The sequence below is a fragment of the Dipteris shenzhenensis genome, chromosome 32 (genome assembly GCF_047967505.1).
Source record: "Dipteris shenzhenensis isolate YYH24624 ecotype China chromosome 32, Dip_SZ_1.0, whole genome shotgun sequence".
NCBI lineage: Eukaryota > Viridiplantae > Streptophyta > Polypodiopsida > Gleicheniales > Dipteridaceae > Dipteris > Dipteris shenzhenensis.
In genome coordinates, this window is record NC_141627.1 from 5197850 (window position 1) to 5269938 (window position 72089).

General features: G+C 41.2%; 3 protein-coding genes across 3 annotated transcripts; all 3 read right to left on the reverse strand.

The window, feature by feature from the left end:
- Nucleotides 1-22725: 22725 nt before the first annotated feature.
- On the reverse strand, nt 22726-23355 carry LOC147880218 (uncharacterized). The gene is made up of 2 exons (XM_087370541.1): nt 23170-23355; nt 22726-23085 (listed from the first exon to the last, which is right to left on the reverse strand). Exons 1-2 carry the CDS (start codon nt 23353-23355, stop codon nt 22726-22728), a joined length of 546 nt encoding a protein of 181 aa, XP_087226667.1.
- A 6925-nt stretch (nt 23356-30280) lies between these two features.
- Nucleotides 30281-39998, reverse strand: LOC147880219 (basic helix-loop-helix protein A-like). The gene is made up of 7 exons (XM_087370377.1): nt 39942-39998; nt 39761-39811; nt 32019-32075; nt 31507-31848; nt 30965-31396; nt 30460-30840; nt 30281-30346 (listed from the first exon to the last, which is right to left on the reverse strand). The coding sequence occupies exons 1-7, from the start codon at nt 39996-39998 to the stop codon at nt 30281-30283; spliced, it is 1386 nt and encodes a 461-aa protein (XP_087226503.1).
- Nucleotides 39999-40841: 843 nt separating this feature from the next.
- On the reverse strand, nt 40842-57426 carry LOC147880220 (small G protein family protein / RhoGAP family protein). The gene is made up of 12 exons (XM_087370378.1): nt 57202-57426; nt 57042-57069; nt 56796-56876; nt 56362-56663; nt 51782-51844; nt 51634-51652; nt 49110-49208; nt 48911-48988; nt 41906-42150; nt 41507-41744; nt 41260-41402; nt 40842-40904 (listed from the first exon to the last, which is right to left on the reverse strand). The coding sequence occupies exons 3-12, from the start codon at nt 56848-56850 to the stop codon at nt 40842-40844; spliced, it is 1305 nt and encodes a 434-aa protein (XP_087226504.1). The 5' UTR covers nt 56851-56876; nt 57042-57069; nt 57202-57426.
- Between the last annotated feature and the right edge of the window lie 14663 nt (nt 57427-72089).

Consider the following 72089-nt stretch of genomic DNA (forward strand, 5'->3'; position numbering starts at 1 on the left):
TGAGAATATGTTTTGAGTTTCCAAATCGACATTAGGTCGATTTGCACTTCATGGATTTTGGTGATCACATACACACAAACACACACACACACACACACACACACAGAGAAACACACAAAGAGTTATGGATAAATTTGACCAAGGTAAAAGGCATATATATGTGTCTGCGCTTGTATGTGTGGCAATAGTATAATAAAATATGGTGTGCATAGGGCCCAGGGTTGAGGTGGTAGGGCATGAACCCTTCCATGTAAGAGGACCCATAGGTGTGTTGTACATAATCTATGATAGTAATATTATAAAATGTTGAGGTGGCATGGTTCCTCCATGTGCCACCCCTCCACCTAAGCGGTCCCATGCCTGCATTTAGTGAGACATGGCCCAAGGACCATGGGAGAAGTAATATAAAATAGATGGAGATGGATATTATATTGGATTATTCCCTCCATGTAGGATAGGCCCATGTGGGGGGGGTGTAGATAGTCCAAGAATGCAAGTTAAATAATGGGGAAAGTAGGATGAGGTGGCAAGATTCCTTGTGCCAATCCTCCACTTGTCCTCCTAGATGTTTGAACATATAATAACATTGAGAAGGGACCAAGGGAGTATCTTAGACTTGGTATATGGGGTTTGATTTATGTGGAAAAATAAGGTAAAGTGTTGTCGCACACAATTGAGAGTGCGTACCCACCTAGCCCACATGGGAGATTCCTCCACACACAAGAGGATGCATTTATTAGGAGAGACCCCCTCTCTTTGCTAAAAGAAGGGGGCTATTCCTTGATATGACACACTCATTCTTGTATAGCCACCATGCTAGTATTTTGATTCCCCCCCATCCTTGCTTTCAAATAAAGCATGACTCTCTTCCCTTGATGTCTCCATCTCTACATTCCACCTCCCATCATATACATGCTCCTCTTCCCCCTCTCCCTTCCCCCTTGTGCCATAGTCTCCCTCTTCATTCCCACCCCTCTTAATCCCTTTTCCCCACCCATGTTAATGATTCCCCCCTCACGTTCCCTTTCCCCCATGGCCCTCGAGTGTCGCCATGTCTAGCGTCTAGCCTCATGCCTTGACTAGCTAATAACATGCACATTCTCAGACATTACACAAACACATAAACTTGCTGTAAGACACCCCCACTCACACTGGTAATTAACCTTGGGCCAATTTGAGAAATGATGATTGCAAAGAGTGTTACTTACAATGGCTAGACTTTACAAAATGACCCAAGGTCAATTTGATGATCAGTCACACACACATATATTGATTCTCTCTCTCTCTCTCTCATGCTCTCTCTCTCTCTCTCTCTCTCTCTCTCTCTCTCTCTCTCTCTCTCTCTCTCTGTGTGAAAACCCCCCCAAACCCCATTCTAAGATGTATTTCAAATCAACCTTGGGTTGATTTGAGAAGTGCCGTTATTCTCATTGGCACATCCCACCCCACCCCCCACACACACATTCTAAGATGTATTGCAAATCGACCTTGGATTGATTTGAGTAGTGCCATTATTCTCATTGCCACATTTCCCCTTCCCCCCACCCCACCCCACACACACACACACATTCTAAGATGTATTGCAAATCCACCTTGGGTCGATTTGAGTAGTGCCATTATTCTCATTGCCACATCCTTGTAGATTTGAGAAATGATAGCATAGGGTGCTAGACACAATGGCTACGCTTTACAAATCGACATAAGGTCGATTTTATGATCATTCACACATACAGATATTGATGTTCTCTCCCAACACACACATTCTAAGATGTGTTGCAAATTGACCTTGGGTCAATTTGAACAATGCTACTAGTCTCATTGCCACATCCTCGCACATTTGAAATCGACCCAAGGTCGATTTTCAATACCTATCTATGTGTGTCTATGTCAGTGTGTGGGGCTGTGTGCCTTATCTAGTGCTCTTCCCATTATTGGAAATCCCCAACCACATGGTCAAAGTTTTTAAATTGACCCAAGGTCAATTGCCAATCTTTGGTCTCCTTATTGTCTTCACAACATATTCTCAATTTTTAATGTGTGTGTGCACTTGTGCATATGATGTGTGTAAGCCACCATTGTCATCATCACGTCCGATGAGCTATCAAATTGACCCAAGATCCATTTTCAATCAATGGCATGTGTGTGCTTGTGTGTGTCTATGTTTGGGTGTGGGGTTGTGTGCCTTCCTTAGATCTCTTTCGTATTTTGAATCGACCTTAGGTCGATTTGAAAACATATAAATTACAACAACTTAAAAATTAAAGAAGGAAGCGCATGCAACCTAAAAATACAAAAGACATGCTAAATTAGAAAGGGTCAAAGATCGAGGGTCAAAGATCGGCTGTGATGTATTGAAACCTAGCATTTTATGGGAGTCATAAAATGGCTGACAAAATATGAAGAGGGGAGAGGAGAAGAGTGTAGATGAGGAGAGAGGGCACAGCTAGAGAGGACACCACAAATGACTAACTGTACACTAGATTTAGTTGAAAAAATAGAATATATACAAACCCATTTAGCGTTAGGGTTAGGGGATCTAACCCTTTCCTTTATAGCACTCTATAAGGTTAGTACTATGCACATATGATCACATGATGGTGCTATGCACACGTGATCACATGATGTTGAGCATGAACTCTCAACACCTTCCCTCAAGATCAACATCATGAAGTAGGCCTTCCCTCAAGATGATGATTCTGGGGAATCGAAGAAGGACCGAGCATTACATTCCATCACACCCCTTTAATGGGAATGTCCTTCTTATGTGTCAAACCAAGAGCTAGTCGGTGTTTCTCGAATAGCTCTTTATCGAGTGGTTTGGTAAAGATGTCTGCAACATTCTCTTTGCTATCACAATGCACAGTATGATGTCACCAAGTAACACTCTTTCTCTGATGAAGTGCTCTCTGACATCAATGTGCTTTGTTCTGGAGTGATATACTGGATTCTTGGCCAATGCTGGAGCCGATTGATTATCACTATATATTGTTGTTGGCTTTGACTCATCAAAGTAATCTATTTCTGGCAATAGTCTTCTGAGCCATATAGCCTCACATGCACCTGTAGTGAGTGCTCTATATTCTACTTGAGTCGAAGACAAAGAAACAGTTGGTTGTTTGTTTAACAACCATGATATAGCACCTTGACCAGGAAAAATGCATATCCCTGTGCCGATCTCCTCGTCTCATGATCTCCGGCATAGTCACAGTCACAGTATCCATGCAATCGTGGATGACTTCCTGTGTATTCTATTACAAACTGTCTTGTTCCTCTGATGTATCTCAAGACTTTTTGGCTGCATTCTAGTGAGATTGCTTTGGATTTGCCATAATTAATTGTGCTAGCTAGCTTACTGCATAACAAATATCTAGCCAAGTGATAGTCAAATATATGAGAGATCCGATGAGTTACCTGTAGTACCTGTCATTGACTCTAGGCTTTTCTGAATCTTTAGTAAGTTTCAAACTCTGTTCCATGGGAGTGGCTGCAATCTTGCAATGTGCCATACGAAACTCCTTCAGGAGACTATCAACATACTTGAGTTGACTCATGAATGTGCTATCTGAATCTCTCCAGAACTCAATTCCAAGACAATAAGGCATAAGTCCAAGATCTTTCATGTCGAACTCTATAGATAAGTCTTGTTTTAGTTTTCTGATGAAGCTATCCTTGCTTCCTATCACAATCAGATCATCGACATACAAAAGTGCAATAGTAATGTCTTCCCCTTGAACTTTGTAGTAGAGAGTACGATCTGCATTGGATTAATTCATGTATCCCAGATTAGCAAAATACTTGTCAATTATGATGTACCAACTTCTGGGTGCTTGCTTTAAGCCGTAAAGACTTTTCTTGAGATGGCAAACCTTATTCTCCTTTCCTGGTTCAATAGGTAACCATTGAGAAATGCATTCTTGACATCGAGTTGGTACACATTCCATCTACTGAGTGTCTCTAGTGATATCAAGAACCATATGGAATCCATCTTTGCTACTGGAGCATAAGTCTCATCATAGTCCTGACCATATTGTTGTGCAAATCCTTTTGCAACTAGTCTAGCTTTGTATCTTTGAATACTGCCATCTGGATTGTACTTCACTTTGTATACCCATTTGTTTGATATGGCCTTCTTTCCTAGTGGAAGGTCGCATAATTCCCAAGTATTATTCTTATACAAAGCATCCATTTCTTCATTCATAGCAGTTTGCCATTCTGGCTTGTCTATTGCGTCTTCAAATGGACGTTGGATAACATCATTGGTTGTTTAGGGTTTATGTTTTGATATTTTGAGAAATCAGTCTTCTACAATAGGATGAGAAGCAAATGTGTTTGAATGTATGTATGTATCATGTCCTGAACTCGTATCTTTGCTATTATGTTTAGGCTTTAACATTTCACTAAAACAATGGCATCATCATCAAGAACACCCTCTCGACCATCCACACAGGCTAAGTACCAAGCCCAAGACAAATGCACACGTTGTAGTCAAGCCATGAAGTTTATGATGGACATGTTTGATGCCACCATGCAACTGCTACTAAAAGAGCAAACAAAGGCAATTGCCGCCATTGCCAGTATTTTCCACAACCCTAGTGGCCTAAAGTACTTGGCTATAAAGACCCTCATCTCGAATGATGATTTAGAGGCTATATGGGATTGTAGCATAGTTGCCCTAGGACACGAGTGATGGCCCATTTCATAGTATTATAATGAAGCCACGAAAGAGAATGCAGCCTGCATTTGGGATATGATTTTTGCTAAGAAATGTCGCTCTGAAATTCCCAAATACTTTGCAAAGTTTGTGCTTGGTCGTGAAGTGGACTTTGCCTCAGTGACTCGAGTACACGAGGAACCACGTACGCCATGCACCAGACCCATGGTAGCCAAACCTCCACAAAGCATCAGTAGTCCAATGTCAGGTGAATATAATATTTAAATATGTCAAGTGTGTTTAATAGTGTGTCTAAATACGCGTGTAATTGTGCGTCTAGATACACAGAGCAAACACGGTTTTAGACACGCCTATAGATTTGCACTACAAAACAGACAGACGTGGTTTTAGATGCACCTTTAGACGCGCCACAGAGTTTTAAAATTAAATATTTGAAGAAAAGCAAATTTTTTTGGGTTGTTTGTTTGTAGGATGTCTACATCTTCAACAAGTAGCTCCAGCCAGGATGAATCCCTCCGTATCCGCCATCGCGAAATGTGGTTGGAGCAAAAAATCAAATGTATGTGTGATCGATGTCGAGGAAACATGTATCGTGCATGCAAGATTACACTCAATCACATCTCAAAGTATGGAGAATGGGATGCGACCGTAAACATGGTAAGTGTTAAAGAGTTAAGGTTGATTGAGATACCTATGGGTGTTCATATGTTTGAGTTATGATCCCATTTTAATTTGATACAGGATGCAGTGCCACACCTGCATATGTTGCCTTATGCTCACCGTGAGGAGGTGAAGCATCAGCGATATGAGGTGGGATCTTCAGGAGGGACCGTTACGGATGCATGGTCCAGTGATGGTGATAGTAGCCCTCTGCCATTACCTCATGAAGCCGTGGAGGAGGAGGTGTTTGATGATATGGTGTAGGATTTATATGTCCATCAATCCGAAGGGAGGGATGATAGCATGGAGCAGGATGATCTTTTTACCGCAACATCGACTCCACTATTTGAGGGGTACACTTTCTTTGTTCTACATGCCTCCCTTGAGTTACTAAACTTGCAAACCATCTATGGATGGAGCAATGCAAGTTTGAATGCATTACTCAAGTAAGCTTTAAAGTCTATTTTGCAAACATGGTGAATTATGCTAGTGGGTCAATTACTTGAATGCTTTTCCTCATTTATGATCTTCACGTGCAGGCTATTGTGTAAAATGCTTCCAAGGGAGAATAAATTACCGACCTCAAGAGATATGGCAAGGCAACATGTGACCTCTCTTGTAGGATTAGATTACAAGCGCATCCATGCATGCGTCAACGATTGCATTTTGTTTCGTGGACTACATAAGGATGCAAGAGAGTGCCCTACTTATGGAGAGGTAAGATATAGAGCAGATCTCAAAACTTTGGACGTGCCTCGTAAGGTTCTCTAAAATTTTCCCATAATCCCTAGCATCCAACATATGTTCAAGTGCAAATCCATCGCAGAGCTCATGTCATGGCATTCCTCCCATCAATCAACCGATGGCAAGTGGAGAACTCCCGCAGACTCTCCTACATGGAAGCATATTGAAGACACATGGCCAAGCTTCAAGGAAGAACCTAGGAGCTTGAGACTTGGATTGGGTATGGATGGTGTGAACCCATTTGGTCTCAAAAGCACCTCTTACAGTGTATGGCCAGTGATATTGGTGAATTATAATCTTCCACCATCTATGGCTATTAAGAAAGGACATGTTATGCTGTCCCTTCTCATTCCAGGGAAACATAAAGTCAAAAATCCTGATGTTTATTTGGAGCCTTTGATTGATGATCTAGAGATACTTTGGAGAGGTATCGAGGTGCATGATGTGAGCAAGCCTCCCTCATCACGAGACTTCAACTACAAAGCAGTCTTGGGGGACAATGCATGACTTCCCAAGCTATGGCGAGTGTTCAGGTAAGCATTGCACTTCTAATTATGAATAGTCAAAGGATGTGGCACCCTAAACCCACCTTCAACTCTTAATTGCATCTATTGTTCAAGTCTCACTACATCGGGTTACCATGCATGTCCTGTTTGTGGTCCTTCACTAGTTGCCTCACGGGCAGACGCATTGAATAAGGCCATCTATGAGAATCACCATCGATTTCTCCCACTTGATCATCCTAGATATGTTGCCCCTTGGAATGAAGTCCTCCCACAATCACTCACCGCGGGAGATTGGATGAGAATTTGGGATGGGTCCACGATCCTCCACCACTTGGCATGAGCCGGTAAGGGTTTGTAACTATTGTGAGCTATATTAAAGGAAATAAAGATTGCCCGCTAATACTAGCTTTTGTTTAGATACTCCATCTTTTATCGTTTACCATACTGGTCCCACATCAAGATCAATCCCCTGCTTGATCCCATGCATATCTTCAAGAATGTGGCATCTACCATTTGGGAGCATTTGAATGGGACACGAGATTCCGTAGGCATAAGGGAGGATCTACATACCACAGGAAGAATGCGTGAAGCTTGGCCACAAGAGAGACCAAATGGGCATGTTTTTTTACCTCGTGCACCGTGGAGGTTATCAAAGCTAGAGATGGCGACGGTGAAGCACGCTATTACTACAATTCGTACTCCCATTGGATGCATGAGGTGTTTGAAAGGAGCCTTTACAAAGAGCAAGAAAACTCATAAGGTGTAATATTTTGTTTTAGTAATTGACCATCTTCATGGCGATCCTCCTTGCTATTCTCATGATCATTGCCAGCACCCTGACCATTGTTTGCGGCTGCTTCGTGGTACTATATCGCCATGGGCTACACATTTTACTAGGGGCCTAGGGCACCCACTGTTGTTGCACGAGCCGGCTAGAGAACAATCACCTACTTAATTTATTTTGATCCTCATCTTATATGCGTGGAGCTCTCTGTTGGCTTATTTTTTTGCTAAGGCCATTTTGTATCAGACAATATATATGGCAATAAATATCGGGCAATATATATTCCCATATTGCAGCTTATTTTTTTGATGGATTCATTTTGTATGGAGAGTGCCAATAATAATATTTTTGAACTATGGACATGCAATCTCCATGTGAAATTATTATTTTGAAAAGGCCTAAGTGCTTTATTGAATTGTCATACCTTTGAAGTAAAATTGTTAAAAATGCAATGTTTGTTGTGTATTGTTGAAGTAATTAATGTGGATGCAATGATTGTTGAAAATTATTGAAGTAATTGATGTGGATGCATTATTATTGTCATACTTTGAAGTGGAATTGTAAATAATGTAATGTCTACTCCACTTAAATAGGGTCTACTCGAGGAACTTTAATAAGAGATCATAGTTTGCAAATGATAATCTTGTAACATCCTTCAGTCAACTTGCAAAACTAGGAATAAGTGCAATTGTTGAAGTAATTATTATTGTCATAATTTGAAGTGAAATAAAAGTTCGATTTTAGTTTCACCAAATGCACCCTTTGCAAAATCTGTTTCACCATACGTCAATTGAAAATTAAAAAGGTGATTTACAATGCCTCAAAATAGTAATGTTGGACAAGAAGTCCCAAAATGGTAGTAAGAAGATTTTGCAGGGCCCTAATCTCATAGTACCTTGCATTTTGAAATTCTTCTATTCACATCACCCAAGAAATGCAACCTCCTTCTTAAGCGATAGCCAATGTATATTTGACGACAGATATTACATCTCCACCGTCCGTCGTCCAGCATCGTAACATTATTCTCCACATTTGCGACAACTTCAACCACATCTGTAGACTACGTTGTTATGTCAATGTTAGTACTAGCAAGTGGCTACAAGATGGTGGCCACTCTTTGTGCACCATCGCCTCTGCACCGTGGCATTGTCCTATTAACATCTCCCATGAAGTGCCATAATATCCTCGCTGGCGCGAGCCTCAAAATTCTTAATGGCAGATATCATATCTCCAACACTTTCCTGCTATCATTGTAACGTAGTTGCGTGTTGCTATTGAGCCTCCATTCCTCTCTGGAGCCATGGAGTGTTGTCAAATTAAGAAATGCAATTAATTCAATTATTTTCATAATCATCAAAAACCTTTGAACCCTTTGAAATTCATTTTTATCCTAACTTCCAACATGTGAGTACTCCATGCAGGCTTGCTAGACCTCGAGAGAGAGAAATCATCTAACTCTCTTGCCCCCTCTCGATGTGGTTGGATGATTATAAACATGGTAATATACTTGTTAAAATAGGCATGGGATGGCAAGTCGCCTTTTCCCACGTCCTTTTCTCTCCTAAGTAAGCATCTATCTGCACTATGATCATCTACAACATCATGCTCTATTGACGGATGTTGGTATTTTACACACACTAGTGCAGCAGCTAGCATCACTTACACAAGTACATAAAGGTTGCAAGAAATTGGATAATACTTTCCAAGTTTGAACATGGAAATAAAACAATTGTAATATCATCTAAATGCTTTAGCATTACTTCCAATTGGTATGATGTCAATCAACAAAATTGATGACATTAATCAACAAAATTTTAAATAGCATAATATTTATAACAGAACGTAAGCACAATTGTAATACCATCTAAATGCTTTAGCATAATTTCCAATTGGTATGATGTCAATCAACAAAATTTTAAATAGCACAATATTTAATAAGTTAGAATGTAAGCACGATCAGCATTGTACATAGTATTTCAAGCCTTGGAATGATTGCTCATGAGTCATCACAAATTTTCCTCATCCTTATCCTCCCCATCGCTAGAGCTTGCTTCAGCTGTGACTTGCAATTGTCCAACAATGGGAGGATCATGCAACAGACCTGGGAGATCAAAATGTACCCACTTGGCTAAATCTCCATCGTTGCTCTCTCCCTTAACATCATCCAAAACTCTACCATTTGCATAAACACACACCAATTTCTTCGCTCTTTTTGTGTTCAAGAGATTTCTTGTGACTGAATGAACAAACTTGTAATTACTCCAATTTCGTTCACTTGACAAATTGCTACAAGGCTGGGATAGCACTTTCAATGCCAACATTTGCAAATGAGGTGTCAGGGATCCACACTCTTCCCACCATCTCCATGCAAGCATCTCCTTTGCGAGGTCTCGTATTCTTGTATATGTAAACAACCTTTCCCTATTTCAAAAAGTGGATAATTTCCTGACAGCAACACCATATTCAGATCCATCCTCAAAAAATCGCCCCAAGAGATTATGTCGACGATGCATTACGTGTTCCAATGTTTACAGACGATACTCCCACCATTGGGGATTTAGAATATGACCATGATCATCTGCAACATCATGATCTATTGACAGATGTCAGTATTTTACACACAGTGGTGCAGTACGTACACAAGTAGTTATAAATAATTTTACTACTACTTTCTAAGCTAGGAGAAATTGTTAACCTAATACCCTCAATCCTCAATATTGTTTTTTTCTATGTATATATGTACTATGGAGTTTGAGTTCTAATAAAGGCTACAAATTAAAACATATGAAATATATTCATATCTAATTTGTTTCATCTAATAATCTATAAAACATAAGGATAGTGAACCTATGTGTATATACCACTATCTCTCCACACGTATGCGACATAATTTTGCGAGTTGCTACGAGCTAGCAATTACGAGCTCCACAACTGGCTAAACATCGAGCGAAATGCAAACAGCTGACATAAGCGAGCCCGCAACCGGCTCAAAGTCAAATATTTCCTCATCATTCTTAAATACTAGTTTGTAGAGTTTCAATAACATATAGTATGAATTTTAACCACATACGAGATGTTCCAAGTCGGCCTAAGCAAACCTCCATCCAGCACGTGGTATAATATTATTCATCAACGAACAAGTTGTTACAAGTCAGCTTAAGCAAATCTCCAACCGGCTCATTGACTTTTTCTTTAGGTATAGTTACATGCTTGTAAATAAATACATATGCTAAAAGTAAGAAAATCATACACACAAACATAAACTATTCCAAAAGTAAATCATTTCATGCGCTATACTATTTTTTCTAAACTTTGCTAGTATCTATCTACTATATTTCATGCATATAGAATGAAATCTCTAGTTATGTAACTAAACTAAAATTACAAGCCATGGAACTAACAAACTCTTTACCTAGTCCTAAGTGACAAGTCTTTCCAAAGAGTCTACAATCTAGACAAGTTACAACTTATATACTTCATGCATAAAATAAAAATCATCTATTTTTCCAGAGCTAAGTACAATGTCACATGCAGCTAACTTACTCTTCACATAATAGTATGTAAATGCTAATTTTCCAATAAGTATCTAAGTGCAAGTGGATTCCAACTGGCAAAAGGGGGACCACCACCGGCACTAGATACTTTTTTTAACTTAGAAGGACTAACAAAACTTACAATTTTCTTTGTAGCTTTGTTTATCCTCTTTCTTATGCTTCTTGTCTTTCCCAAGACTCCACAATATTCTAGGAATCTCGGATTTTGTGAATAGTACGAGCGTGTTGCTAGTTTATATTACATTAACAACATTGATCGGTGTCGCTAAACATCGACCGATGTTGTTAATTACCGGTCGGTGTACCTTAAACTGGTCGGTATTATGTAATACCGGTCGGTGTTGTGCCAAAATACTGGGCGATGTATCGATACAGGAGTCGGGAACCGGCTGGAGCCGGTGCTGGATAAAAATCGCTACTGGGGTGTTTGAAAATGCCCCAGGGCTACTTTAAAAACGTTGAAAATGTTTTAATACAACGTTTTAAAACTAACGTAATACCGCCGCAAGTCCTTGCATTAGCCAAACATAACGTCCAATCAAAAGAGAAAGAAAGAGAACTCCAAAGAGAAAGAGAAGTGAAATCTCAACATTCAAACGTAATGCTGAGTGGCAGGTGCAATGGTCGTCGCTAAGACTGTGTTTGTAATTTATGCATACTAGAAAATTTATGTCAGCATAGCTTCAAGCACCCAAGTATATTGCTATAGTTTTAGCTTATTTCTATGTATTCAAAGTTTTTTGAGAGATATGCAAGCATTCGAAGTATATACTCCAAAAAGAGGACACTACCCCAAGGCAACCCTCGTCAAACAAACCTTCTCCCTAATGAGGCACTCTTTCAAAGCACTGCCTCCATGGTTTTGAGAAATGTAAACATAAGTTATACTAAAAAAAATTTCTTGCCAAATGATTGAAAAGAATTTTCTTGCCAAATGCTTGATTTGAGAATCTTGATCTGTAAGCAGCGAATATGATGGGGTCTTAAATGTAATTTTGGAGTTTATATGTTATAATAAGAGAAGGTACCCCAAAGGATTCATTGTCATTTTATTGCACAATTATCATCCTAAACATATAGATGGAGAGAGAGAGAGAGAGAGAGAGAGAGAGAGAGAGAGAGAGAGATGAATGTTTGTTACTAAAAATGTTTTCAATGCAAGGGTTGGGTACGTATCTAGCTCGTAGACGGAAATCTCCTCATCCCCACCGCAACCCTAGTCCAGATTCCTCCTCGATTCCTCTCACCATAACAAGTGTTTTTTGTCCTCTTTGGCTCCAGGGAGGAGTTTGTAGTTGTGATTTAATTTCTTGGCTTCAGTATTGTCTTGGAGCTCTTATGGAGTGTTCCTAGGCAAAGAGAAGAAAAGAAAAGCGCGCCCCTAAGTTAACGAGGCTCTTGCGATTGATTTAACTCCTTCCTCTCTTAGTTGAGCTAATGCAAATGCAAGTTACATTTTTGGGAAACATCATGTGACTTTTGTTGTGGAATTAGTTTTTCGTTAGGAGACGGAGCAAGGCGTTCGTTCGGAAGACGTCCAAGAAGCGATGCTAAGTTTGGATGACTGGGCCTGTTGACTCTGGGCCCGAGACTTTGTGGAGATTACGTGAGCTCAGCACTGAGATGACGACGCGCATAACCCACGAATTCCTTAAGACTTTGCAGCGACGTGAAGTTGTGAACTCATCACTGAGGAGCCCTACACCTGCTCTTCATGTTCTTCTGGGAGATCTTGGCGGTTGACGGCTTCACCTTCCGACACAGATCCTGATTCATAAGCACCCCTCCTCCCTCGTTAGTCCTCACTTCTCATCCTCCTCCTCCTCGTCCTCGCCTACCACGATCCCCAATCCCATCATCCATCTCTCATCCATCCACGATCCTTTGCATGACCACAAGAAAATACCTCCAAGATGAATCTTGCAAATCTTTCTAACATTGACCACGGTAGTAACTTGTCATGGAATGCCAATTGATAGATTGGAAGGCAGCATATTTAGCTCTCTGTTTCCTGGGTTCATAGCACATCATTTAAGTGTACTCGTGTTATGTGTTGATAATCGCATTCCATTAGGATGTTTCATTACAAAAAGGGTCCCTTTCTTTGCTTAATGAAGTATTATGAATTAAGGATATAGATATATGATGACAATTGTTGCCCTCTTAACAACTCCAGAGACACACTATGTGGACACTCTCGTTTTCATTTGTATGATTTGGATGGGGCATTTTCCTTTATTATTACTTCAAGTAATAGGGAAACGGAATTTATTCATTAAAAATGAAGGAGTTACAAATAACAACATGTGAAAATTTTTGGCAATCCAAACATTTTGTTCTCGCCCATTATACTTACATGGAATATGTTATAAGAGAGCCTTGTCTTTTACATTCTAGACCTTTAATCTTTACACCTGGGGATTCAATATGTTATAAAAGACCCATATTGCATGTACGATCATTCAAGGGATATTTGTATTCCTTGTATACCCTTAAATTATCTTTATTTTCTATAACTCCATAAGAAAATAAAACCCCTTTTATTGATTGAACATGCTATCTTACATATTTGTTAGTGAGCCCCCCATGTCTTTGAATATGTGAAATATAGCTTTGTTCCTTGTTCTCCAAAGAAGAACAACCAATACAACTTGACAAATATGGAATTTGTGTTGTGGTATAATTGCAATACAATTGCAATTAGATGGGAAGTATTTTTCTGAAGAAGACTCTCAAATCCAAGAGCACCAATCCCCTTCAGAGGATATTATGACAAGTTCTTTGGATACAATCTCCCCAGAAGAAGATATTAGGAACACTATATTTGGATAAAAAACGAGCTTACTGGACTCCGCAAAGTCGTTGATAACATTGATAGGAGAGTGAATGAGGTCTAAGAGTTCCAAAAGTATGAGGATAACCTCCTACGGGCTACTGAAAAGAGCCTTGAAGACCTTTTTACATACACTTACCAATTGCAAGAACAACAACTAGTGCCCACAAAATTTTTCATCACTATACCGGGCGTGGATTTAAGCTAGGCTTCACGAAGCTGAGGCTGAATTTTCTATGTGATACCCAAAATGGTGCACATGTCATCGAGCAACAGTCAGGCATAACTTTTCACAAGGCAAATTGGAAGAATATGGACAAGGTGCTACCCTATCTTAGAAAATTGTTGGGCTTGTTGCGGTTGGGGTTGAAGCTAGGTGTGCCATTCACTTTAAGGGTGAGCCTAATCATGCCAGACCTATGCAAAATGTTGGCTGAACATGTACTCAGGTCGGTTGTAATGGCAATGGACACAATAGGGGTGATTGATAAACTGGTAGAGAAAGTTGAAAAATACCAAGCCCAGATGATTGCTCTCGAGATGCGTCGAGATGCGCAGGAATGGGTATTGGACTTTCTAACAAGCAATAATTATTTGGGAGAAAAGGAAATTGCGGACCCTTTTCATCTCTATAAAATCAACACCCCACACAAGGACATTACCTGGGTGTTCAAGAATCATTAAATGGAGGGAGACCATTATTGATAGGGTGATGCCATTCACTTCATCTATCTCCCTGTAAAAAACACTAGCATATTGCACCCATCTTCATGTACATGTGAGGAACTAATATTCTCATCGTCTTCCATATATGTTCATTTAACTTGAACAGGATTTGTAATGCCAAAGATATTACTAGATGCACATGCACACAGTCCAGTCAAACACTTTCAGCTTTGATAATAAATCCCCAAATTCAAAAGAAATAAAAAATGTTAATAGTTCACCTTCAAAGGATTAGAGAGGGGACTATATCTCTTCATTTTCTCATCACTGTGTACAATCTATAGCCACTCACTCCTCTCTTTCTTCAGCCTTACACTCTCAATAAGAGCTAAAAAACTACTAGCCTTATGGGAATTCAAGGGTGATAGATTATGCTCTTTTTTTTTGCATAATAAATAAAACTGAAGTTAGACAATGCTTATTTTAATTATACAATTTTTTCAAATGTCAATTTAAAATTTCCTTTAATTCTATAAAATAAGGCTTCAAAGACTCATATGCACTTGAGATGGGACAGTCTAAAACAATCTAATATGACGACTACAAATTGTGTTTGACCACCATTTGCATTCTCATATGTTATGTTTTATGCCTACACAACAAAGGGACACATAGAATCATTCATATACATCCTATACAATGATACATAACACATGTTTACAAATTTTATCTATAAAAAAGGGAACAAGAGCTTGCTCTTCAAAATATTGAGACATCTCTTCCAACAACACTATGGCATATAAAGCAGGTAACATTGCACACACACAACAAGACAAAGCAACTATAGACGCGCTTGATAGACGCGCAAAATAGTGGGCATGTCTATAGGTGCAGCTAGAATAGTGAAAATATGGGCGTGTCTATAAGCGCATCTATAAGCACGTCTAATAGCGCATCTATTCGCGTGTTTGCACTGTGCATTAGACGTGGATCTAGATGCCTTTATAAACGCACAACAGAGAATACAGAAAGTGATATTTTTATGCAAGTTGATAAATGTGCATCACTACTTTTTAGACATTGCCCATGATTACCAAAGCACATAATTTTAATAAAAATATCAATGCTTTTTGGCAAACCCACATACACAAAAATTAAGTGAGGTGAGGAGAATGAGATAATAATATGTAAAATGATTTTGCCAATATGAATGATGGGCTACGGTTCGATCTCATCCTCAATGAGATCAACCCTTGCCAAACTATCTACTTCAAAATCCAAACCAATGTTGAGATCTACAAATACATTCAGCCCACTACTACTTGTGCTACTCATGTGCTCATCAAAATCAGCATCACCAATGGTAGGCTCGTCCTCATGGGTAATGGCCACAATATCTATATCTCCTATCTTATGATCATCCTCCTCTCTCGTATCACGATAATCATCACCTCCATGGCCATGATCATCATCCATATGCTCCATATTAGTAAATGTACTATACATTTCTTTGGAACATGGCGTAATAGGTATGACATGCCACCACCTATTATTATCTGCCATTGGCTGATAGACAACCTAATTCAAACACAAATACAATCATGTTATTTTCCTTACATCGAAGGTATCAAATATTTAAAAGTGAGTGTTTTTATATGTGTGTACAATACCTGTTCACATTGTTGCGGTAATACTAGTGTGTCCTTCTTGCTTTGCCAAAACTTTGTGGAGTCAATAGTTACAAAGCCACTTGCATGGTGTTTGATTGTTGCATTAGGGCTTAGAAGGGATAACATAACATGTCCTTTCTTAATCGCCATAGAGGGTGAAAGATTATAATTCACCAATATCACTAGCCATACACTGTAAGAGGTGCTTTTGAGACCAAATGTATTCACACCGTCCATACCCAATCCAAGTCTCAAGTTCCTAGGTTCTTTCTTGAAGCTTGGCCATGTGTCTTCAATATGCTTCCACACAGGAGTGTCTGCAGGAGTTCTCCACTTGCCATCAATTGATCAATGGGAGGAATGCCATGACATGAGCTCTGCAATGGATTTGCACTTGAACATATGTTGGATGCAAGGGATTATGGGAAAATGTCACAGAACCTTATGAGGCACATCCAAAGTTTTGAGATCTAATATATATCTTGCCTCTCCACAAGTAGGACACTCTCTTGCATCCTTATGTGGTCCACGAAACAGAATGCAATTGTTGGCACATGCATGGATGCGCTTGTAATCCAATCCTCCAAGAAAGGTCACATGTTGCCTTGCCATATCTCTTGAGGTCGGTAATTTATTCTCCCTTGGAAGCATTTTACACAATAGCCTACACATGAAGACCATAAATGAGAAAAAGCATAAAGTAATTGACCCACTAGCATAATTCACCATGTTTGCAAAATACTTGAAAGCTTGCTTGAGTAATGCATTCAAACTTGCATTGCTCCATCCATAGATGGTTTGCAAGTTTAGTAACTCAAGGGAGGCATGTAGAATAGAGAATGTGCATCCCTCAAACAGTGGACTCGATGCTGTAGTAAAAAGATCGTCTTGCTTCATGCTATCATCCCTACCTGAGGAATGATGGACATCTAAATCCCACATCATACCGTCAAATACCTCCTCCTCCATGGCCTCATGAGGTAATGGTGGAGGGCTACTATCACCATCACTCTATGCATCCGTAACCGTCCCTCCTAAAGATCCCACTTCATATCGTCGATGCTTCACCTCCTCACGACGAGCATAGGGCAACATATGTGGGTGTGGCACTGCATCCTATATCAAATTAAAAAAGGATCATATATCAAACACATGAACACCCATAAGTATCTCAATCAACCTTAACGCTTTAACACTTACCATGTTTATGGTCGCACCCCATTCTCTGTAATTTGAGACATGAGTGAGTGTAATTTTGCGTGCACGATACATGTTTCCTCAACAACGATCACACATACATTTGATTTTTTGCTCCAACCACATTTCGCGATGGTGGATACAGAGGGATTTATCCTCACTGGAGCTACTTGTTGAAGATGAAGACATCCTATAGATAAACAACCCAAAAAATGTATTCTTTCATGAGTTGTAAATGTCAAAACTCTGTGTCGCATCTAAAAGCACATCTAACACCGCGTCTGTATTGTGGAACGCATCTATAGGCATGTCAAAACACAGTGTAGACATGCTCATAGATGCACTTTTAGCCACTCTGATAGACATGCTTTTAGATGTGCAGACTGCAAATTGATTTTCGAACCTACTTTTAGCACGTTTGCTTTCCTTCACATACTTTTAGCGTCACGCGGCTTGCTTTCCTATTAACACACATAGCTCCAGGCATCCACACTCATCTCCAAGCACCCACACTCATCTCTAGGCTTACACACTCATCCCCAAGCATACAAGAGAAGAGGGTGAACAAGAGAAGAAGGAGAACCAACTTTGAAGAAAGACAAGAAGCTTCCATACCTCTATCCAAGGTAAGTCTCTTGGTGGTTGGTCTTCTTTAGAAGTTGCTCTCCTTGGATTCATCCTTTGTCGTATGTAGGGAAGGGATGCTTTTCTCCTCTCTTTTTCTCTCTTTTTTCTCCTCTCTTTTTACCTCTTTTCCCCTTTCTTTTCTCTCTTTTCTCCTCTCTTTTTCTCTCTTTTTCTCTCTTTTCTCCTCTTTTTCCCCCTCTCTTTTCTCCTCTCTTTCCTTCTCTCTTTTTCTCTTTTATCCTCTCTTTTCTCTCTTTCTTCTCCTCTCTTTCCTTCTCTCTTTTCCTCTCTTTTCCCCTCTCTTTTTCTCTCTTTCCCCCTCTCTTTTCCTCTCTTTTCTCCTCTCTTTCTTTCTCTCTTTTTCTCTCTTTTCTCCTCTCTTTTTCTCTCTTTTTCTCTCTTTTCTCCTCTCTTTCCCCCTCTTTTTTCTCCTCTCTTTCCTTCTCTCTTTTCCTCTCTTTTCCCCTCTCTTTTCCCCTCTCTTTTCCTCTCTTTTCCCCTCTTTTCTCCTCTCTTTCCTTCTCTCTTTTTCCCCATGCGAAGCTTCAATAGCCTGACATTGGGCAAGCAAATACAGACTTCTGTCACTCTAATTCAAAGAATGCAAGAGTATGTAAATGCTTGCTCAATGTCAAGCTGTCACTCTATTTTTTCTTTTTCCCCAATAATTGCATGCATGATGGAAAGAGGGCATGCTCGATGGTAATCTTCTTCTTTTCTTTTCTTCAGTTCATCATGTGGCCAGGAAGCTCTTCAGGCTCACCTGATCTTCGAGATGCCATCTTTTCAGAGTTATATAACATTTTGGGGCACCTTCCACTCCTGGGGAGTTATACACATACATGACGGGTACTCTAAACACCCCCCAAGAGTCGGTAGTACAGACTCCAAACCACCCCAACCCCACACCAGCTGAGACTACTCCTGTGGAGTAGAGATAGCCCAACAAGCTACAGAGCTACACCCCTTCTGCCCAATCATCAAGAGTCCCTTCTCCCCTATGGTCTAGTGTCCCTTCTCCCCGATCATCAGCACTCCCTTCTCCCCTGCGGCGGTCTGGAGCCCCTTCTCCACCCTACGATCAAGAGGGCCTTCTGCCTCGCAAAGCCGCCAGTGTACTCCCATGCAGTCGAGAGTCGCTTCTCCAGATACGAGTGACCAACATACTAGCTCGACATGACATGCTAGCACGCGTAGTGGCACGGAGAGCGGTGGGGGATGCATGGCACAGTGCTTTGGGGGGGGTAATGGTGGGGGCAAGTATGATTCAGATGATGTAGACATGCCACAGGGTAATGGTACGATCTTCTATGACATCACTCAAGCAAGAGGCATCTTGTTGGATGCACAGGGGAATGACATCATGGCCTTCATGCACTCTGTAAGTGGTAACAGTTATAGATATTGCTTTATTCACTACAAAGAGTAGCCAAAAACATTGGCTGATAAGACCATTGCTGTTGTTCGCTCTAGGTATATCCCAATCCCCCCAATGTTCAGTTCACAAATAAATGGGCAAAGTCAAACATTGTTATTATACTTGCCAATAAAATATCTTCGCTTAAGAGGCAAGCAGCACTAGCCGAGATTGCCAAGAGAGAAGGAGGTCAACCACCAAGGGGCTAGCCCCACACCGCTCACAAGCGTGAGTGGAAGAAAGCAATGAAGGCAACAAAGGTGGCGGACCCCAGTCTGCAGCATGTGGAGGCACAAAGGATCCAAATGGAGCAATATGGAAATGTGCATTTTGGAGCAGGGGGTGTTGAATCATGGGAGGCCCAATTTGTAAGTATCGATCTCAAATTATATTGTGTTTATGTGGTTTATTAGGAGGTTGTTTCTTTGTACTAACCCCTCCACAAATTGTCATTTTGCAGCTTGATATTGTGGGCAGGTACCCTACTCCTATCGAGATAGCCTACCACCACCACCATCGCAGAGGAGATACATGGAGGCACTGAGGAGGCACTTCTATGATGATAGGTTTATTACTGAGGAGTAGTATATCCGGGCTACTGGAGCACCCCCCAGGTATTTAAAAGTACTTAAATAATGTCAATATTGTAAATAAAGATTTGATTTTTCATACATTGATACATGTTGTCCCTCATTTATAGGGCCCTGGGGCTGATCAGGAGGAATAAGATGAGGAAGAAGGCGATGAAGAAGGGAGCAAGAAGGAAGCAAAGAAGGGAGCGAGGATGCAGAGAACTTAGATTAGTTGTAGCAGTAGTGCTAGCTACTCTTTTTTGTACTTGAAGCCATTGGCTTGGCTTTGTGCCTCTCTTGTATATACACTCCTCTTATTTTTTGTACTTGAAGCCACAGGATGTGGCTTGGCTTCGTGCTATATGTACATACAAGCACTTTTTGGGCTATGAATTAATATACACTCCTTTTTTTTTTTCTTTCAATTTCCTTGTGCAATGTTCTATCAATGAATGCCTTATGAACTAAACGTTTTGGAGTTGTAATGTTTTGTTCGGAATTGTAATCGTCAGCTATAGACATGCTTGGAATCGTGCTAATTAAAATGCGGTTGGCTGTAAGAATTGAATTGCACACTGTGGAAATGGGATTCTTTAACCACACAGCATACACAACATACATAGCATTGTGTTCAACCACACAAAATTCTGCTTTTATTTTTTTAAAAAAATTCTACAAAGCCTCTATATGTGCATCTATGAACTCATGTTTCTATTTTTATTAAATCTCTATAGAGCGTCTAAAAGCGCGTCTATAGGTGCATCTATAGGTGTGTCTTTTGGTTATATAGACGCACCTATAGATGCAGGTCTATAGATGCACAAATAGATGCGCAAATAGACACACCCGTAAGTTTTTTTTTTAGTTAAGAAAACGCATCTGTGTGCACGTCTATGGGTGCTTTGTGTTGTTGTCACAATTGAGAATAAATAGAACGTTCATTTTTAAAAGAAAGGATTTGAATTTTTTTCTCTTAAAGTTAAAAGCACTATCACACAATATCCTTCTTTTTAAAAAAATCATGCAAAAAAGAGGCATGAAAATAATAGCGTCTTTCATAGCAAATTTGAAAATGATCAATATTTATGTAATTCTAAAAAGTTGGGCAGTTATTTTGTACAATGATATGTTGAAGAAGATGAAATTTTTAATATAGCTACACAACCAAACAATGTACGTGAACTCTCTCAATTTGCAAGTGCATCCTCTTCTGTGTCAATACCTGTAGTTTCATCATAATCAAGGTCAACTTCATGATTCAATGATGGTTTAGAAGTGGATTTTTTATCCTCCTTAACACTATCAACAAGAACTTCCTCTTTGTCCATATGAAGGCCTAATGCTCATTCTATTTGAAAAACACTATGAGTTCAACAACATGTGTGGCATAGGCTTAAACCTTCTCAAAGAGGATGTCTATTGTCTTCTTCCTTAGACATCCATCATTTGTAATTTGAAATCATAAACAAGTATGTCTACTTCTTCAAAATCAAAAACACCCAATTGTGGCTAGCTTTTGGTAGACATTTTCCTTTTTGGACATGCAACTCATTCAAGAATGTATCTGCCTTTCAATGGATTAGCAAGTGTAGTCCTAGACCATTGCATAACAATGGAACTAGTCACACTTGGCCTCAAGTTACATGGAATGTTGAATTTCTACCACTTTTGCAATCCTGAATGCATGTCCAAGAGGGTCCTTCTCTTAAGCCTTTTGGCACTTCTAGGAGTCAAATTTGAGGCCACCTTACTCACGTTGGAAATTACTTGTTGAAATTGTCACAAAAATTGTCCTTGTGTCTAGATTCAAATACCACATCATCTATAGATATATTATGTCTTGAGTCTCTCGTATTGCCTCCCAAAGTGACTCCAAAAGTAGTAACGTATCTCTTACATAAGAGCTTTTGAAATTCCTCTAGTAAAAAATAACATTTACATTATGGGATTTATAAAATTCATAAAATTTTATTGAGGGGGTGTAAAAAATTTGTAAAAATAGCTTACATAGGGGTTAACAAAAGAATCCTTGAATGCACGTGATATAGGCATATTACACTAAGTGAACCCCCTCGAGTTTTTTTGTTTACTAAAACTAATGCGTGTGTAGAGGTATGGGCATGTACGTGAGTACATACACATTTCCACACATACAAAAGTGCTTAAATTCAAAAAATCCCTTTTTTTATTGACTCAAACTAATGCATCCCATGAGCTAGGATTGATTGTGCTACATGAACTATGCTTTCCACTAAAAGAATGCCCATGCTTTTATATGCACACAAGATGTGTGTGTGTGTGTGTGTGTGTGTGTGTATGTGTACCAAGCCCATAGTCTTAGCATCTTCTATGTGCACTCCATCATTAACCAAGCTATCTTTCCATTGGCTCTTTGGCCAAAAGTCATGACTAAGTTTCTCATGTTATACAATGGGCTTCTCCATGCAAGAAATAAATGTCTCCCACTACTGAATGACAAGTGCTATCCACTTTGAATATGAATCCTTGCCTATATTGTTACCAAGATAAGATCTCCAATATTCCACATGCTTCTTGATTATGCAAATTATAACACTCTCTTGCATCCTTATGTAGTCCACGAAACAAAACGCAATCGTTGACACATGCATGGATGCGCTTGTAATCTAATCCTCCAAGAGAGGTCACATGTTGCCTTGCCATATCTCTTGAGGTCAGTAATTTATTCTCCCTTGGAAGCATTTTACATAGTAGCCTGCACGTGAAGACCATAAATGAGGAAAAGCATTCGAGTAATTGACCCACTAGCATAATTCACCATGTTTGCAAAATAGACTTTAAAGCTTACTTGAGTAATGCATTCAAACTTGCATTGCTCCATCCATAGATGGTTTGCAAGTTTAGTAACTCAAGGGAGGCACGTAGAACAGAGAATGTGCACCCCTCAAAGAGTGGAATCGATGCTGCAGTAAAAAGATCATCCCGCTCCATGCTATCATCCCTCCCTTGATGGGCATATAAATCCCGCACCATATCATCAAACACCTCCTCCTCCAAGGCTTCATGAGGTAATGGTGGAGGGCTACTATCACCATCACTCCATGCATCTGTAACGGTCCCTCCTGAAGATCCCACCTCATATCGCTGACGCTTTGCCTCCTTACGGCGAGCATAGGGCAACATATGCGGATGTGGCACTGCATCCTGTATCAAATTAAAACGGGATCATAACTCAAACATATGAACGCCCATAGGTATCTCAATCAACCTTAACTTACAAACCCTTACCCTGTTTATGGTCACATCCCATTCTCCATACTTTGAAATATGATTGAGTGTAATCCTGCGTGCACGATACATGTTTCCTCGACATCGATCACACAAACATTTGATTTTTTGCTCCAACCACATTTCGCGATGGTGGATACGAAGGGTTTCATCCTCACTGGAGCTACTTGTTGAAGATGAAGACATCCTACAAACAAACAACCCACCAAATTTGCTTTCTTCAAATGTTTAATTTAAACTCTGTGGCGCATCTAAAGGTGCCTCTAAAAGCGCGTCTAAGATCACATCTAAAGGCGCATCTACTCTGTGTATTTAGATGCGGCTATAGACACGCTATTAAACGCGATTATAGATGTGACTTTTAAACCTGCTTGTAGCGCGCTCGCTTTGCTTTTCTTCACATTACTTATACTTCGTGCGGCTTGCTTCCTTCCTCATTAGCAGATCCACAGTTTTGATGCTTAAGAGGAAGGCTTCCATACTTACTTCCAAGCTTACACTTAAGAGGAAGGCACCACCACTTACTTCCAAGCTTAAAGGAGAGGAGAAAGAAGAAGGAGGAGAAGCAACTTTGAAAAAGAAGAAGAACCTTTCATACCTCTATCCAAGTAAGTCCTTTTGTAGTTGATCTTGTTTAGAAGTTTGCTCTCTTTAGATTTGTACTTTCTCGTAGCCAAGAAGCGCATGATCTGGGTATCAGTGTCACGTTTGTGTGTCGGGTGCAATGTCCTTTTCTACTTTTTAGAAATCTCGTCTGTTAGAGCGCGTGTATAGGCGCGTCTCAGAGCGCGTCTAAAAGCGCATCTATAGCCGCGTCTAAATGCACGTCTAGCCTGTTTGCAGACATTGTTAGATGCTCTATTAGACGCTCTATTAGACGCTCTGTTAGACGCTCTATTAGACACGTCTATAGACATGCTAGTCAGACGCATCTACAGACGCGATCCGACAGTAACCCTCTCTTCCCTTTCCCTTTCTTCTCAGCTCATCAGTAATAGATTTTTTTCCTTTTTTCCAATTCAACATGTGGCCAGGAAGCGCTTCTAGCTCACTTGATCCCCGGGAATCTATTTGGAAGGACTTATATAACCTTTTAGGGCACCCTCCTACTCTTGCGGAGTTATACGGGTATATGACGGGTACTCTAAACACTCCCCAGGAGTCGGCACTACAGACTCCAAACCACCCCACACCGCCTGAGATCACCCCAGCGGAGTCAACAAAGCCGTCTTATGCCCCTTCCCCCATACCGTCTTATGCCCCTTCCCCCATGCCATCTTATGTCCCTTCTGCCATCCCGTCTTATGCCCCTTTCCCCATGCCATCAGGAGGTGCGTCTGTCTCACAGAGCCGTCGACGTACTCCTGTGTCGTCGAGGCTCGGTTCTCCAGCTACGAGTGGTCAGCATAGTCCCGTGCAGTCTCCAGCTACGAGTGGCCAACGTACGAGCTCGACACGACATGGTAGCAGGCATAGTAGCAGGGAGAGCGGTGCGGGATGCATGGCACAGTGCTTTGGGAGGGGTGGCGGTGGGGACAATGATGATTCAGATGATTTAGACGTGCCTTCGGGTGATGGTACGATTTATTATGACATCACTCAGACAGGAGGCATCTTGATGGATGCGCGGGGGAAGGACATCATGGCCTTCATGCGCTCCGTAATTGCTAACAATTATAGAGATTGCTTTATCCACTACAAAGACCACCCAAAGAGGTTGGCTGATGAGACCCTCGCTACTGTTCGCTCTAGGTATCCTAACCCCCCCAATCGCCAGTTCATAGATAAATGGGCCAAGTCAAAGATTGTTACGATACTTGGCAATAAAAGATCTTCGCTTAAGAGGCAGGCACTAGCGGAGCTTGCCAGGCTTGAGGCAGGTCAACCACCAAGGGGCCCGCCGCACACTGCTCACAAGCGTGAGTGGAAGAAGGCAATGAAGTCAGCGAGGGAGGACCCCAGTCTACAGCATGTGGAGGCACGGAGGATCCAGATGGAGGAATATGGAAGCGCGCATTTTGGAGCAGGGGGTGTTGAATCATGGGAGGCCCAATTTGTAAGTATCGATCTCAAATTATATTGCTTATGTAGTTTATTAGGAGGTTGTTTCTTTGTACTAATCCCTCCGCAAAGTGTGTCATCATGCAGCTTGAGATCGTGGGCAGATACCCTACTCCTGTGGAGATAGCCTACCACCACCACCATCGCAGAGGAGATACATGGAGGCACTTCTATGATGACGAGTTGATTACTGAGGAGCAGTATACCCGGGCTACTGGAGCGGCCCCCCAGGTATTTGAAAGTAATTAAATAATGCCAAAATTATAAGTAAAGATTTGATTTTTCATACATTGATATATGTTGTCCCTTGTTTACAGCCCCGTGCACAAGACGATGAGGAAGACAAGAAAGGAGGTGCAGAAGGGAGCGCAGAAGGGAGCGTGGAAGGGAGCGAGGACATGGAGAACATAGATTAGTCATAGAAGTAGTGCTAGCTACTCTTTTTTGTACTTAAAGCCACTGGCTTGGCTTCATGCCTCTTGTATATAAACTCCTCTTATTTTTTGTACTTGAAGCCACATGACGTGGCTTAGCTTCCTTATTTTTTGTACTTGAAGCCACATGACGTGGCTTAGCTTCCTTATTTTTTGTACTTGAAGCCACATGACGTGGCTTAGCTTCGTGCTATATGTATATATAAGCACTTTTTGAGCTTTCAATTTTATTGCGTTTTGGAGTTGTAATGTTTTATTTGGAATTCTAATTAAAATGTGGTTGGCTATAAGAATTAAATTACACAATGTGGATATGGGATTCTTGTAACTATATAGCATACACAACATACACAGCATACTGTAAATTAAAAATAAAATAAAATAAAGCGCGTCTATCAGTGCGTTTATAAACGCATCTATTTACGCGTCTGTCTGTTCAACAAGCATTTATATTTGCGTCTATAAACGCGTTTCGTTTACAAGCACATCTATTTAAGCGTCTAAATGCACGTCTATACGCGTGTGTGTCTAATATATAGATGCGCTGATAGACGCGGGTCTCCAAATGCGAAAATAGACGTGCAAATAGACGCACCCGTAAGTTTTTTATTTAGTTCAGAAAACGCGTCTGTGTGCGCGTCTATGGGTGCTTTGTCTTGTTGTGATGCCCTCTTTCCATCACGCATACAATCGTTGGGGCAAAAGAAAAAATAGAGTGATAGCCTGACATTGAGCAAGCGTTTATAGACTCTTGCATTCTTTGAATTAGAGTGACATAAATCTGTATTTGCTTGCTCAATGTCAAGCTATTGAAGCTTCGCATGGGGAAAAAGAGAGAAGGAAAGAGAGGAGAAAATAGAGGAAAAGAGAGGGGAAAAGAGAGGAAAAGAGAGGGGAAAAGAGAGGAAAAGAGAGAAGGAAAGAGAGGAGAAAAAAGAGAGGGGGAAAGAGAGGAGAAAAGAGAGAAAAAGATAGAAAAAGAGAGGAGAAAAGAGAGAAAAAGAGAGGAGAAAAGAGAGAAAAGAGAGGAGAAAAGAGAGAAAAAGAGAGAAGAAAAGAGAGGAGAAAAGAGAGGAAAAGAGAGGAGGAAAGAGAGGAAAAGAGAGGAAAAGAGAGAAGGAAAGAGAGGAGAAGAAAGAGAGAAAAGAGAGGATAAAAGAGAAAGAAAGAGAGGAGAAAAGAGACGGGGAAAGAGAGGAGAAAAGAGAGGAAAAGAGAGAAAAAGAGAGGGGAAAAGAGAGGAAAAGAGAGGTAAAAAGAGAGGAGAAAAAAGAGAGAAAAAGAGAGGAGATAAGAGAGAAAAAGAGAGGAAAAAAGAGAAGGAAAGAGAGAGAAAAGAGAGAAAAAGAGAGGAGAAAAAAGAGAGAAAAAGAGAGGAGATAAGAGAGAAAAAGAGAGGAAAAAAGAGAAGGAAAGAGAGGAGAAAATAGAGGAAACGAGAGGGGAAAAGAGAGGAGCAAAGAGGAGAAAAAAGAGAGAAAAAGAATGCTCCATCATGCATGCCCTCTTTCTTTAATTTATCCTGCCCTCATGCTTCAGTCCAATTTTCCTCTTTCTTGGACCCACCCTCATGCAATCACTTATTTTTATCATTCATGCAATCCCTTATTTCCTCACGAATGCTTAAGGCATTGAAAATTCGACTTAAACATGCATGCAAAGGATCCTTTTTTAATTTGATATAGGATGCAGTGCCACACCCGCATATGTTGCCCTATGCTCATCATGAGGAGGCGAAGCGTCAATGATATGAAGTGGGATCTTCATGAGGGACCATCACGGATGCAGAGTGATGGTGATTGTAGCCTCCACGATAACCTCATGAGGCCATGGAGGAGGAGGTGTTTGATGATATGGTGCGGGATTTATATGTCCATCAGTCCTCAAGTAGGGATGATAGCATGAAGTTGGATTATCTTTTTACTACATCATCGACTCCACTGTTTGAGGGGTGCACATTCTCTATTCTACATGCCTCCCTTGAGTTACCATGATCATGGCCATGGAGGTGATGATTACCATGATACAAGAGAGGAGGATGATCATGAGATAGGAGATACAGATATTGTGGCCATTACCCATGAGGACAAGCCTACCATTGGTGATGCTGATTTTGATGAGCACATGAGTAGCACAAGTAGTAGTGGGCTGAATGTATTTGTAGATCTCAACATTGGTTTGGATTTTGAAGTAGATAGTTTGGCAAGGGTTGATCTCATTGAGGATGAGATCGAACTGTAGCCCATCATTGATATTGGCAAAATTATTTTACATATTATTATCTCATTCTCATCACCTCACTCAATTTTTGTGTATGTGGGTTTGCAAAAAAGCATTGATATTTTTATTAAAATTATATGCTTTGGTAACCATGGGCAATGTTTGAAATGCAGTGATGCACATTTATCAGCTTGCACCAAAATATCACTTTTTGTATTCTCTGTTTTGCATTTATAAAGGCATCTAAATCCATGTCTAATGCATAGTGCAGACACGCGAATAGACGCGCTATTAGATGTGCTTATAGATGCGCTTATAGACACGCCCATATTTTCACTATTCTAGCTGTGCCTATAGATGCGCCTGCTATTTTGCACGTCTATCAAGTGCATCTATAGTTGCTTTGTCTTATCGTGTGTGTGCAATGTTACCTGCTTTATATGCCATAGTGTTTTGGGTTGAAGGCAAGAGAACAAACCTTGGAAGAGATGTCTTACTATTTTGAAGAGCAAGCTCTTGTTCCCTTTTTTATAGATAAAATTTGTAAACATGTGTTCTGTATCATTGTATAGGATGTATATGAATGATTCTATGCGTCCCTTTGTTGTGCAAGCATAAAACATAACATATGAGAATGCAAATGGTGGTCATTTGTAGTCATCATATTAGATTGTTTAGAGTGTCCCATCTCAAGTGCATATGAGTCTTTGAAGCCTTATTTTATAGAATTTAAGAAAATTTTAAATTGACATCTGAAAAACTTGTATAATTAAAATAAGCATTGTCTAACTTCAGTTTTATTTATTATGCAAAAAAAAAGAGCAAAATCTATCACCTTTGAATTCCCATAAGGCTAGTAGTTTTTTAGCTCATATTGAGAGTGCGAGGCTGAAGAAAGAGAGGAGTGAGTGGCTATAGATTGTACATAGTGATGAGAAAATGAAGAGATATAGTCCCCTCTCTAATCCTTTGAAGGTGAACTATTAACATTTTTTATTTCTTTTGAATTTGGGGTCTGGCATGATTAGGCTCACCCTTGAAGTGAATGGCATACCTAGCTTCAACCCCAAGCTCAACAAGCCCAAAAATTTTCTAAGATAGGGTAGCACCTTGTCCAGATTCTTCCAATTTGCATTGTGAAAAGTTATGCCTGACTGCTGCTTGATGACATGTGCACCATTTTGGCTATCACATAGAAAATGCAACCTCAGCTTCGTGAAGCCTGGTACAAATCCGCTCGGTATAGTGATGAAAAATTTTGTGGGCACTTGTTGTTCTTGCAATTGGTAAGTGTATGTAAAAAGGTCTTCAAGGCTCTTTTCAGTAGCCCGTAGGAGGTTATCCTCGTACTTTTGGAACTCTTAGACCTCATTCACTCTCCTATCAATGTTGTTAATGACTTTGCGGAGTCCAGTAAGCTCGTTATTTATCCAAATATAGTGTTCCTAATATCTTCTTTTGGGGAGATCGTATCCAAAGAACTTGTCATAATATCCTTTGAAGGGGATTGGTGCTCTTGGATTTGAGAGTCTTCTTTAGAAAAATACTTCCTATGTAATTGCAATTGTATTGCAATTATACCACAACACAAATTCCATATTTTGTCAAGTTGTATTGGTTGTTCTTCTTTGGAGAACAAGGAACAAAGCTATATTTCACATATTCAAAGACATGGGGGGCTCACTAACAAATATGTAAGATAGCATGTTCAATTAATAAAAGGGGTTTTATTTTCTTGTGGAGTTATAGAAAATAAAGATAATTTAAGGGTATACAAGGAATACAAATATCCCTTGAATGATCGTACATGCAATATGGGTCTTTTATAACATATTGAATCCCCAGGTGTAAAGATTAAAGGTCTAGAATGTAAAAGACAAGGCTGTCTTATAACATATTCCATGTAAGTATAATGGGCGAGAACAAAATGTTTGGATTGCCAAAAATTTTCACATGTTGTTATTTGTAACTCCTTCATTTTTACTGAATAAATTCCGTTTCCCTATTACTTGAAATAATAATAAAGGAAAATGCCCCATCCAAATCATACAAATGAAAACGAGAGTGTCCACATAGTGTCTCTGGAGTTGTTAAGAGGGCAACAATTGTCATCATATATCTATATCCTTAATTCATAATACTTCATTAAGCAAAGAAAGGGACCCTTTTTGTAATGAAACATCCTAATGGAATGCGATTATCAACGCATAACACGAGTACACTTAAATGATGTGCTATGAACCCAGGAAACAAACAGAGAGCTAAATATGCTGCCTTCCAATCTATCAATTGGCATTCCATGACAAGTTACTACCGTGGTCAATGTTAGAAAGATTTGCAAGATTCATCTTGGAGGTATTTTCTTGTGGTCATGCAAAGGAATGCCAGATTGCATACTATACCAGGCTTCTGATCAATAAATTTTGTACCTCATCTCGGTTTGGGATTCTCCTTCCACCTTCCTAGGACGTTCAAGAAAGAAAAAGAGCAAAAGATGTATGGTCAGACAACTCAAAGGTTGTGTTGTTTGCCCGTTCGTTATTTTGCAAAAAAATAGTGTCTTCAAGAGATTTACCTTGTATTCCGCTGATACATTGGCCCTAAAGCGGCTTCCTTCAGATTTGGCCTCCACATTGACACAACTCAATTTCATTTGCTTGAGGGCACTGAGAGCTTTAATGAGCAGGTAGCCGGCGTCTACCTTGATCGTTAAGTCCATCTCGACCTGAAACAGAGGTCGGTGCTTATTTGTGTCGTGAGTTACCTCAATCCTTTGAATATAAGATGAGAAACTTCCGGAAGCAGTGGTTGTTCCCTGCGAATTTTGTCCTTGCGGTTGTAGAGCAATATTAGCTGCATTCTGGAGCTCGGTATTCTGATGTTCCAATTCTCCCACCCGATCCTGAAGCTCTTTCAAGAAATGTATAGTGTGCTCAAGAACAGAAACTTTATCCTTCTGCATAAGAACGATTGTGAGGACTCAGAGATATCTCTCTCATTAGCGAACGAGATTGACATTTATTTGAGACCTAATCTAAGTAGATATTGGAAAAATGTGACAACTAGTGTTGTTGCTTTACCTTCTTGAGATTTGGAATAAGAGTTTGAAGGACCTTGAGGCATTCATTTTGATGTCGTCGTCGTTTGCGCTCAGACACCACGTGTTGACGAGCCAATTCCTGTGATCCTTGTAGAGTTTCGCCCATCATCTTGGGAAGTAAGTATAGCAGGCATCTTTTCAAAAGGGAGCTACGAGTAGGGGTTCTTATTCCTGATTCAGAAGTGGTTGATGCCCAACGTTTAAACGCAGATCGTGTTGAACTAGTGCTTAGCCAATCTAAAGCTTCTCCAGGGAAGCTTTGACATTCTTTGCCGATAACACCTGTGTTGACGGAAGAAAATCCAGGAACTCCAATAGCGAGATCAGCGTTAGGCTGCAAGGAAGGCTCCGTAGAAAAAGATCCACCCGATGAACGCAATCCAACGTGTCTCGCTACCATAGCTTCGTCATCCTGTACAATGACGGGAAGTCCGAGTTCGCCTACTTCCATGCCAGGATATTAGAGTTCGTGATGAGTTTGATCGACAGAAGGTATGTTTTGGAAAACCGAGGGCCTGAGGCTTGTGGCATGTCGAAAGGCCAAGTCCCCTCGTCAAGATTGGATTCCGCAATTGTCCTCAGAGTGTTAATGTCGAGCTGAAGCTGCCCAAGAACGTCGATTCCATGGGCTTCCATGGAAGTTGAGAACACAGGTGATCGCATTGGAAGAGTGCTTTGGAGGGAGTATTCAGAACGAGATGAAGAGTTGGACGAAGCTGCGCATTGAAGATCCTGCTGTCCAACGCGAAGAAAGACGTCTCTTGCCCCTGTTTGTAATGCTGGACGTCGAAACGACTGGACAAGACGATGTTGTGGCCATAGAAATGTGCAAATGCGTCGAAGCAATTGAGGATCCTCTTGCACCTACATCGCAAACCAAGTATAATACACTAATAAGACATGCACTTGATTCTGCAAGGGTGGCTTTTGGAATACAGCTAGAGCCTTATAGCTAGCCCCTCTATGCTGAAGCGTACTAAAGACCAACAACGTATGCAACATAATGACAAGAATATCATATCACAAACACCAACCAAATCGGTTGTGCCGAGCTCCACCACTCCATCCTCGTACGGTATGCACAGCATAGTCTGCTATCAACAGAGAATGCGCCTCTTCAATACAGACTACATGGAATTTTTAGGTTGAATTCAAATAAACTCGAAAGTATGCCGTTAGGTTGAGTGAGCGACCATAGAGCGCAATAGGACCATTCTAAGGATTGCAAGAGGTGCTTGATGCGGCTGAAGGCAGGGACGGTAGTCGGAAGGGCTACTAGGTCGGGAGGGGGGACTAGACCAGAGGCCATAAAAGGTGCAGTGGTCGATGAGATGGCAATGAGGGGTTCTGAATTTGTGATGCATATATGCAAGGGGCAGCAAGAGGAGATCGAGCGGCTGATGAGAGATGGATGATGGGATTGGGGATCGTGGTAGGCGAGGACGAGGAGGAGGAGGATGAGAAGTGAGGACTAACGAGGGAGGAGGGGTGCTTATGAATCAGGATCTGTGTCGGAAGGTGAAGCCGTCAACCGCCAAGATCTCCCAGAAGAACATGAAGAGCAGGTGTAGGGCTCCTCAGTGATGAGTTCACAACTTCACGTCGCTGCAAAGTCTTAAGGAATTCGTGGGTTATGCGCGTCGTCATCTCAGTGCTGAGCTCACGTAATCTCCACAAAGTCTCGGGCCCAGAGTCAACAGGCCCAGTCATCCAAACTTAGCATCGCTTCTTGGACGTCTTCCGAACGAACGCCTTGCTCCGTCTCCTAACGAAAAACTAATTCCACAACAAAAGTCACATGATGTTTCCCAAAAATGTAACTTGCATTTGCATTAGCTCAACTAAGAGAGGAAGGAGTTAAATCAATCGCAAGAGCCTCGTTAACTTAGGGGCGCGCTTTTCTTTTCTTCTCTTTGCCTAGGAACACTCCATAAGAGCTCCAAGACAATACTGAAGCCAAGAAATTAAATCACAACTACAAACTCCTCCCTGGAGCCAAAGAGGACAAAAAACACTTGTTATGGTGAGAGGAATCGAGGAGGAATCTGGACTAGGGTTGCGGTGGGGATGAGGAGATTTCCGTCTACGAGCTAGATACGTACCCAACCCTTGCATTGAAAACATTTTTAGTAACAAACATTCATCTCTCTCTCTCTCTCTCTCCATCTATATGCTTAGGATGATAATTGTGCAATGAAATGACAATGAATCCTTTGGGGTACCTTCTCTTATTTTAACATATAAACTCCAAAATTACATTTAAGACCCCATCATATTCGCTACTTACAGATCAAGATTCTCAAATCAAGCATTTGGCAAGAAAATTCTTTTCAATCATTTGGCAAGAAATTTTTTTTAGTATAACTTATGTTTACATTTCTCAAAACCATGGAGGCAGTGCTTTGAAAGAGTGCCTCATTAGGGAGAAGGTTTGTTTGACGAGGGTTGCCTTGGGGTAGTGTCCTCTTTTTGGAGTATATACTTCGAATGCTTGCATATCTCTCAAAAAACTTTGAATACATAGAAATAAGCTAAAACTATAGCAATATTCTTGGGTGCTTGAAGCTATGCTGACATAAATTTTCTAGTATGCATAAATTACAAACACAGTCTTAGCGACGACCATTGCACCTGCCACTCAGCATTACGTTTGAATGTTGAGATTTCACTTCTCTTTCTCTTTTGAGTTCTCTTTCTTTCTCTTTTGATTGGACGTTAATTAACAACATCGGTCGATGTTTAGCGACACCGATCAATGTTGTTAATGTAATATAAACTAGCAACACGCTCGTACTATTCACAAAATCCGAGATTCCTAGAATATTGTGGAGTCTTGGGAAAGACAAGAAGCATAAGAAAGAGGATAAACAAAGCTACAAAGAAAATTGTAAGTTTTGTTAGTCCTTCTAAGTTAAAAAAAGTATCTAGTGCCGGTGGTGGTCTCCCTTTTGCCAGTTGGAATCCACTTGCACTTAGATACTTATTGGAAAATTAGCATTTACATACTATTATGTGAAGAGTAAGTTAGCTGCATGTGACATTGTACTTAGCTCTGGAAAAATAGATGATTTTTATTTTATGCATGAAGTATATAAGTTGTAACTTGTCTAGATTGTAGACTCTTTGGAAAGACTTGTCACTTAGGACTAGGTAAAGAGTTTGTTAGTTCCATGGCTTGTAATTTTAGTTTAGTTACATAATTAGAGATTTCATTCTAGATGCATGAAATATAGTAGATAGATACTAGCAAAGTTTAGAAAAAATAGTATAGCGCATGAAATGATTTACTTTTGGAATAGTTTATGTTTGTGTGTATGATTTTCTTACTTTTAGCATATGTATTTATTTATAAGCATGTAACTATACCTAAAGAAAAGGTCAATGAGCCGGTTGGAGATTTGCTTAAGCTGACTTGTAACAACTTGTTCGTTGATGAATAATATTATACCATGTGCTAGATGGAGGTTCGCTTAGGCCGACTTGGAACATCTCGTATGTGGTTAAAATTCATACTATATGTTATTGAAACTCTACAAACTAGTATTTAAGAATGATGAGGAAATATTTGACTTTGAGCCGGTTGCGGGCTGGCTTATGTCGGCTGTTTGCATTTCGCTCGATGTCTAGCCAGTTGTGGAGCTCGTAATTGCTAGCTCGTAGCAACTCACAAAATTATGTCGCATACGTGTGGAGAGATAGTGGTATATACACATAGGTTCACTATCCTTATGTTTTATAGATTATTAGATGAAACAAATTAGATATGAATATATTACATATGTTTTAATTTGTAGCCTTTATTAGAATTCAAACTCCATAGTACATATATACATAGAAAAAAAGAATATTGAGGATTAAGGGTATTAGGTTAACAATTTCTCCTAGCTTAGAAAGTAGTAGTAAAATTATTTATAACTACTTGTGTAAGTACTGCACCACTGTGTGTAAAATACTGACATCTGTCAATAGAGCATGATGTTGCAGATGATCATGGTCATATTCTAAATCCCCAATGGTGGGAGTATCGTCCGTAAACATTGGAACACGTAATGCATCGTTGGCATAATCTCTTGGGGCGATTTTTTGAGGATGGATCTGAATATGGTGTTGTTGTCAGGAAATTATCCACTTTTTGAAATAGGGAAGGGTTGTTTACATATACAAGAATACGAGACCTCGCAAAGGAGATGCTTGCATGGAGATGGTGTGAAGAGTGTGGATCCCTGACACCTCATTTGCAAACGTTGGCATTGAAAGTGCTATCCCAGCCTTGTAGCAATTTGTCAAGTGAACGAAATTGGAGTAATTACAAGTTTGTTCATTCAGTCACAAGAAATCTCTTGAACACAAAAAGAGCAAAGAAATTGGTATATGTTTATGCAAATGGTAGAGTTTTGGATGATGTTAAGGGAGAGAGCAACGATGGAGATTTAGCCAAGTGGGTACATTTTGATCTCCCAGGTCCGTTGCATGATCCTCCCATTGTTGGACAATTGCAAGTCACAGCTGAAACAAGCTCTAGCGATGGGGAGGATGAGGATGAGGAAAATTTGTGATGACTCATGAGCAATCATTCCAAGGCTTGAAATACTATGTACACTGCTGATCGTGCTTACATTCTGACTTATTAAATATTGTGCTATTTAAAATTTTGTTGATTGACATCATACCAATTGGAAATTATGCTAAAGCATTTAGATGGTATTACAATTGTGCTTACATTCTATTATAAATATTATGCTATTTAAAATTTTGTTGATTAATGTCATCAATTTTGTTGATTGACATCATACCAATTGGAAGTAATGCTAAAGCATTTAGATGATATTACAATTGTTTTATTTCCATGTTCAAACTTGGAAAGTATTATCCAATTTCTTGCAACCTTTATGTACTTGTGTAAGTGATGCTAGCTGCTGCACTAGTGTGTGTAAAATACCAACATCCGTCAATAGAGCATGATGTTGTAGATGATCATAGTGCAGATAGATGCTTACTTAGGAGAGAAAAGGACGTGGGAAAAGGCGACTTGCCATCCCATGCCTATTTTAACAAGTATATTACCATGTTTATAATCATCCAACCACATCGAGAGGGGGCAAGACAGTTAGATGATTTCTCTCTCTCGAGGTCTAGCAAGCCTGCATGGAGTACTCACATGTTGGAAGTTAGGATAAAAATGAATTTTAAAGGGTTCAAAGGTTTTTGATGATTATGAAAATAATTGAATTAATTGCATTTCTTAATTTGACAACACTCCATGGCTCCAGAGAGGAATGGAGGCTCAATAGCAACATGCAACTATGTTACAATGATAGCAGGAAATTGTTGGAGATATGATATCTGCCATTAAGAATTTTGAGGCTCGCCAGCAAGGATATTATGGCACTTCATGGGAGATGTTAATAGGACAATGCCACAGTGCAGAGGTGATGGTGCACAAAGAGTGGCCACCATCTTGTAGCCACTTGCTAGTACTGACATTGACATAACAACGTAGTCTACAGATGTGGTTGAAGTCGTCGCAAATGTGGAGAATAATGTTACGATGCTGGACGACGGACGGTGGAGATGTAATGTCTGTCATCAAATATACATTGGCTATCGCTTAAGAAGGAGGTTGCATTTCTTGGGTGATGTGAATAGAAGAATTTCAAAATGCAAGGTACTATGAGATTAGGGCCCTGCAAAATCTTGTTACTACCATTTTGGGACTTGTTGTCCAACATTACTATTTTGAGGCATTGTAAATCACCTTTTTTATTTTGAATTGACGTATGGTGAAACTGATTTTGCAAAGGGTGCATTTGGTGAAACTAAAATCGAACTTTTATTTCACTTCAAATTATGACAATAATAATTACTTCAACAATTGCACTTATTCCTAGTTTTGCAAGTTGACTGAAGCATGTTACAAGATTATCATTTGCAAACTATGATCTCTTATTAAAGTTCCTCGAGTAGACCCTATTTAAGTGGAGTAGACATTACATTATTTACAATTCCACTTCAAAGTATGACAATAATAATGCATCCACATCAATTACTTCAATAATTTTCAACAATCAATGCATCCACATTAATTACTTCAACAATACACAACAAACATTGCATTTTTAACAATTTTACTTCAAAGGTATGACAATTCAATAAAGCACTTAGGCCTTTTCAAAATAATAATTTCACATGGAGATTGCATGTCCATAGTTCGAAAATATTATTATTGGCACTACCCATACAAAATGAATCCATCAAAAAAATAAGCTGCAATATGGGAATATATATTGCCCGATATATATTGCCATATATATTGTCTGATACAAAATGGCCTTAGCAAAAAAATAAGCCAACAGAGAGCTCCACGCATATAAGATGAGGATCAAAATAAATTAATTAGGTGATTGTTCTCTAGCCGGCTCGTGCAACAACAGTGGGTGCCCTAGGCCCACGAGAAAGCATTGGAGAATCTCAAGAGAACCATGGTGGATGCAACATTCAAGTCACAGTATCTTACAAGTCCAAACAATAACCAATTCCAAGATCATGTGAGCAATATCTTGTTCATGTATATGCCACCCTCTAGCCATCACTAACTTGGTGATAAAGCTGTACACTTGAAATTTGTGAGGATTGGGTTCCTACGAACCTTGTGTCATGTCTCATGTCCATGATTTTATTTCATACCTTTTTTCATTCTTTTTCTTAGGATTGAGGTTGAGTTCAAGTTAGTGTTGTACTTAACAAGAACAGGAGAACCCCCATACAAGATAGTAAGTGCTAACACTAAACCCCACTCGTTCCTCCCCCATTTTGTTGAAAATGGGGAGAGGGTGAGAGACACATGATTGGAGACAAGAGCTGAGGTACGAACTGATGTTGATTGATTGATTAATCACAGCAAGTACATAGCCTCTTTTATAGGCTGGGCAAGCCTTATCTTCCCACACAGACACCTCATAGATGAGGTCACACACAAGAGAATCTAGATCCTATAATCTAGGGGAGGAATCACACCTACCACATGAGGTGGCACAAGTGGCCTCAAGACTCTTCACACACACACAACTGTAGGACACTTCTAGGACTCTAGGACTACACACACTAGGACCACACACACTAGGACTCCGATTCCAACAAACGCCCCTTCAGAGCTAGGGTGAGAAACTATGACATCTTCTAGACTGTGCATCCCAGGCAATCTCAGAGGCTAACAGCTGAGCATAATTCAGAGGTTGAACCAAGCACTCTCATGGCTTAGGTGTCAACGTGATTAGAGACTCAAATCTGAGCATGGATGCATGACCAACTCATAGGTCTAGGGAGTACACCAACATCCTGGAACTCGGCCAGGCCTGATAAAGGAAAGACATAACAACCCCCCTGTCTCCTAACTGGGTACATGGAAATAAGTGGAGCCTTTTATAGGACAAGGCACACAAAATGACAAATTATTACATCATTTTAGGGGGACTACCCAAGGCAGAGTACCTAACACACATGACTCTAGAAAGCCCACTCTTCATCTATCACCTCATGGAGGGATAGACCAGAAACAACAGAAGTGCAGGCTTGTTCCTCAGGTCCAGAAGGTGTAGCTTCATCGTCTTCGTCCTCGCTCTGCTCCGCAACCAGATTGGCATGTTCTTTGGCTTGTACCTTTGCCATCTTCTTGAAGCAACGATCCTCTGGACGGCCAAGTTTCTGACAGTAATTACATTTAAGAGGTTTTCCTTTCTTCTTGGGCTTATTCTTGAGAAAGAATGCTTTGCCAGATTCGAAGGAAGATTCTGCTTTCTCTGTAAGCCTACGGTCCTCATCAATGAGATGAGCTACCATATCCTTAAAGCTCATATTGCGACTGCCTCTTAGGACAACAAGGATCTCATTGTACTTGGAAATGTCTTCAATACTTGAGAGAAGTACAACAACTTGATCATCATCTTCAACAATGGCTCGGATGGCAGATAATTGTTGGAGAATTGACCCAAGATTGCTCAAGTGTTCATTGAGGGTTTCAATTTCCTTCATCTTGAGCTTGAAGAGTTTTTGTTTAAGAAATACTTTGGAATTATTGATCTTATTTCCAAACAAATTCTCTAATTTTTCCCAAACGTCATTTGCAGTCTTATCAAAATCCACATGGTGGATAAGGTTGTCAGCTAAAGCTAGGCCAATGATAGCCATTGCTTTATCATTTTGGTTCTCCCACCAACTGATTCTAGCATCATCACTTTGGGGTTTTAGCTCCTTGCCATTGGTGATATTCCATATCCCTTCTCGCATAAGAAGAAGCCGGAGTTTTGTCTGCCAAGTTGGGAAATTGCTCCCTAAGAATTTCTCGATGAACGAGGAGTTTTTTATGCTATCCATTGGTGGGAAGGTCTTAGCTGTTATTACAACCAGTGTCTAAATCCCTTACAATGTTTACTCAAATTTCAAAAAAGACCCAAATTTTACATGGTAGAAGTTTCAATTATGCCAAAGAAAGACGCAAGACAGAAAAGCCCTAAATTTTTGGGTTAGGGTTACTGCAAAACTAGGGTTTGCAAAAAATTGGGGCTTTTCAAAATTTCCTAGAGCATAGTGTTCTAGCAATACTAGGGAAGCTTCATACCATAAAAGCCCCAAGAAATTCACCCAAAATGAGACAATTCTTGAAAAGCGCAATTTAGGGAAGCTCAGAAATGGGCTGGAACAAGCTGCTCTTCAAATCGGTTTGAATCCCCTCCAAATGTGGTGGCGATTTTGACACGGGTAGCAAGATAGTGCAACATACCTCCGAGTTCACAGCAGGGCAATCAAGCTGAGCAAAAGGCGAAACAGTTTGCTGAAGCGTGGGCAACACAGATCATCACGGAAGCGTGAACTGCAAACCAGAAGAGCTGCGACGTGCGAGTCAATGGCCACGGCCCTCACAAGGTCGTCAGTCGCATGAGAGCAGACATAATATCTCAAACGAACCGTTTGCAGAAGATAGCACACATTTCAAGGCCGACTGTACGAACAGTAGGCATGTTTGTACGGCCCAATAGTCCGTACAGTCTGTACGGCTGTACGGCCTGTTTGCTGGTCAATGGAGATGCATAGGTCCGGGCTGATACGGGCTCTTGTACACTGATGCTGAGGCTAAAGAGCAGGAGCTCATGTGGAGAGGCAAACGAAGAAGAGGGAGTGCTTCGAGGAAGAAGAGGAGAAGAGAGTGGAACTAGAGTGGCCCAACGGAGGAGAGGTAGCGGGTAGGATTACGAGGTAGGGCAGCAAAGGCGGGTAGAAGAGCGAACAGAGGAGCGGGCAGAAGATCCGCAGGATGGTGTGTTTGTTTGCTGCTTGCTGCGGGCTGAATGGCGACTGTTGCAAGAGCAGCAGCGTGGGCAGAGAGGTGCAGCGTAGAGCAGCAGTTGTGTGGGCAGGAGCTGCAGTGTGGGCAAGAGCTGGAGCAGCAGCGTGGGCAGCTTCGGGTCAGCAAGAGCTCAGTCAGGGAAGACCTGCTCTGATACCAACTGTTGAAAATGGGGAGAGGGTGAGAGACACATGATTGGAGACAAGAGCTGAGGCACGAACTGATGTTGATTGATTGATTAATCACAGCAAGTACATAGCCTCTTTTATAGGCTGGGCAAGCCTTATCTTCCCACACAGACACCTCATAGATGAGGTCACACACAAGAGAATCTAGATCCTATAATCTAGGGGAGGAATCACACCTACCACATGAGGTGGCACAAGTGGCCTCAAGACTCTTCACACTCACACAACTGTAGGACACTCCTAGGACTCTAGGACCACACACACTAGGACTCCGATTCCAACACATTTTTCCCCCACCTTTGCAACCCTATAAATCGACTTCCCCACTGTCATTTGTCCAGTAAGTCCTCTAAATCTCTATCAAGCTGTTGCCTCCCCATACGTTCTCCGGTCTGTTATTCATACCAACACAAGGAAAAGGAATAATTAGGCACGAGATAGAATAGTAGCATACTATCCCAAAATGTGCATGGCCATCTGAGAAGATCCCAAACTTGACATGCAAGCATTGCACACAACACGGTGCACACGCAGATAATATTTCTTTATCATGTTAAATGCACACACAAGGTGTAAGTAGCCATGCAAATTCACAAATGTTCATTTGCATTCAGATTTTTTTAAAATATTGATGGAATCCCAGACAATGGAATATTAATGTACAACCCAAGAATGAATCACCAAAGAATTGAGCACCAGTATACAAGACTATTCTACTACACTAATTAGTAAATGCTACAGCTAGACTTCCGATTCCTGCCAGAAGGCATCCATGAGATCCGCAAAGATAACTTTTTGGTGTTCTATTAGGCACTGCACAGCCTCTATAATTGCAAAATCCGCAACGGCAGGTTCATCATCCAGAGGTATCTGAGTAACACTGTCAGAATCTGCAAGCCAGAGATAGCAAGATCAGTGTACAAAGGTATATGCAAATATATTTAGAATTCATGTTTGTAAACTTTGTGATCTCTAAACATACAGCCAAACTCACCTCCAATATTACTTCCATTGTCTGTGCTGTCATGTACATGGAGACCATTGACCTTTTGAATAGCTCCAGATACAACATTTGAAGCTGAAACTTTGTCAGAAATGCTTAACAATCCAGATGATGGTCCATTATTCATCTTTGCCTCACTCGAGGTCAACCTTTGTGGGGCATAGGTTTCTCTGTTTTGTTTCCACAGAAGTAAAGGTGCAAGTTCAAATGCGAGGCCATGAGCATCCATCTGTAATAACAGATTCCACATAATTTCAACCTGTTAATTGTCAATGGACATTAAGAACAATCTAAGGTCATGAATTAGTCTCAGCCAAAAGATGAAAAGGCACAATCAATCTACCAATCAAACACATTAAAACTAGCACATCGATAGTGAAGCTGGCTTACCTTATTTAATGCAGATTTTTGGCTAATCCGCAGGAGAAGGCTCGTCAAGCATTCTAGAGTGGAGTAATGTGCATAGGGAATGGTCCTTACTAAATCTGACAAATGTTGGACATTGCCTCTGGCTTCCTTGACCTCATCATACATGGAGAATGTAAGCAGCGGCTCTGGAAGCATTTGCAGGTATGTCTTTAATACTGCTGCTACGTCGATCGCACTTGTGCCTTCCGGGATTGTTGCATTCCAATCTGATAACACCTGCTTCCTGGTTAGGCTGGAAAAGACTAATAGCAAAGTAGTCGAGGCCTCTCTCACTTTATTGCATATCTTTGAGATGGGAAAAGACTGGAATTTAACATTTACTGAATTACAAAATCAGAGCCTGATTAAAATGTGTGCTTAGACAAACATCAATGAAAAACCAGACATCTTTGTGCACGCACGTGCGCGTGTGCGTGTGTGTGTGCACGCACACATGCACATGCATTCTTGGTCATCTTCTTCCCTTGGTACACGGATTCACAATGGACAATATAGACTCACCACACCATGAGCCTAGATTCCCAATCATGTTCCAACTAGCCATACTCTCTAAAGAGTACAAAGCCATCATTCCATCAATTGGTGCATCTTTTGATACAATTTTGGAGGCCCCTACGACATTGGCTTGGTGCTCTCTAACAAAAGAATAGGCTTGGGGGTCTCAACGATACAATACTAGAGATATGCTCGATTGTGGATGAGCTAGATGTGCCCCCAAAGACGATGATGGAAACTCTCAATGGTGTGTGTGTGTGGGGTAGGGGGGGTTGCTAGCAAGTGGAGATCATCTAATAGAGACCCTTAGATGCCGTGCCCTCCCCCTGCCCTTAGATGGAGTGTGTGTTGGGGGGGGGGGGGGGGGGGGGGGTTGCTAGCCACTGGAGCTAATGGAGACCCTTAGATGTCATGCTCCCCCCAACCCCCACCAACCCCCCCCCCCCTCCCCCCAAAAAAAAGGCCGATGAAGGAGACCCTCAATGGTTCGGAGTTTTGCCAACACATGGAGAGATTGTTGGCTTACCAAGGCAGTGTCTATGCCATCCACCAAGACCAGCCTTTAATCCTCCAACTGACTGTGTTGCAAGCTATAAAATAGCTAGTGGCTGCCACACTCCCTGTTAGAAATTGACCAACAGAGGGTACGCACAGCGGAAGACTGATAGAATTGCCCAAAAGCTCACACAGTGTGGTATGGGGGAGTGGAATCACAAACTTCTTAAACTTCTGTGCATAGGATAGATGTGAAGACTCGTCAATAGACAATGAACCAGCCAAATATAGAAGATACCAAAATACTATTTCCGTCCAAAGCTATGGAGACAATACAAAAGAGATAGATCCAGAGTCCCACCAATGACATGGTCCTCTGATCTTACCACAAGGTACTCCTTGTATCTGCTGGCTATCTCTAGACTCGCGCCCGCGTGCTCCACCTCGAGCATCTGTAGACTTTCCATCCAGAATGATCCTCTCCACCTTGCTGTCTGGAAACCAGACTAGGTGGGCAGCCTCCTGTGAGCTAGGTCTGCAGCACAAGGTACTTCTTTCTCCTCCTGACTATAGGCCCAACCGTAGCCCTACTGCTGCTCCTCCTGCTAGAGGATTGGCTGCTCCAAATGATATGAATGAGGGCCTGGAGGCCCTCCTTATATAGGCCCCCAAGGGGCTGGAAAAAACCGACTAGGCAGATCTAATCTCGCCGACCAGACTGGCCGACCAGGTCTGCCATAAATGCCCCTTTTGGGGCTCTCTTTTCCAGGGCCTTTGGCCCATACTTCTAGGGCCCTTGGCCCTCCAATCAAGGCAAGGGCCCAGCCCTATATAAAGGTAGGTCCCTGCCTACTAGCAGCCTCCTTTGCTGCTCCACCAGGCCGACCTGATATGCTGGTTCCCCTCGCCATTATTGCACCTTGTGCAGGCCCTCTCTTCTGCCACCTGTGCGCCTCTTTTAGGGGCCTGTTCCAGCCCGTACACGCACACTTGCTGCGCCTCTGCCAGGCTGTTGTGCTCCCCACATGGCAGCCCATGTGCTGCCCATGTGACAGCCCTTTTAGCCATCTTTTCTTTGCTGTGAGGTCCAATAGGGTGGTAGATTGGAATAGTCCCCCTCCTCAGGGCACCGTCAATCCCGCCACATACATGTTGCCCTAGGTTAATGCCCTTGCGATAGCTCACGAGGTCTGATTTTGGACTAGAATGGAGTAAGAAAAAGGAATAGGTGCACAACAATGAACACCAAAAGGAGGGCTTGATGGAGGGACCACGCTATTCTAGAGCTCCTCCTACAATTTCTTGACCCACCACACCAATATCTTAATCCACCAAGAGCTCCACAGCCTTCCCCTAAATCCTCCTCTCACTCAAACCCCACAAGGCCTCATCCATAGGGACAGTTTCGCCCTTTTAGAACATGGATGATCGACAGCCGGCTCCACGTGGTCCTGGAACTACATGAAGGTTCCAGAGAACTACCCCTTAGCTCTTAATGTGATGACAATGATTCTGCAACTGCTAAAAGGTAGCATTATTGGGGTAACTAGGAGTGCATCCTGATGTATTTGAGGCTTCAATTTTGCAGCCTCTTGCACGATGGACACAACACCTATGTATCTAGAGATGAGAAACCATGCTACTCAAACTCTCTGATACAATCTGTCCGTCTGTTTGTTGCTCTTGCGTTATGCTAAGGCATTCTATTGTGAAGAGGTGTGCCTACCATCCAACCTTGGCAGTTTATCCTTGTCTCACCACTTGAGGCATATAGATGCATGAATCTAGCCACCCCATAGATGCGCAAAACATGCTACCCAACCTTGGCAGTATTCCCATGGCTCACCACCTGAGATATCTACATACACAATCCCACCTATGGGTCTACAATGCCATAGATGATTCACATATGCTATTTTTCTTAGACCTACTACCATAATTGGAGAGAGAGGTAGAGGGAGCATCCCTGATACTTGTGGATCCATGCTAGGCAATGGATGCCCCTTGACTTTTGCACTCCTTTAGATATGTGAATCTTTTCTTGGTATGTGGAATGTCATGTGTATGCATATACGGCTTTGATAGGTAATCATGTAAACAATGATGTCCTTCCCTTGAAAACTGTCATATGCATGGGAACGTCTCTGAGGAGTGCTTTAGGCGCATAGGACTAGCTCAAGAAGCCTAGGGAGGCTTGGGGCTAGGCAAGCCATTCTCAAGTTTGCAAGGACACAGATGGAATAGGGTTCAAATGAGGAGTTTTGCCATTTTTAGCTGCACTAGGCTCAAGCCTATATGAGGAGTCCAAGGATTCAATTTTCAATGTGCAAGTTAGAGCAACCTCAGCTCTCCCTTGCCGGTCTGGACCTTGGATAGCGTTGTTGACCCGCACTTGATTCCTAGCGTAGCCCAAGACCCAGCAGATGCAATTGGGCACCACATGGTGGTATGGGATGCCACGCTGGTTGGGCTCTGGTTGTGGGAGATGTGCCAGTAGCTCAGCTCGTGGCTCGGAGGGAACGTCCCAGTTCTCAAGTCTTTTCCTCCGCGGATGTCATGGATGGGTGGTGAGCTAGCATACAACCATCTATGTTGTTCCTATGGTCATCTCTTTGTGTTTGTTTGCAGGTCGCGATTCCAAGAGTATTGGAGATTGTGTCAATTGGTATCAGAGCCAGCTCCTTGTGCGAATTTCTATAGAGAGAGGTGTGTGGACAGATATTACTCCAGGTTTGGATCCAATTCATAGTTTGCTGAAGAACACTACAGTAGTTTGTGAATTCGCCAGTTAGGGATGTGAATCCATCATGTTGGAGAGAAGGGATCATGAATGTAAAGCAAGAACACCTCGTTGGTGAGGAGATTGAACCAGAGAGAGACAATTGCCAGAAAAGAAGAGCATTAGCTGGCAATAAGACGACCAACAAGAATTCCACTGAAAAATGCGAAAAGAAGCACTTCTATCGCGAAGAAGTGGGAGTTCTTGGGCTCAAAAGAAGCGTGCTTCAGAGAGGAATGCATTGAGAAGGTTTTGGAGAAGTTTCATCACCGAAAAGTCTTCCAAAACTGAGAAAAACCAGTCCACCAGCGCGTGGGACCACTCAAAATTCAACAAAAAGCTATAGCTTTGCAAGAGGAGAGGCCCAGGAGGCTGTAGAAGCAAAAAGGTCCAAAAAAAGACACTTTTGCAAATTCGACCAGCAAAAGAAGTGCTCAGCTCTGCCCGTTCTACCAAACGCACGGAGGGAAACGCATATCACTATGAAGGGGAGACAGAGGGGAAGCCATCGGGCCAAACGGCTACCAAACGCACGGAGGGAAAAGCATATCACTATGAAGGGGAGACAGAGGGGAAGCCATCGGGCCAAACGGAAGTCGAGGAATCCAAACGGGTGAGGAGTTATGAAGAAAAACGGAATCCAGCTGAATGCAGCTGAAAACCTAGTCCAAAATCTCAACAAAGGGAGAAGATGAGAGAGAAAACCACACATGTGAAGTTTAGAAGGCCCAGGAAGGTCCAAGAATGGCAAAGGAGCATGTAGAAGACACTAGGGCCACCTGGAACTCTAGGGGGGCCACTGAAGGTACATGGTCCTCTAAGGGGCCCATTAAAAATGCCACGTCATCATTTCCCAACAACCACTCTTTTAATTCCTTGGAATGCCTTTGGGCCTAGGGATTAATTACGCTTATGTGCTAGGCACCATGCTGCGTTTAATTACACATTATTAAGCCCACGCTTGGACTTTTAAAACTAGAGTTGTCACAGTCTTGTAGTACTTAGAATTTCACGCCCCCGTGACAAGGTCAGTAAAAGAAAAGTCAAGTTTGTCCTAGGAAGGTGTTCTAGATTCGGAATCATCCTTAAATAGGAGTGAATGGATGTTACTGAATTTCGAGGTGATGAGGTGCTGCGAATTGCTGTCAAGAACCTGGATAGGTTATTCAATTGGTACAAGAGACCAGATGGTGCACCAAGGAGAGGAGGCGGAAAGTGGTCCATAGCAGCCCTACTGAAATTGGCAACTCCCTCTCGCTTCTAGTGATAGGCATCCTTCTCTCATATATCACCATTATTGCCAGCTTCTCTTGCTGTAGCTCTCCTGCGATTTGCCATATACTCTTGCTGTAGCTCTCCTGTGATTTGCCATGTACTATCAGCCTACCCGCAGTGCAAGGCCTCTATCTGAAGTAGCTCCCCAAAAGAATTCCTGATTTGCTGCCTTAGACAGTAAATCCCAGCCCTTCTTTTGTTGGAAAGGTCACCTCCCCATCTGTAAGCCCCCAAATGAGGGGAGGGAGACCTAGGGCAACATGTGCCCAGAAAAGAAGACTGCCATGTGGGCAGGGATCAGAGAGCGAAAAGGCGCCAGCGTGGAAAGGCATGTGGGCAGGTTGTTGGCCTGCAACAAGGCCTTGATCAGGACGCAATCGATGGCGGGTGGACAGCAGAGAAGGCCTGGTTGGAGGGCTAGACCAAGGCTGGAACCTGCACAAAGAGAAGGTGCACCCAGGTGACCAGGAGCAGCAGCAAGTAGGGCTGCAAAGGACTGGCCCTGGGGGCATACTTATAGCCCACTGGGTCAGCCAGTAGGGCAGGCAAGTCGCCCCATATAGGGCATGGAAGAGAGGGCCATAAAGGCCTAGTTTTGTGGGCCAAGGACCCCAAGTTTTGAGCCCTAAAGGGGCGCATTTAATGGAGCCTGAGGGGGGAGAGTTGACCGACCAGCAAGTCAGCCATTATGGCCTGCTGGGTTGGTAGGTTTGCCAGCCCTTGGGGCCTATAAAAGGGAGGCCTAGTGCCTCATTCATTTATCCAGCAGTCCAGCAAGTTGGGGAGCAGTAGGAGCAACTACTCACACACTCTCAGGCCTACTTCCAGGAGGCAGAGAGCTCCAGAGAGTTGCTGCAGACTGAGCTTTACTAGATTAGTGTATCAAGCTTAGGGATAACAATCAGAGGGGGGTTACTCACACATTGGTGTAATGCTTCTCTGATTCTGCTTGTTGACTTGATTCTCCAAAGCAGACAAGGGTTTTTGTAGCGCTGCCATATTTGTTTTAAGCCACCCGTTTTCCCCTTTAAGGTCCTCGATCTGCTGTTGCAGGCTTAGGATCTGTGTTTATTCTGGTACGAGGCGAGGGGAGACTAGAGCAAAAGACTTGACCTCCCTCCCAGCCCGTTGCTTGGAAGCCTGACAGTGCTAGTGAAATAGTATTGCTGCTGCTGCGACTGCCGGGGATATATGATATACGATACGACTTTATTACGGTCCACTAGAGTGAAGGCTTTGAGGTAGAAAGAGGAAAGACTTGAGGCTAGAAAGAGAGTGGATATAAAACTCCACAATATTTTCAAACTTGTGTTATATTATCCCTAATTCCAAAACGTGCATTGCAATCTAATAATGCTTGCTATACATACCTTCATACGACTAGAACATATCCAATCTTACAAATCCTAGCAAAGCCCTTTTGAGCTAACGTTCCCACTTGGTTTTTTGTCTGCACCCAGTAAAATTTTAGGTTGTTCGCTCCCCTAGGGTGTTGCACTCTTTGGGTGCCCTGCCATAAAACAGACCCTCTGCCCTTCATTTCTACACTTGCAATGTGGTGTACTCGCATGTGCTCCTTAAAGCCCTACGACCTAATTGATGCTTACCCTTACCTGCAAACATTCTACTCAAGACATTTGGTCCTCATTTGGCATGGCAACCCATCCTCAGCATCTCTCTCTACACTATTTCCATAATGTGCATGATGTCCTTCAAGGAGGAATCTCCACTGCACTCTCAGCATGATAATGCTATTGAGACAAATATTTCTAATATTTTTTCCTCCATTGTGAATGCTTTGCGGACTGAAATTTTACAAGAGAGCTGTCATACTCATTGGAGAGGCTAAAGTTGTCTCCAACACTACTCTTCCTCAGATCAACTACATCAAGTCCTCCAAGTGGGAAAAGATTCAAACATGCCTTCTTCAAAATAAGATTTCAGGCGCTGCACGACTTGCTGATCCCCATTTCGTTTGAAGATATGCTCTGAATTAAGACCTGTGCATGACATAACAAAACAATAAATGTAAGGGTTCTCCAGAGAGATTACAGAGTTCAAGTTGATACAACAAGAAATGTTTGAAAACCCAAAATTTTCAATTTGTTAAATGAAGCACACCTGATGACACAAGATAATCAACACAATGGATGACTATTTGGGGTATTGGTCTGGAGCTTTTCTGTCTCTGCACAAGGTCTTCTAATGGCACCCCAAATACTAGAAAACAAGACCCCCACAAAAAACAAAAGTCAGAAGTAAGCAAATGGTTTCTCTTTTATTTACGTATGTAGCCAGTAATTTACAGAAAAATCACAATGGATCAATCAATTTATGCTCCAAAGCATACAGCCAAAGATGAAATAGATACACATGAAGGGACTTCTAAACTAATTACATTATCATGTGCACCAAAGGACACGAAGGTTATGGTGATGCACAATCATGAAAAAGTGTATCTTTTACAATAAGTGTGTGATGTTGATGGCACAGGAATGGATCGCACACGATGTTACGGTTACACACAATTATGATAAATTCTTCTTTCAGAATTGACCACAGGAATGGATTGTCAAACCTCTAGATTGTTAATTGCCTCGTTCTTAAGTGGACGAATTGCATGTTTCTTAGCCATCAAAAATCACTAAAATGAAAGAAGTTAGTAAACACCACTTCCCATGCTTGGGCAGATGCAAAACCGTCATTTTTATGTGGCATCATTTTTATGGAGGCCACAATCTCCTGAATTAGTCCTAGTTCTTAATGATACGTAGACATCCTTTCTGCATCATTTGGGGACAATTTAATATTGCAAACTGATGGCTTTAGAATACACATCAACGAATACACACATTAGACCTACAACCACATGCACACATAAGACCATTTAGAAGAGGCACATAAATGTACCTTATAAGCATATTTAGTACATGAGTTGTAGAAACGAACACCGTGGCATTTATTGAAGATCTTTATGAGAAAAAAGGAGTAGAATGCAAAGGAAATGAACACTTCTCATCAAACCAAGATGAGATCAGTATAGCGGAGTTACATGTTTGGTTTTTCAAATTGATGGACTCATCAATAATCAGCGGATTTATTCTCTCTCTAATTATACATTGACATCATATAATATGTCCATCAAGTTTGATAGAAGAAGTCGTTGAGAAATCATATGGATCCAGGAACATGCCCAATATATATACCTAGATGAATCCAGGAACATTCCGAAACTCATCCTCTAAAAACACAACATAGTGCAGTTTCAATCTCATGATAGTCACTCACAAGGTTGAAAACCATAAACTCCATCATGCATAGCAGGGACTAGCTACTATGACATCCCCACTGACATCATCAGCCCCCAACAGTGGGTGTAGACCATAGTATAAAAATATGCTCTCACACATACAAATCCACACACCCACACATACTTGAGCATCCATTTATACAAAGTCTTCGTACTGAGTTTCTGTCGGCACTCCGGAGGTGAAGTGCAGACTCAGCCATGATGAAGGCTAGCACTAAAGGAGAAGGCTAATCAAAAGGTAGTCCAAAATCTCTTCATTCAAGCTACAACTGCTTGTGAAGTCTAAGCAGTTTCATTTTAGTCTCTCCCCAACAAGCATCTAAATCTAAATCTAGCTGATAGGGCAACGCACCATTTAAGATAGAAAGAATTACCACAATACCAGCAGGCCGCAACATGCCCAAACTCATCCTCTAAATACACACCACATTGTGCAGTTTCAATCTCATGATAGTCACTCCCTGGAATATATTGCGCAGTGCATGTAAAGGTATGGGTTTTTGCTACTATTCACAAAGAAAAGTCTCATAAACCTTATGCCGCTTAACCTTTATTGAAGGCCATGCCACTTGCAAAGGTAGTCCAATTCTTTTGTTCGCACTCTGTGCAGCATAGATCAACCCTGGAATATATTGCGCAGTGCATGTAATATGGTTTTTTGCTACTATTCACAAAGAAAAGTCTCGTAACCCTTATTCAAGGCAATGCTACTTAAACCTTATTAAAGGCAATGCCACTTCCAAAGGTAGTGCAATTGCAGCATAGGTCAACTTTTAAAATATAATTTTCCATTTTCACTGTAAAATGCATATGCATCCAATGTAGTGTGGTTACACCATTGCCAGAGCACAAATTAATAGGTCGATAGTGTTTGCCTTAACGTAGTGAATATTCTAATGCCATGGACATCAATTCTATCTCATAACGCAAAACTTTCAAGGTCACTCGAACAACTAAGATACACACTGTAAATCACTTATCTACAGCATCTAAATTGATTCAAGTGACTTTAAAACAAGCACTGATCAGCATTCACAAAAAACCATGGAGCCAACTTAGTATGCTCCCAAATGTTTGTATCTTTCTAGAACCAGGATGGGATATAAAAAACAGCGACTTGAAATATACAAAAAAATTATCTTACCCCAACACTCAATAAACAACCAAAATGCTATGGGGAAAAGATGTTGACAAAGGTGTGTGATTCACATGCACAAATCATGATTCAGGATAAGCCATGGAACCAACGTCGTGTGCTCTCAATGTTTGTATATTTCAGTAATCAGAATGGGAAATTAAAAACAACCAGCAGATTGTCACTAGTTTGAAGCTTACCACTTGTAAGTGTTTGGCCCTGTCAAACAAGAAATAAAACAACATAGAGAAAAATTAACTGCATGCAAATAAACAAGACTATTAAAAAAAACAACAGAACAAAATAAGCTAAGGTTACATTGAAGGAATAATGTAATGTTTGCCACACCTTTTGCCACCGTTCAATATTAGCTAAGATGGTTCGACTCCTCTGTGCTGCACGTTTTGCAACCTGTCCACAAAACAAAAACCATCACTCCCCTTTTTAAAGGATGTGCAACCTACTTAGGAAGGCATCAGACTATTGATGCGAATGTCCTCAAGAAAGTGCATAACCTTGCTGATTGAAGGAAACTTCACATCCCGAATGTGGGCAATATGGTTTGTAGAGACTGTACGGAGGTAGGCCACTATGGACTAATTGCTTTCAGAAGTTAACCATGTGGAACTGTGACTAAAGAATGTGCTGCCTCACGTAATCATTGAAGATCAGAGATCAGGTTATGATTACGCGACGCAGCACATTCTCCAGTCACGGGAACGCCAAAGGACGTCCACTAATAAGCGACGGAGGGTAGCTGAGTATAAAAAAGGTCATTGGGTTTTGCTGAGATTCAACAAAGCAAGGCTGAAATATCATATATGTAACGCTTGCTTTACAATGTTGTGGTCCTTTCCAAGTTGAACACAAGGTCAATGAAGTTTCTTTTCGCCTGCATCTTCGGAAGATTCATAATGCTTTTCATGTCAGTTTGCTGAAGCATTATGAGAGACCTACGCCCACATCATTTGTTAATGAAGCCCGGCGTTGATAGGACGTGGTTGTCATACCTGAACAAATCCTTTTAAACCAAGATAAGCATACGCGAAGATGACGGTTTCATCACAAATATATTTAGGAACTACCCAACTACCGATGCAAAGTGGGTAGACCAAAAGTTTCTTTCTGATTATCCTCATTTGATTCTGCTTTATGAGGAAGCAGTCCATTTGAGTCCCTCTGCTTGGTAATTCCAGTTGAGAACAACTCCTATAGCGACGGAGGGAATGTAACATACCTACAAATTTTTCCATGGACAGTACTACTACAATTTGTTTTCAGCTGATATTTATATATTTCTTGTGCATATACTTAGTGATCACACATGTGAGTTTTTTGTCTGAGTTCTTTCTTACAGGACTTACACTTTTGGCAAACACCATAGACTTTACCATCTTAACATGATAGTGGCACTTTTCTGCAAAAGGACCAGCTGGCACTTCCTATGTGTAAAGCCAGTCACATTATGGTGATAGGATGATAAGAGCTAGTGCCAAAGGTGGACTCCACTATAGGGTTTTCCAAGTCCTTGTGACTTGATGATTACTATACCCGACCACCCTCCACCTGCTGGCATGTCTCACGAGATTGGGATGCTCCGCACATCCACTCGGTTTCCGTACCCAGCACAAAGAAGATTTCACTTCCTAGTTTTCATACAGACCTTGGAGGTGCGCCTTGGTGCATATAGGCAGTAATGCTCAGTTTTATGAGAACAGAACGAGATTACATTGAACCTACGAGTAGGATGTACATTGGAACCCAAAACCTGTGAGTCTAATTATCTAAATCCTCATCATTCTCTTGCAATTAGATAGTGCAGTACAAGCCATAACTATTCGATTAAGCTTGGGTAGATTCTGATAAGTCTAGCTCAAATTATTGCCACAGCCTAGGGTACAATAACTGTTCTAGGCCTAATTGTGCATTATCTGCATGGGTGGAGGGGTCATGGGGTAAATTTTTAAAAGAGCTAAAAATCTATATCTTGTATGCTTCCTATTGAGATCTTGGATGCTCCCTCGTTTTTGAAGCTGCTGCAACCTAAAACAGCAAAATTGCATTGAATTCTAGCCTCCTACTGACCTCTTGGGTCCGTTTCCTGCCCCGGACACCTCTAGGTGAAATTGTGATTGAAATCCCAACCTTTTGCTACTGTTTTGGCACCAGGATCCACCACCTAAAACTGCTAAAAGTAGAAGCAGACCTGCTGGATATTGCCCGCAAGCTGAAATCTTGCTCCATGACACATTGCAACTGATCTGGAAGCCTATTTGGTTGCAGATTTTGCAAATTCTACTCTTTCCACGTTTTTCATCTTTTACACAGGGAAAGGAAAAGTGAGAATTCATCAACTTGCTAAGGCAACTAGCACTTCCTTCAGCCAGGAAATTCACAAAACCAGCACCTAGTCAAATTGCAATTTGTTGAAAACAGCACCATATTAATTGTGATTTCATCTAGGGCCCTATTTCTCTGTTCTAATTAATTCCATGCATCATCTAGTATTGCGATTTGGAAAATTCTGCATTCTACTTGATGTCTTTCCTTCCGCTTCTATTCCTAAGTTGGCGATTTTATGCCAAAACACTTTCTGGACACTACTGGATTGATAACCTTGGCTTTTGACACCATTTTGCACCTCTTTGGGCAATGACTTCATCATTGGTTATTGATTCAAGCTGTTGGAACAATTTCTAGGAAGATTTCTCATTGTTTACACTGGGTTTAAGTTCTTAACTTTTCTAACGTGGGAAGAAATTGTGTCAATGCCTTCAGGATAGGAGGATGAAGAAAGCATGAGGACTTATATTTCAGCCTGCTCTTTGAGTCTTTGGCATCTAACGGAGATTCTATCAAGTTTGGCTACATGGACTACATCTCTAGTTGTTGTTCTACATACGAAAGCATTGTAACTCACTACTACATTCATAAAGGAGTGGTTTTTTATTAGATTTATGTTCTCCTAGGATTCTAGAGGTTCTGTCCTAAATTTTGTAATACTATCGTATTAAGATCCAGCATTACTGGAACAAAAACTTACTTGAGCATTCGTACCCCATGCAGCCTCGCTTTTTATGTGTTCCATTCTGTCAGTTATTTTCAGTTTTACCTCTATGTGTGATGAATGAGTTTCTGTGGTGGTATTAATTTTCGCTTTCATGGTTATGAATTTCATGTTCTAATTAAATAAATCCTCGGGAACACACTTCCACATACGCATGGCTCTGAGTCCTGATAGAGCGAATGAAGGTCTATGGTGAATGCAATTAATAGAAGTTTGTTTTCCCCTTTGGAAAATTTTCAGTGTTTTCTCATTTTTGGGGACAATTTGACTTGAGAGACATCAATCTGGCAGAAAAAGCGAATGATGTTATTCATGAGAGACTTTGATTTTGAATCACAGGTCTCAAAATGTTCCTGTTCATGCTAAATATTTCGCACATGGATGGTAAATTTGAAGTTTGGAATGCAATAAGAAACTGTGATTTGCTGTTCTTTCACTGTCCACGTTTGCTTGAACCTGCCCTTCATGCTCCCACTTACACCAAATAAATGTTCGCTGGCAAAATGGTCAAAACTTACCAATTTAACATAACCCAGACCATATACATAGATGAATCCAGGAACATTCCCAAACTCATCCTCTAAAAACACAACAAAGTGCAGTTTCAATCTCATGATAGTCACTCATAAGGTTGAAAACCATGAACTCCATCGCTAATAGCAGGGACTAGCTACTATGACATCCCCACTGACGTCATCAGCGCCCAACAGTGGGTATAGACCATAGTATAAAAATATGCTCTCACACATACAAATCCACACACCCACACATACTTGAGCATCCATTGATACAAAGTCTTCGTACTGAGCACTCCGGAGGTGAAGGGCAGACTCAGTCATGACGAAGGCTAGCACTAAAGGAGAACGCTAATCAAAAAGTAGTCCAAAATCTCTTCATTCAAGCTACAACTGCTTGTGAAATCTAGACAATTTAACATAACCCAGACCAGCCAGCCTTGTTCATACATTCCTGCCACAGTTTGTGTAGAACTCTCCAGGCTGCCCCTGATACTCCCAATTCCATTGCACCTTCCCTACAAACCTTGGCTCTCTGCCTGGCTTCTATGGGACTCTCCAGGCTGCCCCTGATGCTCCGATTCCATTGCACCTTACCTACAAGCCTTGGCTCTCTTCCTGGCTTCTGCTGGCTATATCTATAGGTGCCACAGCCCTTCCTGTCATGACAATCCACACATCTAGTTGGAACTGGTTAGCTGGTATACTCAGCTGATCGCTTAGCAGCCATTCAGTTGTATAAATAGGCTGACATTACATCTTCACATCATCCAAACTGTCTCACCGACACTGAGCGACTGCCAACTGGCAACAGTCGGGCAGTTTGGACTGGCTAACGAGATGTGCCATTATTAGCTGACTGGCCAGCACTGAGCCAATTGATAAGCAGTCAGCTGATTAATGATAATCGGTCAGTTTGACCTGGCCAATGAGAAGGAAAGATCTGTGCAGTTGTCAAAATTGGCCAGTTTGAACTGGCTAACTAGTTAGCTGGCAAGGTGTCACTTGGTATCAGTCCTTGCAGCAGCTAAAAGCCAGTTACAATTTAGGTGCCCTTGATCAGAGAGAGCCAAGAGAGAACCATTTGCATTGGTGTGGTTGAACTAGGTACCAAGGTTCACCTATCCCAGAGTAGCTTCTTGTCAACTTTAAAATATGCCAATAGCCCAAAATGCCCTGAAGATCCATCGAATACAATGCCATATAATTTTGCAGGAAAAAGTTATCGTGCTTTATGCTCCCAGTCGGGACTTAGAAACACCCAATTGAAACAGACAGCCAATAGCATTGGCTCCAAGCAACACAAGAAAATTACTTGAGATGCATTGCTTGAGTATCGGATGTACCTCCTCAACTCTAGTCCTCCCTATTGAAACCTTCTCCTTTGTCTCCAAAAAACTCCTCTTCAGCAAAGTGCTTGTGGATGTTGCAGCAGACTTTATACGGTCTTGAACTGTGTCCTGTGTATGCCGTGGCTGCTGTTGCTTAGCCTGCTGCAATAAAGACCACCTTGCTCGCACTGCTGTTCCAGCCCTCTCTGCAACTTCTGCAGCAAGCTCTGCCACTTCTGCTACTCCAGATCCTGCATCTTTGGCAACATCCCCGACAAAGATGCCAGCTGTCTGTGTAACACTTCTTAACTTCATACCTACATGAAAAGCGCGTATGAGAGAGAACAGAGAGCGAAGAAAGGGAGGTGAGGTTGATGCAGCTGAAAGTATCACCCCTCCTTTGCGAAAAGAAGGAACCCAAAGAGGAAGAAAACGATAGCGAGACTCACTGGATGTAGAAAAGAAACCACTGGCTCTATCTCGCCATTGGGTCCCTGCAGCCATATTGATATCGATCCTCACCTAGGGAGCTGCTCGCCAGACAAACCCAGGAGAACGGTGTAGTTCATGCCATTTGACAGATTTACAGAATCACCATATTCCAGACGCAACTCCCACACTTCGGTTTAAAAACATGCATGCCCGAACCGCCACTCAATTGAGTTGAACAAGAAAAGCGATTCGAAATGGCTAACCTGCCGATCTCAAATGGCAGTCGTGGATCTGCAGGAAATTGTGTAGCCAGGGATCAGATCCGTCCGTTCCGACACGACTACGAAACAACCGAAAGATTAAGATAATGGAGCTTAACAAGGACCTATGCATCTGGGTAGCTCAGAAACCAAGTAAACGAACCTGGAAGCCATGCGTCGTTACATACCCACAGAACCCAACAGAGCGAGTAGACGAAGGCGTTCACATACAGGAAGGAATGTATTCGATTCCAAGAGCACAGTTCTGCTGAATCCTGATGATGCCAACCAACCTGAGAGCAAAACGAATGTTGGATACCAACGGTAAAAGATTCAAGGATGATTCAATTTCAAGAGGTAAGATTGGATTCGGCAAATCTGAGCAAACACGACTCAATATCATATCCGGCCTTATTGCATCTAATTTTCTTGCGAATTGTGTGGTACTTAGGCCCCTCTCCTAATTAAATCTCTAGGGGCATACATTGACTCGTACCTTACAAGTCTTGAATGTAGTTTCTATCCCCCCGGTTTTTGGCCCCCCTCCTCAAATTTTGCTAATTATGGCCGATGCTTTGTTAGCATTGCCCCGCTACGGGTAGGCTATCCCAACCAAGAAGTTGCTTTTCCAGGTGCCCATTTCAAGCGGACGTATTTAACATTAGACAAGTAGAGCGAGTCCCACCCTCTCTCCCTCCACTCACTCCTACCTTGCCCCTTGTCTCCCTTCTCACCCCATCTCCCTCCTTCGAGAGATGTGAGTAGGAAAACCTATTTTTTATAGTTTTGCTAGAGGGCAGTGCTCCTGGCAACTACATTAGTCTTTAATTTTGTGTTAGTTGCTAATGGACATTACGAGTTGCCTTTCTCTCAACTACTCTTCTTCCTTTCATCAAAGCAGGGCGTGAGTGGTTTTCCCACCTTGTTTTAGAAAAGCTGCTTTATGGCTACTGGGCCATGGCGGGCATGGTTATGTACACATTGCCAAGGGCTTGGGTGACAAGTGTCACAAGAGGTCATGGTTTCCAGTCCCCTCATGAGAAGGATGCATTTATTTTTGTTAAGAACAATTCCCCAACCCGAGCGATTGGATGGGAAGTCTTGCTCGCCCAAACTTGGGCATGCAATAAAAATCGTGCCCCCAATTGGGGTGCGCCACTTGGTATACTGCATTCATTTTCTTGTGCAAGCGAGCGAGCTCTCCTCCAGTGTGTAATTGCCTCTCTTGTTTAGCTTGTCTTCCCTAAAGCTATGATCCTTTCAGCCATAATGTGTAGCAAAGATACAAATCCTGAGACAAACCCATAAGCTAAAAATTTCGGTATCATAGGAACTCAACAAAAGAAACACCGAACTTGACAAAAAAGCAGGTCGACCGGCAAAGATTTAGAGCTTTCGAATCCAAATCTAAAGTCACAAAGTCTTAATTGTAGGACCATGTTTATAGTAGAACGTAGACAATCATCGTGGAAATGCACTCTCATTTTGCGGCGATCCCATCTAAAAGCTACTTATTGATCCCATAGATGATTTTGGTTTTCCACCACTAACATAAAGCTCTCGACCTATCACAGCTTTCCTCAAAGGAGACTGACAGAGACGAGGGATCACTCTACACATAGCCTAGAGAGTCCAGAGAGTGAGGAGACCGTGCCCCCTGCCATAGCTCGAGACTGCTCTATAGACACAGATATGAGATATTTTCACAACCCACTAGAGAGCCATCACTGTACCAAGCTTCGGTTTCGTCCCAGCGCCTGGATAGATTGATTGATGTGATATGATTATGATTCTGTTAGCATAGATTAGTACTCATCAAGGGTCCTAGCATACCCTTTGCTTCATCCCACTGAGGCTTGTATGAGTTCGCTTTTCTGTGCGCTTCGTCCCATAGGCCCGCGAGGTCTCCCGTGGACGTTAATATATCTTTCTTTCTTTCTCTCTCTCTCTCTCTCTCTAAACTCTCCTTTGTCTTCTCAACCATGGCTAGTCTATCCCCCTTTAGAACATTATTATTGTTGTTCATTTTGATATGCATTTGGCATAACTTCTAATAGGAAGAAGATTTTGCTATTTTGGTAGTCGCCATCCTTCATTCATGGTACCTACATGTACATGAATTGAGAAGAATAAAGGCAAGGGTATCCTATTTATTTGGATGTGAAACTTCAACAAATGGAAGAATTTAAATAGATGCTATGGAGGTACTCGAATAGGTATCCCAAATCTTAATAGAGTTTAGATATGGAATAGCCAATATTTTCAATAGAACATTATTCACTATCTAGATTTATAAAACACCCAAATGTACTCATGAAGATTCCTCTCTTGGGAAAAGAGCTTGAATAAGGGGGTCAACGTCTTCTTATGCCATGAGGCAAAAGGTAGGCACGTAAAGCTATTTGACTTCTCACTTTTTATGGGTGGAAACTGTTGATACAACATTATATAATGCGATTATTCTCATGATGGGAAGGGTTTGAGTAATAGTGCCATGTAAGAAAAAGAGTAAAGGAACATTGTGATGGAGATGCTTAATATGGAATTAAAATTTAGCTTATGGTTTTTTTCATGTGAAAAGAGCTTGAGTAAGAAGTATATACCTTTTGTATGGGTAAGAGCTTGAGTAACAAGCATATACCTTTTTGCATGGGGGAAAAAGGTACCATAGCTTGACCTTGCTTTAAAAAGCATCAATCAACCATGATCATTTCTTTTTTACACAAAAGTTTGCCAACCCATATTATGAGTAACTAATAGCTTGCAATATTTTGTATTTCCTAAATAGTCTATTTAAATAGGTTAGAATGACCACCTGGAAGTTATCGAGGAAGTTTGTCAACTCTACTTATTATGCTACAATAAAAGAATTACACACAATAGTTTTTTTAGTACCATTGCTCTCTAGGCTATTCTTTATGGAAGGATGATTTCAGAGATACATCTCCCCTATGATATCCTTCAAAAGCAAACAATATATTTGCTAGGCTTTGAGACTTTTCATACTATTACATGAGTTTGGTAGTCCAATGGGTCGATGCTCATCAATAAAATTTCAAAAAAAGGTTGCATTCTATTCATCTTGAAATTAATCAAGATGTCAAACGTTACACTATTAAATGCAGCATAAGCATGAAAATCAACATTATTGGATGTGTTTAAGTGTTGAAAATGATTGCTTGTAGATTTGCCTCGTCCCTATTAAAACCATGCTTTTCATATAAAACAAATGTTTCAATATTTTATTGTATTTGGAGTTACATTAGTTTTGTGTTCTCTTTAGTGTCTTTGGCAACATTTTTAACCTTGTTTTCAATGTTTTCTTGATACAATGACAAAAGAACAATGCCTTTCCTTCCTTTTTTGATTTACAAGGGGTTGGGGCTCTTCTCATTATTGGGACTTTTATCGTATCTATGTCTTGACATAGTAGTGCATAAGGTGTTGTCTGCTAGTGCAAGTACATAATATACTTTCATTTAGAGCATAATTGCAACTTTAATTTTTCATTACATATATTGTAAATTTATTAGATGAAATAGAAAAATAACAACTATCATTGTTTAGCTGCTTTCACTTTTGATGGGTGCAATCCAACTTAAGCACCTAAAAGCTCCTCTAAAAAAGAAAAATAATATTAAAGTTTTAGACTTTCACTCTAAAAAAAGCACGTTTTAGTTTGGAAGAGTGCTATTCTTCCAAATACTTCTTCATTAATGAGGAGCAATGAAATCATCAGCAATGAATGAGGCAACCAATTCATCTAATTTGGTGACATTTTTTAATTCGTCTAATTTGGTGACATTTTTTCACTTAAAAAAAAGCATGGTTTAGTTTGGAAGAGTGCTATTCTTCCAAATACTTCTTCATTAATGAGGAGCAATTGAAATCGTCAACAACAAACAAGGCAACCAATTTGTCTAATTTGTTGACATTTTTTTACTAACCAATTTGGTGACATTTTTTAACCAACCAAACTTACCTTGGTGGGTCAAGAGTGTTGCCACAAACTCATTCAAACATTTGAGTTTCCCACCCTAAAATGCTCATTGATACCAATGACCCTACTATAACTAACAGTGAGTTAGTTGCCACAAACTTATTTAACAGTTGAATTTCCCATCCCAAAGTGCTTATTGATATCAATGACCATATCACAACTAGTAGGGTCATCGATACCAATGGCCCTACCACAACTAAAAGATGAAAGATGGCCAGGGTATTTTCTTCTTAATGAGTAAAAGGTGACCACTAAAAAATGGAAGGTTAGATCAAAGGTCTTTGGAATCCTTAGAAGCTACTCATCAAATAAGACGCAAAGCTCTTGAGAATGGAAAAACATGAGATTAAAGGTCTTCTTGAACCCAGCATTATTAGTAACATGGGCACAACATAATAGTTTTCATATTGTAAAGAGAGGGCCTTAATGTAGAAATTAAAGTCAGTGGCAATGGTACTAGGAGGTATAAAATTGAAGAAGACTTGTATGTATGATCTGGGGCTAACATAAACAATGAGAAAATGATGAGAACAATAGAAAGTTCCTTCACAGCTTCAAGGAGAGCATAATGGTAAAATCAAGTATACTGATGGAAGCATGAAGGAGAAAGGCTCATTGCATATGAGAAGGAGGTGATATATTTTTATGGACATAGGGCACATACTCAGGGGAATCGTACAAGAACAATATGACATAGTATCAAACCTTGGGAACAAGTCTTAATCCATGCCAACTAATGAAGGCTAAAAAGTGAAGATGGGTAAATATTCAAGATTGGTTGCTTAAAGAATACACATTGCAAAGAACCATGTGCTTCAATACTATCCTCAAAGGTCCATTAATCTTGATTTGTGTGTTAAGCATGGTATGGAAATGCAAATATACGAGTATACATAGAAATTAAGAGGTATTTGAGCTTACAAATTTCGGCAGGTACTATTCCCTTTATGAATTCCTTTCTTTTGGGGACTCATCCTAGATTCAATTTTTACATCTTGTTTAATTACAACCCATGATGCCTTTGAGTTACCACAAGGTGTCTTTGCCTTTTATGGCACTTTGCCTATAATTTATAAGTAGCCCAAGAAGCCCCCATGAACCCAAGAAGGTGGAACCACTCTCGAGAAATTCATTGATGGCCAAGATAAGGCTGGCATCAGCAAGATAAAATTCTAATGATGATAAGCACAAGGAGATTTGGTATTAGCCTCTGAGTTACTATAAAAGGAAGCTAGTTATTAGGAAGAGAATGCTTTTCATGAATTTATGAGGACCCATTTGGAGGTTAAGATGAATGGCTATTACAGTATGACCTCTTGGAGAGGGTGAATGTTTGCAACAAAGTTGTGTAACGGAGGACTAGGTTATCTAAAGAGAACTGAGAAGAGGGAGAGTTGTGAACAGAGACATGAATATGGAAGTGAGAATTATTTTGTGTTAAGATTCCCTTCAAATAATGCTAGATTTACTTGAATTTGAAACTATCTATGAAAAAAGATAGTAATTTGAAACTAAGGCAATACCTATGAAAAAAACGAGTACAATTTGATAAAAGATATTTTTAAGAGCTAATTTTAGATATCCTAATATATAAAAACTATTTTCTTTTGTATTAGATTTTTCAAAAGAAGCACATAATTGTAAAATCCTTCATGATTTAGAGATTATGAATTTTGATTGTTTATTGTAGATTAATATTAATTATTTTGGGGAGATGAAAATGATTCTTAGCTTGATAATACTTATTTCATGGAATCTAAGAGCCCTCCATGAGCTAGTATAATTAGCTTGAAAAACACTTAATGAATATAAAAGGTTAACAATTACATAAAATACAAACATATAAATACTTTCAAGGGGGGACTCTAATGACGTGAAAGGCCCTAAGTCTAAATGTCCCCTCAATGAATTTCCTTGAATTTATTGTCCACTACTTTTATCTCTTTTCCCTTCTATGAAATGAACTATATTACCAAGGCGTGAGGTAGATATGTATATTATTTTATTTTAGCTCATTAAATTAAGGGTCTGGTTAGACCCAGCAAAGACCGTTTACAAAATTTGGTTGAGCAAAATGGGCCACATGTCCACATCTTGCATGCACGCAGCAGCACAAAAAGTCCTAGACTCTAACAAAGGAGCCTATCAAAATAAGGTTCCTTCTTATTAGAGGATCCCTATGAGTCAAACCCAGCCTATTTTCCTAAGGATCCCTTTGACCAGAGTCATTATGGCTAACTCTTTTACCCCACTCCTTCCACCGTGCTTAAGACAAGATTATTTTTGAACTCCCAGACTGCAAGCAACACTGAAGCCTGGACATATGTCTAGCAAGATGTGAGAGACAAGGGGAGATGTGAGTCCTCACCTAGCAGAACCATCCTCCACTTCAAGCCAATGTAAATTTTAGCCAAGATGCCCGAATCACAAATCACTCTTTCCACCTTCTGCCACACCTCTCTAGTGATAGGGAATTGCGACATGAGGTGACTCATCATCTCAAGTGCTTTCTTGCAAATTGGGTAGACTAGGGAAATAGGGAGGTCTTTTAAGAGCTTCCCTTTTGTAAGTAAGCCAATGGTGTATTACTTTCCAAAGCAAGAATCGCGCCTTGCCCAAAACACAATTCTTCCAAATAGACCGAAGTCTTTGACGCCGCCATTCATGCCCTCTCCACAATGACCACTTTGTATTGAGGTCAAGAATCAACGATCCACCTTGTAGTAGGTGGAGATAGGCCACCTGACTCAAGACTCTCCTGAGGTGAGTCCTCCTTAGGATCCACTGGGCTCCTCTCCAACGTAGTAAGGCCACAGTATTCCTTGGCCACCCCTCAGGTATCTGTTCCAAAATTGACCTCAACAGGTCCTTCTCCCCATTTCTAAGAAGCATCCACTCATTGAGTAGCTCCAACAAGATCCAATTTGCTACATTGGAGTCCCACAGATCTGCCAGGCCCTTCAGATAGAGGCTACAAGCTTGAGTTATATCATGGACCCAAATGGCTCACTACAAAAGGCTAAGCTCCACCAAATGCTTTCACATAAACTAGCATCCCCCTTGGAACCTTGATAGGCTTTCCACTTTAGTAGAGAGATGCCTTCCATGCTGCTACTATGAGGCCTGGTGCCAAATGCGAGCCACAAATTCATACTGGGAAACTTAAGAATTATCAATCGTACTAGGACAGATCAACCCATGCATGCACCCCTCTTCCTTTTCCATTCTCTATGAAGTGCTCTACTAGATCGATCTGCAAGGGAACGACCATGGAATAGGTGGGGGAGCCATTTACATCTTAGGGATCGAATCTAGACCCTGACATTTGGTAGCCCAAGGCCTCCTTGTGCATTTGGGACCTTGAGAGGCTCCCATGGAGTGTGATGCATTTTCCCTTTGCCCCTAAATTCAGCCCAAATGAAGGTCCTCAACAATCTTTCAATTTCCAGCCAATTAGCATTTGAGAAAGTCCAAACTGTGGTGACGTATGTAGTGGTGGGCAAGAGAACATGTTGGATGATGAGAGTCCTGGCATTCTAGCCCAATTGCAAGTCATGCTAATTTTTCAACTTACCTTTAATTCTATCAAGAAACCAGTTGAACGTTTGTTTAACTGAGAGACCTAGGTCCAAAGGGCACCTAAGTTACCCCCTTCTAGCCAATTGCACCTACATATCCATCAACCATTCAACCATTATGAGGGAAAAAGTCTTGACAAGGAGGACATATTAGGTGGTGCATGGATCAAGACATCACAGAGTGATGTCGCATATGTGTGCCATACACGGGGTCTGTGATGGGGATACCCTTAGAGAGAAGCACCCCATGCAATAGTGGGGTCCCCTCCTTCGAAACATAGGATCAACTTATCCATCCTATGAAACAGGAAATCCCCCCTCTTATGCTGTGTTAAGTGACGTGAGAGTTGTTGCACCCTGAGCATCACACGGTGTCCAAATCCCACTCAGAGCATTGTTTGCCAGTTTCAAGGCACTCTCACAAAATGGCTGTTCTATTTCAGATGAAGCAAGAGTTCAAAAATGGACCAAGCTTGACTTGTTGAGCCGACACCGTATCCCCTAGGAACATGATGTTTACGTAGTCCAGAACTAGATGTGCCTTATCCCATAGTATCCATGCCTGCTTGCACCCCATGGGGGACCTAGCCAATGGGGGCAAAAGAGAGTTTGCCAAGTGTCATAGCAATCTTGTCAATTGAGTCTCCCAACCATTGAGGAAGTTTGGGGAAATCCACCCATACTCACCAATCATGGTACAAAAAGTTGAAAGATGTGCTCTATGTTCCGAAGCTCAGCAAGAACCTTTTATCAGTAGGTCAAATGATAGAACACAACTATAGAGTCATCTTCAACGGTGATGAATGCACTATCAGAGATAAATCCAAAAGATGTTAGCTAGTAGCAAAAGGTGTCAAGGAAGGACGATTATATAGAATGCTAGCTACAGTACTAGATAAGCATGCCATGTCAACTCAATCACAACAGATGCAACTATCTGCAAAATCTCACAAGAGATATGGTCATGTTAATTTCAAGTACCTGTTAGATCTCAAGAATTAGAATATGGCAATTGGGATTCCAAAGCTACACTTTCTTGGAAAAGTTTGCGAAGCATGCTGCTTCGGCAAACAAAAGCGAACCAACTTTGTTAGAAGTACCTCTTGTGCATGAGGTATTCTTGATTTAATTCATACAAATGTATGGGGTTATGACCAGCAGACCTGCAGCATCAATGGTTCACTTTATTACTTGACTTTCATCGATGGCTACATCATATATTGTTGGGTCTACTTTCTGAAAGAGAAATATGAAGTGTTTTCCAGATTTCAAGAATTCAAAGCCATGGTAGAAAACCAGATAGGTAGAAAGATCAAGGTCATGAGATCAGATAGATGAGGTAAATACATGTCTTCAACATTCATGAACTTTTGCAGAAATCCCGGCATTCGAAGACAATTCACATGTGCAGATAGTCCTCAGTAGAATGCAAGAGCTGAAAGGAAGAATGGGACTTTAGCAGACAGTGCTAGAGCAATGCTTAGTGAGAAGCATCTTTTGAATCAGTATTGGGCAGAAGCAATAGCCATTGCAAACTATTTGCTTAATCGGCTTCCTACCGAACCGATACAGGGTATGACTCCTTATGAAGCATTCACTAGACATAAGCCACACATTGGGCATCTCCGCATATTTGGTTGCATAGCATATGCCCACATACATGATGATCGTCGTAGGAAATTGGATGCGAAGTCACGCAAATGCATCATGGTTGGCTATAGTGAAGAAAGCGAAGCATATAAATTGTATGATCCCATCAATTGCAAAGTCATTATCTCTAGAGATATAATCTTTGATGTGGAATCAGAATGGAAAACCTCACCTACATAGGAGATGGAAGCATCAACTTCACAGTCATGTACAGAACAAGTTGATGAAGAAGAGCAAGAATTGCCAGCAACACCCCAAGCAGAGCCACAGCAGCTCAGATGGCCTACTAGGGAAAGCAGACCTCCAACTAGATTGACAAGAAAGGCAAAGCAATTCAGGTGGAAACCACCAACTATGCTCTTATGACTACCATCATGGCTACAGAAGAGCCAGTGTACTTTGAAGATGCAATAGACAAGCCAGAATGGCAAACTGCTATGAATAAAGAAATGGATGCTTTGTATAAGAATAATACTTGGGAATTATGCGACCTTCCACCAGAAAAGAAGGCCATATCAAACAAATAGGTATACAAAGTGAAGTATAATCCAAATGGTAGTATTCAAAGATACAAAGCTAGACTAGTTATAAAAGGATTTGCACAACAATATGGTCAGGACTATGATGAGACTTATGCTCCAGTAGCAAAGATGGATTCCATATGGTTCTTGATATCACTAGCGATACTCAGTAGATGGAATGTGTACTAGCTCGATGTCAAGAATGCATTTCTCAATGGTTACCTAGATGAGGAAGTCTACATGCAACAACCATTAGGTTATGTTGAACCAGGAAAGGAGAATAAGGTTTACCATCTCAAGAAAAGTCTTTACGGCTTAAAGCAAGCACCCAGAAGTTGGTACATTAGAATTGACAAGTATTTTGCTAATCTGGGATACATGAAATTCAATACAAATCATACTCTCTACTACAAAGTTCAAGGGGAAGACATTACTATTGCACTTTTGTACGTAGATGATCTGATTGTGATAGGAAGCAAGGATAGCTTCATCAGAAAACTAAAAGAAGACTTATTTGCAGAGTTTGACATGAAAGATCTTGGACTTATGCCCTATTGTCTTGGAATTGAGTTCTGGAGAGATTCAAATAGCACATTCATGAGTCAACTCAAGTATGTTGACAGTCTCCTAAAGAAGTTTCATATGGCAGATTGCAAGATTGCAGCCACTCCCATGGAACAGAGTTTGAAACTTACTAAAGATTCAGAAAAGCCTACAGTCAACGACAGGTACTACAGGCAACTCATCGGATCTCTTATATATATGACTATCACTCGGCTAGATATTTGTTTTGTAGTAAGCTCACTAGCACAGTATATGGCAAATCCAAAGCAGTCTCATTGGAATGCAGCCAAAAGAGTCTTGAGATACATCAGAGGTACAAGACAAAGACCAGGAGATCGACACAGGGATATGCATTTTTCCTTGGTCAAGGTGCTATATCATGGTTGTCAAACAAACAGCCAACTGTTTCTTTGTCTTCGATTGAAGCAAAATATAGAGCACTCACTAAAGTGCATGTGAGGCTATATGGCTCAGAAGACTATTGTCAGAAATAGATTCTTTTGATGAGTCAAAGCCAACAACAATATACTGTGATAATCAATCGGCTCAAGCATTGGCCAAGAATCCATTATATCACTCCAAGACAAAGCACATTGATGTCAGAGAGCACTTCATCAGAGAAAGAGTGTTACTTGGTGACATCATACTGCAACATTGTGATAGCAAAGAGAATGTTGCAGACATCTTTACCAAACCACTCGGTAAAGAGCTATTCGAGAAACACCGACTAGCTCTTGGTTTGACACAGAGGAAGGACATTCTCATTAAAGGTGTGCGATGGACTATAATGCTCGGTCCTTCTTCAATTCCCCATAATCATCATCTTGAGGGAAGGCCTACTTCATGATGTTGATCTTGAGGGAAGGTGTTGAGAGTTCACGCTCAACATCATGTGATCACGTGTGCATAGCACCATCATGTGATCATATGTGCATAGTGCTATAAAGGAAAGGGTTAGATCCCCTAACCCTAACCCTAGATGGGTTTGTATATCTATTTTTCAACTAAATCTAGTGTATAGTTAGTCATTTGTGGTGTGCTCTATAGCTATGCCCTCTCTTCTCATCTCCACTCTTCTCCTCTCCCCTCTTCATATTTTGTCAGCCATTTTATGACTCCCATAAAATGCTAGGTTTCAATACATCACAGTCGATCTTTGACCCTTTGTAATTTATCACGTCTTTTGTATTTTTAGGTTGCATGCGCTTCTTTAATTTTTAAGTTGTTGTAATTTATATGTTTTCAAATCGACCTAAGGTCGATTCAAAATATGAAAGAGACAACCCCATACCCAAACATAGACACACACAAGCACACACATGCCATTGATTGAAAATGGATCTTGGGTCAATTTCATAGCTCATCGGAGGTGATGATGACAATGGTAGCTTACACACATCATATGCACAAGTGCACACACTCATTAAAAATTGAGAATGTGTTGTGAAGACAATAAGGGACCAAAGATTGCCAATCGACCTTGGGTCAATTTTAAAACTTTGACCATGTGATTGGGGATTTCCAATTATGTGAAGAGCACTAGATAAGGCACACAACCCCACACATTGACATAGACACACATAGATAGGTATTGCAAATCGACCTTGGGTTGATTTCAAATCTGCGAGGATGTGGCAATGAGACTAGTAGCACTGTTCAAATTGACCCAAGGTCGATTTGCGACACATCTTAGAATGTGTGTGTTGGGAGAGAACATCAATATCTGTATGTGTGAATGATCATAAAATCGATCTTACGTCAATTTGTAAAGCGTAGCCATTGTGTTTATCACCCTATGCTGTCATTTCTCAAATCTACAAGGATGTGGCAATGAGAATAATGGCACTACTCAATTCAACCCAAGGTCGATTTGCAATACATCTTAGAATGTGTGTGTGTGGGGTGGGGTGGGGGGAAGGGGGGGGGTTGGGGGGAAGGGGGAATGTGGCAATGAGAATAATGGCACTGCTCAAATCGATCCAAGGTCGATTTGCAATACATCTTAGAATGTGTGTGGGGGGGCTGGGGGGTGGGGTGGGATGTGGCAATGAGAATAATGGCACTTCTCAAATCAATCCAATGTCGATTTGCAATACATCTTAGAATGGGGTTTGGGGGGGGTTTCAAAGAGAGAGAGAGAGAGAGAGAGAGAGAGAGAGAATCAATATATGTGTGTGTGAGTGATCATCAAATCGACCTTGGGTCATTTTGTAAAGTCTAGCCATTGTAAGTAACACTCTTTGCAACCATCATTTCTCAAGTCGACCCAAGGTTAATTACCAGTGTGAGTGGGGGTGTCTTACAGCGTGTTTATGTGTTTGTGTAATGTCCGAGAATGTGTGTGTTATTAACTAGTCAAGGCATGAGGCTAGACGCTAGACATGGCGATGCTCGAGGGCCATGGGGGAAAGGGAACGTAAGCGGGGAATCATTAACATGGGTGGGGAAAAGGGATTAAGTGGGGTGGGAATGAAGAGGGAGACTATGGCACAAGGGGGAAGGGAGAGGGGGAAGAGGAGCATGTACATGATGGGAGGTGGAATGTAGAGATGGAGACATCAAGGGAAGAGAGTCATGCTTTATTTGAAAGGAAGGATGGGGGGAATCAAAATACTAGCATGGTGGCTATACAAGAATGCGTGTCACATCAAGGAATAGCCCCCTTCTTTTAGCGAAGGGAGGGGGTCTCTCCCAATAAATGCATCCTCTTGTGTGTGGAGGAATCTCCCATGTGGGCTAGGTGGGTACGCACTCTCAATTGTGTGCGACAACCCTTTACCCCCCCTTTACCTCATTTTTCCACATAAATCAAACCCCATATCCCAAGTCTAAGATACTCCCTTGGTCCCTTCTCAATTTTATTACATGTTCAAACATCTAGGAGGACAAGTGGAGGGTTGGCACAAGGAATCTTGCCACCTCATCCTACTTTCCCCATTATTTAACTTGCATTCTTGGAGTATCTACCCCCCCCCCACAGGGGCCTATCCTACATGGAGGGAATAATCCAATATAATATCAGTCTCCATCTATTTTATATTACTTCTCCCATGGTCCTTGGGCCATGTCTCACTAAATGCAGGCATGGGACCGCCTAGGGGGAGGGGTGGCACATGGAGGAACCATGCCACCTCAACATTTTATAATATTACTATCAAAGATTATGTACAACACACCTATGGGTCCTCTTACATGGAAGGGTTCATGCCATGCCACCTCAACCCTGGGCCCTATGCACACCATATTTTATTACTATTGCCACACATACAAGCACACACACATATATATGCCTTTTACCTTGGTCGAATTTATCCATAACTCTGTGTATGTGTATGTGTGTGTATGTGATCACCAAAATCCATGAAGTGCAAATTGACCTAAGGTCGATTTGGAAACTCAAAACATATTCTCAATGTGTTTGTGTGTGCATGAGTGAACACCAAATGGATCAAAATTGATTTGCAAAGCATGACAATTGTGTACAATACCCTACTTCTAAAATTGACTCAAGGATGTCAAGCAAGTTTGTGTGGGCATGTCTAAGAACATGTTTGTGTGTGTGTGCGTGTGTGAGAGAGATGACTAACATCCATGAAGCACAAATTACCTAAGGTCCATTTGGAAACTCAAAACATATTTTGAATGTGTGTGTGTGTGTGAGAGAGAGAGAGAGAGAGAGAGAGAGGGAGAGAGAGAGAGAGAGAGAGAGAGAGAGAGAGAAAGAGAGAGAGAGAGAGAGAGAGAGAGAGATTATCAAATTGGTCCCTTCTCAATTTTATTACATGTTCAAACATCTAGGAGGACAAGTGGAGGGTTGGCACAAGGAATCTTGCCACCTCATCCTACTTTCCCCATTATTTAACTTGCATTCTTGGAGTATCTACCCCCCCCCCACAGGGGCCTATCCTACATGGAGGGAATAATCCAATATAATATCAGTCTCCATCTATTTTATATTACTTCTCCCATGGTCCTTGGGCCATGTCTCACTAAATGCAGGCATGGGACCGCCTAGGGGGAGGGGTGGCACATGGAGGAACCATGCCACCTCAACATTTTATAATATTACTATCAAAGATTATGTACAACACACCTATGGGTCCTCTTACATGGAAGGGTTCATGCCATGCCACCTCAACCCTGGGCCCTATGCACACCATATTTTATTACTATTGCCACACATACAAGCACACACACATATATATGCCTTTTACCTTGGTCGAATTTATCCATAACTCTGTGTATGTGTATGTGTGTGTATGTGATCACCAAAATCCATGAAGTGCAAATTGACCTAAGGTCGATTTGGAAACTCAAAACATATTCTCAATGTGTTTGTGTGTGCATGAGTGAACACCAAATGGATCAAAATTGATTTGCAAAGCATGACAATTGTGTACAATACCCTACTTCTAAAATTGACTCAAGGATGTCAAGCAAGTTTGTGTGGGCATGTCTAAGAACATGTTTGTGTGTGTGTGCGTGTGTGAGAGAGATGACTAACATCCATGAAGCACAAATTACCTAAGGTCCATTTGGAAACTCAAAACATATTTTGAATGTGTGTGTGTGTGTGTGAGAGAGAGAGAGAGAGAGAGAGAGAGGAGAGAGAGAGAGAGAGAGAGAGAGAGAGAGAGAGAGAGAGAGAGAGAGAGAGAGAGAGAGAGAGAGAGAGAGAGAGAGATTATCAAATTGACCTAAGGTCGATTTGCAAAGCCCTGTGATTGCATTTGATGCC

What these genes read in the sequence shown, in the direction of transcription:
- LOC147880218 (XM_087370541.1), bottom strand. Translation starts at nt 23,355, where the DNA reads ATGTCTTCATCTTCAACAAGTAGCTCCAGTGAGGATGAAACCCTTCGT. An exon ending in GGGATGTGACCATAAACAGG is followed by an intron (nt 23,086 to 23,169) that starts GTAAGGGTTTGT and finishes AATTTGATACAG; the next exon opens with GATGCAGTGCCACATCCGCA.
- LOC147880219 (XM_087370377.1), bottom strand. Translation starts at nt 39,998, where the DNA reads ATGCCTACTGTTCGTACAGTCGGCCTTGAAATGTGTGCTATCTTCTGC. An exon ending in AGCTCGGCACAACCGATTTG is followed by an intron (nt 31,849 to 32,018) that starts GTTGGTGTTTGT and finishes TTTGCGATGTAG; the next exon opens with GTGCAAGAGGATCCTCAATT. An exon ending in GGCCTTTCGACATGCCACAA is followed by an intron (nt 31,397 to 31,506) that starts GCCTCAGGCCCT and finishes GTCATTGTACAG; the next exon opens with GATGACGAAGCTATGGTAGC.
- LOC147880220 (XM_087370378.1), bottom strand. Translation starts at nt 56,850, where the DNA reads ATGGCTGCAGGGACCCAATGGCGAGATAGAGCCAGTGGTTTCTTTTCT. An exon ending in TGATTATCTTGTGTCATCAG is followed by an intron (nt 48,989 to 49,109) that starts GTGTGCTTCATT and finishes TGTCATGCACAG; the next exon opens with GTCTTAATTCAGAGCATATC. An exon ending in AAAAATCTGCATTAAATAAG is followed by an intron (nt 41,745 to 41,905) that starts GTAAGCCAGCTT and finishes CTGTTATTACAG; the next exon opens with ATGGATGCTCATGGCCTCGC.